Source organism: Phyllostomus hastatus, unplaced genomic scaffold, assembly GCF_019186645.2.
Source record: "Phyllostomus hastatus isolate PE091 unplaced genomic scaffold, TTU_PhHast_1.1 phas_contig_5, whole genome shotgun sequence".
NCBI lineage: Eukaryota > Metazoa > Chordata > Mammalia > Chiroptera > Phyllostomidae > Phyllostomus > Phyllostomus hastatus.
Genome location: NW_025333897.1, coordinates 5,430,147 through 5,502,235, shown reverse-complemented (window position 1 = coordinate 5,502,235; position 72,089 = coordinate 5,430,147). Strand labels below are relative to the sequence as shown.

Sequence of the window (72,089 nt, the reverse complement as noted above, 5' to 3'; positions counted from 1 at the left end):
TTTTAAATTTTTGCTCGAATACAGTTGTCTCCATTTTTCTGCCACCACTTTCAAAAGCTCCACCCACCCCCACTTCCCACTCTCCATCCTACCCCCCTTTGGCTTTGTCCATGGATCTGTTACATCTTCCTTGACAATCCTTTCCTTTCCTTCCCTATTACCTCCCTCCCTCCTCCCCTCTGGTTATGGTCAGTATATTCCTTATTTCAATGTCTCTGGTTATATTTTGCTTGCATATTTGTTTTGTTGATTAGGTTCCACTTATACGTGAGATCATACAGTATTTGTCTTCCACCACCTGACTTACTTCACTTAGCATAATGCTCTCCAGTTCCATCCATGCTGTCACAAAGGGTAGGAGCTCCTTCTTTCTTTCTGCTGCATAGTATTCCATTGTGTAATGAACGTTTTTTGATCCATTAATTTACTGATGGGAACCTAGGTTGCTTCCAGCCAGCACTTGGCTATTGTAAATTGTGCTGCTATGAACATTAGGGCACATAGGTTCTTTTGAATTAGTGCTTCAGGGCTCATAGGGTATAATCCCAGCAGTGGAATTGCTGGGTCAAAAGGCAGTTCCATTTTTAGTTTTGTGAGGAAATTCCATACTTTTTCCCACAGTGGCTGCACCAATCTGCGTTCCCACCAACAATGTACTAGGGTTCCCTTTTCCCACAACTTTGCCAGCAATTACTGTTTGTTGATTTGTTATGGCGATTCTGACTTGTGTGAAGTTGTGTATCACTGTGGTTTTAATTTGCCTCTCTCTGATGGCTAGTGGTGCTGAGCAACCTTTCATATGTCTCTGGGCCCTCTATATGTCCTCCTTGGTGAAGTGTCTGTTCAGGTCCTTTGCTCATTTTTTAATTGAGTTGTTTGTCTTCCTAGAGTGAACTCATGTGAGTTCTTTGTATACTTTGGAGACCAAACCCTAGTCCGAGGTATCATTGGAAAATATATTTTCCCATTTGGTTGGTTGCCTTTTCATTTTGCTGATATTTTCTTTAGCTGTGCAGAAGCTTTTTTACTTTGTTGAAGTCCCACTTGTTTATACTTTCCTTTATGTTCCTTGCTGTAGAGGACATATAGATGAAAATATTTCTGTGTGGAATATCTGAGATTTTCCTGCCTATCTTCTCTTCTAGTACTCTTATGGTGTTGTAACTTATATTTAAGTCTCTTATCCATCTTGAGCTTATTTTATGTAAGGAGTAAGTTGGTGGTCTAGTTTCATTTTTTTGCATGTAGCTATCCAGATCTCCCAACACCATTTGTTGAAGTGACTATTTTTACTCCATTTTATGTTTCTGTACCCTTTGTCATATATTAATTGACCATAGGGACTTGGGTTTATTTTTAGGCTCTCTATTCTGTTTCATTGATCTATGTGTCTATTCTTATGCCAGTACCAGGATGTTTTGATTAGTGTGACCTTGTAGTATAGTTTGATGTCAGGTATGGTGATCCCTTCTACTTTACTCTTCTTTCTCAAATTGCTGTGGCTATTCAGGGTCATTTATGGCTCCATATAAATTTTTGAAATGTTTGTTCCATATCTGTGAAATATGCCATTGATATTTTAATAGGGATTGCGTTGACTTTATAAATTGCATTGGGTAGTATGGACATTTTGATGATGTTAATTCTTCCAATCCATGGACACAGTATATGCTTCCATTTATTTGTGTCTTCCTTAATTTCTTTCTTCAGTGTTGTGTAGTTTTCTGAATATAGGTCTTTTACCTCCATGGTTTTGTTTATTCCTTGGTACATTCTTTGTCTTTTTGCTATATCAAATGGGATTTTCCCCCCTGATTTCTGTTTCTCATTTCATTTTTGGTATACACAAATACCATTGATTTCTGAATATTGACTTTGTATCCCACTGTTTTGCCAAATTCACTTGTTAGGTTGAGTAGTTTTTTGGTGGAGTCTGTAGAGTTTTCTATGTACACTATCCTGTCATCTTTAAACAATGACAGTTTTACTTCCTCCTTTCCAATTTGGATGCCTTTTATTTCTTTTTCTTGTCTGGTCACTGTGGCTAGAACTTCCAATACTGTGTGAATAGAAGTGGTGAAGAGAACTGTACTTGAACAACAATAAAATAATTTTTAAAAAAGAAATGGTGAAAGTGGAAATCCTGGAACTTAGTTCCTGAAAGTGAAACTAAGATCTTGTTCCTGATCTTAGTGGGAAAGTTTTTAGTTTTTGCCCATTGAGTATAATGTAGGCTGTAGGTCTCTCATATATGGCCTTTAATATGTTGAGGAATGCTCCCTCTACTCCTACTTTGGTGAATGTTTTTATCATGAATGGGTTTTGTACCTTATCAAATGCTTTTTCTGCATCTATTGATATAATTGTATGATTTTTGCATTTTCTTTTGTTTATGTGGTGTATTATGTTTATTGATTTACGAATATTGTACCATCCTTGCATCCCTGGAATGAATCCCACTTGGTCATGGTGTGTGATGTTTTTGAAGTATTGCTGGATGTGGTTTGCCAATATTTTGTTGAGGATATTAGCGTCTATGTTCATCAGCGACATTGACCTGTAGTTTTCTTTCTTTGTTATGTCTTTATCTGGTTTGGGGATTAGGATGATGCTGGCCTCATAAAAAGAGTTGGTAGTCTTCCCTTTTCTTACATTTTTTGTAATAGTCTGAGAAGGATAGGGGTTACCTCTTCCTTAAATGTTTTGTAAAATTCTCCTTGAAACCATCTGGTCCAGGGCTTTTGTGTGACAGAAGTTTTTTATTACTGCTTCAATTTCACTAGCTGTTATCAGTCTGTTTCAGCTTTCTGCTTCTTCTTGATTCAGTTTTGGAAGATATATTTTTCTAGAAATTTGTCCATTTTACCCAGGTCATCATACTTCTTGGCATACAGTTGTTTATTGTAATTTCTTATACCTCTTTGTAATTCTGTGGTATCAATGGTAATTTCTCCTCATTCATTTCTGATTTTATTTGTTTGAGTCCTCTCTCTCATTTTCTTAATCAATCTGGTTAAAGGCTTGTCAATTTTGTTTATCTTTTCAGAGAACAAGCTACCGGATTTATTGATCATTTGAGTTCTTTTTACTCTCTATGTCATTTCATTCTGCTCTGATCTTGATCATTTCCTTCCTTCTACTGGGTTGGGGATATGTTTGTTGTTGTTCCTCCAATTCTTGTAGATATAGGGTTAGGTTGTTTATTTGTAATGTTTCTCTCTTTTTTAGGTAGGCCTGTATTGCTATGAACTTCCCTCTCAAGACTGCTTTCACTGTGTCCTATAGGTTTTGGACTGTTGTGTGTTCATTTTCATTCATTTCCAGAAACTTCCCTATTTCTTCCTTGATGTCACTCAACTCATTCATTGTTTAATACCATCTATTCATCTCCATGACTTTGAATATTTTTTATTTTTTTCCTTGAGGTTGGGTTCTAGTTCAAGCCCTGTGGTCAGAGAAAATGCTTGATATGATTTCAACTTTCTTGACTTTGCTGAGGCTTGTTTTGTTTCCATCATGTGGTCTATCTTTGAAAATGTTTCATGTGCATTTGAAAAGAATGCATATTTTGCTTCTTTGGAATGAAAGGTTCTATATATATCCATTAAATCCATTTGATGTAATGTGTTATTCAGTTCCACAGTATCCTTGTTGATATTTTGTTTGGAAGATCTATCCATTTTTTGACAGTGGGGTGTTAAAATACCCTAGTATAAGTGTGTTGCTGTCTATATCTTTCTCCTCCATGAAGTCCTCCATGATTTCCCTTATAGACTTGGGTGCTCCTATGTTAGGTCTATATATGTTTATTTTATGTTTTCTTGATGGATTCTTCATGTGAGTATTATGAAGTGTCCTTCTGTGTCTCTTTTTATGGCCTTTGTTTTGAAATCTATTTTGTAAGATATAAGCATTGCTGCCCCAGCTTTTTTTCCTGTATGTTTGCTTGGAATATTCTTCTCCAGCCTTCACTTTCAGTCTGTGTAGGTGTTTTGTTTGAGGTGGTTCTCTTGTAGACAACATATGTGCAGGTCATGTTTTCCTATTCATTCAGCTACCCTATGTCTTTTGATTGAAGCATTTAATCCATTTACATTTAAGGTTATTATTGATAGGTACTTAATCATTGCCATTTTACTCCCTTTGTACCTGTGTTCCTCTCTCTCTCTCACTGCTCTTCTTCCTCTTCTTAAAGTAGTCCCTTTAGCAGTAGGTATATTCTTTTAACCTTCTTCTTTTTCTGGGAAGCTTCTTATTTCCCCTTCCATTTTAATTGAGTTTTGCTGGGTAGAGTAGTCTTGGTTGCAGGCCTCTGATTTTCATTGCTTGGAATATTTCTTGCCATTCCCTTCTGGCTTGTAATGTTTCTGTTGAGAAGTCATCTGCTAGCCTTAGCAGGGTTCCCTTGTAAGTTTCTCCATTGCTGCCTTTAATATTCTCTCTTTGTCATTGAATTTTGCCATTTTAATTTTGATATGTCTTGGAGTGGGCCTCTTTGGATTCCTTTTGATTGGATACCCTGTGTTTCCTGGACTTATGTGGCTTTCTCTCTCATCAAATTAAGGAAGTTTCCATCATTACTTTTTCAAACAGGTTTTCTATTTCTTTGTCTTCTTCTCCTCTTTATGGTATCCCTATTATGTAGTTGTTACTACGTTTCATGTTGTCCTATAAAGGACAACATGAGGGGTTCCCGTAACCCCTCTTTGTTCTTTTTGAGTCTTTTTTCCTTTTCTTGCTTTTTCTGGGAGTTCTCTTCTCCCTTGTTCTCCAGCTTGCTGATTCAGTCCTTCACTTCATGGCACCTGCTTTTGATTCCTTGTACTGTGTACTTCAATTCAGACCTTGTATTCTTCATTTCTTCTTGGCCATTGTTAATTGTTTCTCTGACTTTTTTCTTGCTTATATAGTTTGCAGTACATTTCTCATAGTTTCCCAGTAGTTTTTGGTAATTCGAACTGAGTTCATTGAGCTTCCTTATAACCATTGTTTTGAACTCAATATCTGATAGTTGACTTGCCTCTGTTTCAATTCGCACTCTGTCTGAGGACTCCTCCTCTTCTCTTGATTGGGGGTTCTGTGTCTTTCCATTATTTGTAAGGCTATCCTTGTTTGCTTTTGCTTCTTAAATTGATGTATTTTGATACCCTGAGTTTTTGGTGTGAACTTCTATGCTAGGAGGCCTGTGAGATTCAGTGGTGCAGTCTCCTTGATCACCTGAAGTTGTTCCCTCGGGATACCCTCTATGCTGTTTATGTTGGTTTTCTGGAAGTAGTTTGGTTTTGATTGTTGTTGGGTCTTTCTTTGGTGAGTCCTTGCCTCCAGCTTTTTGACTGAGGGTCACTCTGCCCACCACATCTTGTGTGCTGTTTTGCAGGTGCTGCCAAAACAAAACCATAAAGCCCAGGAAACAAACCTAAACCTACAAAAATACCTCCCCCCAACAATACCACCATCAACAGCAAATGAACCAGTATTAATAACTGTGTAACAAAATTAAGACTATTATAAGAAAGGAGAGTGAATGTGAGATGACGTACTTGAAAGAGAAAGGGTAGACACTTTTTTACCGACAGGGTAGAGGAAGGAGCACTAATAAGAAGTGGGAGTTGAAGCATTGTAAAGAAAGAAAATAAAATGTAAATCATGAATAAAAAAGGGAATGAAGAATGGAATGGAGTATGAGAAGAGAAGTGTATGGTATTAGGTTTAAACAGAAATTAAAATAATATAAAATAAAATAAAGTGAGAGAGAGAAATGAAAAAGAATAAATGATTAATTAATAAAAATATAGTTCCCATATTGGAGAGGAAGATCCACCACAGAACTTTCATTAGCAAGCAAGCTAAAATTAATATAGGTGGTATGGGAATAAGCGGGGAAAAAGAAAGAAAGAAAAGCTTCAGAGATATTTAGAGGAATAGGAAGTGATTTTAAAATGATAGAGAGAGAGAGTATACTAGGAGTGAGGAACAAAAACTAGGCTAAGACAGGGAAAATTTAAAATTTGAGATGTAGGGGAAAGAAATAGAAGGAGAATAAAGAAAAGTAAAATGGCAGGATGAAAGATAAATTGAAGGAAGATTAAAAAAAAATCAGGCTAAGACAGGGAAAAATTTAAAATTTGAGATGAAAAAAAAAAGAGTAAAAGAGGGGACCAGTCATTCTGATATTTGAAATACCAAATTAGTGACACTCTAGAGATAAAATTGAAAAAAACGCAACAGCAGGACTTCAGTCCAAGATGGAGGCATAGGTAGACACACTGAGCCTCCTTGCACAACCAAAAGGACAGCAACACATTTAAAAATGAAAAAAAAAACAGAACTGAAAGAAAATCAAACTGTATGGAAGTCCAACACCCAAGGAGTTAAAGAAGAAACACTCATCCAGACCAGTAGGAGGGGCAGAGATGGGGAGCCAGACAGACAGGACTTGACAAGGCAGCAGCTGGAGGACAAGTCCAGGTGAGGTGCTGACTGGTGGAATGGTAGGTCCACATTTGCATGCGGATACACTAGGAGGAACAACTGAGGAGTGAGACAGACTGTGTAACCCATGGTTCCAGCATGGGGAAATAAAGCCTCAAACCTCTGACTGAAAAAACCTGTGAGGTGGAACAAACTCCCAGCCTCACAGGAGAGTTTGTTGAAGAGACCCAAAGGGTCTTAGAATGTACACAAAACCACCCACCTGGGAATCAGCACCAGAAAGGCCCGATATGCTTGTTCAGCTCTCTGAAAGCCAGCAGAGAGCTGAAGAAGAAGGATTGTTCCCTCTTGGACCCTTCTCCCACATACAGTGCCAGAGTGCGATGAGGTGGGTTGTCCTGTCCTGGTGAATACCTAAGGCTCTGCCACTTACTACATAAGAGGAACTCCCAGACACACACACACACACACACACACACACACACACACAAAGGCAGAAATGGAAGAACAGGTCAAAGCTCCAGAAAAAATACAACTAAGCAATGAAGAGATAGTCAATATATCAGATGCACAGTTCAAAACACTGGTAATCAGGATATTCACAGAATTGGTTGAATATAGTCGCAAAATAGAAGAAAAGGTGAAGGCTATGAAAAGTGAAAGGAAAATATACAGGGAACCAACAGTGATGGGAAGGTGACTGGGATGACCCAAATCAATGGTTTGGACCAGAAGGAAGAAATAAACAGTCAACCAGAATAGGATGAAGAAACAAAAATTCAAAAATATGAGGAGAGGTTTAGGAACCTCTGGGACAACTTTAAATGTTCCAACATCCAAATCATAGGGGTGCCAGAAGAGAAAGAGCAAGAAATTAAAAAACTTATTTGAAAAAATAATAAAGGAGAACTTCCCCAATCTGGCAAAGGAAAGAGACTTCCAGGAAGTCCAGGAAGCTCAGAGAGTCCCAAAGATATTGGACCCAAGGAAGCACACGCCCAGGGACATCATAATTACATTACCCAAGATTAAAGATAAGGAGAGAATCTTAAAAGCAGCAAGAGAAAAGGAGGCAGTTACTACAAAGGAGTGCCCATAAGACTATCAACTGATTTATCAAAAGAAACCTTGCAGGCAAAAAGGAGTTGGAAAGAAGTAGTTGAAGCCATGAAAGGCAAGGACTTACATCCAAGATTGCTCTATCCAGCAAAGCTTTCATTTAGAATGGAAGGGCAGATAAAGTGCTTCCCAAATAAGGTCAAGTTAAAGGAGTTGATCATCACCAAGCCCTTGTTATATGAAATGTTAGAGGAACTAATCTAAGAAAAAGAAGGTGATCCAAAATATGAACAGTAAAATGACAACAACCTCACAACTATCAACAACTAAACCTAAAAACATCAAAAAGAGAAAGAAACTACTAGAACAGGAATAGAATCACAGAAATGGAGATCACATGGAGGGTTATCATTGGGGGAGGGGTGGGGGAGAAAGGTACGGGGAATAAGCAGCATAAATGGTAGGTAGAAAATAGAGGGAATTTTAGAATAGTATCAGAAATGTAGAAGCCAAAGAACTTATGTGTACAACCCATGGACATGAACTAAAGGGGGGTAATGAGAGTGGGAGGGTGTGTGCAGGGCAGAGAGGATAAAGTGGGGGAAATGGGACAACTATAATAATCAATAAAATATATTAAAAAACAAAACCAAAAAGAAACAGAAAAAAATGCAACAACAACTACCCTACCCACAAGCAAGTAATAAGGATTGCTGAAGGTGGGAGAGAACATGTGTATTTTAACAGCAGGGAAAAATGATGTGAGATTACCATTGTAAAGAAAATTAGCTTTGTGTTTCTGTATGGAGGAGAAATAGAAAGAGTACAGAATGGAAACAAGTTGTAGCAAGAGAAAAAATAGAAGTAAAAATAATGTGAGGAAAGAAGGTAAAATGGGGTAAGAGAAGGGAGGGGCAAAATATGCAAATTGAAATACTATAGTAGTATTTATATATTATATATGTTTGTGTGTGTGTATATATATATATATATATATAGAGAGAGAGAGAGAGAGAGAGAGTAATATTATATAGTCTTAATATGTACAAACTTGCCAGACAAGAAATGAATGTTAAAAAGCTATGCAGGAAAGAAAATATCACAAATCATGGAGAAAACCACAGTGGATTTCATCTCAGTAGCCTCTTGTATTGTATTTACCACTGTTTTTTTCTTTCTGGATCTGCCTCTGGTGATGTCAGATGGTGATCCTGTCTGATGTTAGACAGCCTGTTTGATACTCTCAGTTATCTACCGTCTGTGGCTGTCTTCTGCAGTTGTTAATCTAGTCACTCTGCACTGAGAGTGACTAGTCAGGATTAAGCACCACAGGGCCTGGGCAGAGACCCTCCTGGGATCAGAGCTATTGTTTCCCCTCAGGCTGCTGGCACTCATAAGGGGAGTGGTCTGCCCAAGCAGGATGGCTGCTGCCATATGAGAGATGACTCAGCACTGGTATCTCAGTATCATTTCTCTCACTTCTCTCCCCAAAGATTCCATCCTCAGTTTCTCCTCAGGCGTCACCAGCTCACTCTGCCACTGCCTTTGCCAGAGCCCAAAGTAAGTGGCTGAAAATGAAAATGCGTGTGTTGGCCCTTGAAACAGCTCTTGCATCTCCAGCCATCCATCTCTGATAGAGAGCAACCCTGCCACTTTTTGCTGCTGGTCATTATCTGTGCACATTATCTGGCGCTCTACACTGGGAATCCTAGCTTAGGGTTTAGACCCCATTCTTCTCAGAAGGATCCAACTGGCTGCTTAATTATCCCTCCAACACTGCTGCCTGTGGGCGTCCAGCCAGCCTCAAGTGTCTACCCCACTCCTTAGGAGACAGGTTCTGCTGAAGCTGATTGTTCTGTCTGTCCGAGGTTATAAGGCTTCTCTCTCGCTATTGCTCAGTTGTTTGTTCTGGGTGGTTTCTCCACAATTGATACGTAATTCCAGATTGGTACTGACTTCCATTTACTCCTCCACCATCTTCCTCTATCCCTCTTTGTGTAATGATACAGTCTAGATGTTGCTGTGAAGGTATTTTTAGATGAGATTAACAATTAACATTTACTAATCAGTAGACTTAGAATAAAGCAGATTACCTTCCGTAGTGTGGGCGGTCCTCATCCAATCAAACATTTTAAGAGAAGAAGATTGAGATCCCCTGAGAAAGAAGGAACTCTGCCTCCACACTGCCTTCAGACTCAAACTGCAATACCAACTATTCCTTGGGTCGTCAGCCTGCTAGCAAGAATGCATGTTGCCAGCCCCCATTATTGTGTGAGCCATTTTTTTAAATAAATAACACAGACCACACACCTTATTGATTTTGTGTTCTCTGGAAAATCCTGCCGAATACACCTGCCATCTCGGTTAGTGTATTCTATGGATTGTCATCATGCTCTGCTGATAATTCAAACTTACTGCTCTGTGGGTTCGGGGTCATCACTAATAGAAAATGCTAGCCTTTCCTTTCTCAACAATAGTGCTTTATTGATCCTTAAACAATAATATTCCCCTATGAATACATGTACTTCCTGCAAGTTCCCTTTCTCTCTCTTTAATCAACCTCTCCTCCATTTTTATCAGATCTTTTTCAGACAGGCTTAGGTGTCTGGAATACTTCGCCTTTTAAAAAACCTCTCTTCTCCAAAAACTCCTTCCAGCAAATGCTTCACTTCTAGTCTCAGTAGAAAAACATCTTGGAAATTTTTTCTAAATTAACTTTCTCTAATTTTTATTTCACAGCCTCTCTATAACTGTGTCATATCAGGAAACGTTCCTATTGCTATCCTGAGGCTGCTTTTCTCTAGGTCACCATAATCCCCACATTGCTAAATCTGAGAGTCACTTTTCTGTTATTATGTTTCCTGGCCTCTTAGCATTTGATATAACTGACCATTTTTCATCAGTCTCTTCTTTTGATTCTATGATACTACATTTTTCTAAAATTTAGTTTAATGGCTGCTGCTTCTCAGTTTCCTTTGCTTGTTCTTCATCTTTTCTTTGATCTCTAAATACTAAATGGACCCAGAACTTGATATTTGCATCCATTTTTTCACATTTCCTACATGTTTTTTCCTTCTGCATTTTCATGTATTTATGAATTAGTATTATAGATGATTCCCAAGTCTTTGTCTATAGTCCAGCCTTGCCTATCCGTGGAACTCTCAATTTACATGTCTAGCTCTTTATCTCCCAGCTCATTGTGATTGTTCACTAGCAACTCAGACTGCACATGTTTCATGTGGCCCTAGAAGAGTTCTTGACTTTCTCCTTATTCCCCTCCTCTTCCAAGCCCCCACAATTTAGCAAACAGAATCACTATCCCCTATTAGATAGATCAGGCATTTTCCTTTCTTTCTCTTTTGTCCTCACATATAACATTCCCACACATAACCCTCCCCACACATAACATTCTAGTAGACAGTATTGTTTTCAATGCTGCCTCAAAGTAGTAGGCCATCAGGCTGCATTCATTAATACCTAGTTCTCACATTAAAAACTGTAATTGCTGCTTAACTGGTCTCCATGCTTTCACTCCTGCATCCATACACTCCACTCTCTGTACAGGAATTAAATGATTCTTAAACTCCATGAACAGGGTTCCATTTCATAATATCTTTAATGTCTACTGATCTCTCAAAGAATATAACCCAAACTTTTCATATTGGCATACATGTGCCTATCTGACTTGGCTTTGCCTCATTTCATTCTTATCCTTGCTCACAAAGACACATATTAATTCAATGGCCTGTGTTTGCTACCTCTCATAAGTGACACTTATACCACCTTCAAGCCTTTAAGCAATTCTTTTGCCCAGAGACTCATCCTCATGACCTCACTGTTGTTCTTTCTTGTCATCTAGATCCTTGCTCTACTCTCCCCTTCTAAAATAGGTCTTTTCTTGTCACTTACTCTAAAAGTGCATCTAGTCCCACCCTATTTTAATTACTTGCCCAGTACTCTTCTTTCTTGGTTACTCATGTACTCATTCGCTATAGTTTGTTCATCATCTGTCAGCAAGCACTTGATTGGAACTTACTGAAAGAAGGAACAATGTCCTTTCACCACTGCATTTCCAACATGAAGATTGGTCCTGGGGTATTGACAGTACTTTATAAGTTAGAAAGAGAGAAAGATGCTGGTGTGATTGCTGAAAGCAGTAACTTTTTCTCTGTACTCCTTAAAATGTTGCTCCATTTCAAAGAAAGGAAATCAGCCTTAAAGAGAAAGGTAATTTCAATAGTGCAGACTTCAGAATAGTGGGAACATACAGGTTTACAGCAGATACACCGTTGTTATATTTGTTGTCATGGGCTTCCCTCATTCTCATGAATATTTTAGTCTCATTCTCCACTCTCATTATTTACCTCCTCTTTCAGGTTTCTTGCCCATAGCTTCCCATGTCCTTCCATAGCTCTTCTTTGTTGAAGAGTTGAATTATTGTTTATGAAAGGCCAGAACTGTATGGTCCATGCATGTTGAAGTAAATTAAAAGAGTGGGAGGGAATCTGAAGGCTAGGAAGCCCTACACTGTTATTTGCAAGAAGAACAAGAACCAGGAGAAAATGAAGGAAGTGGGAGTGGGGACTGGAAGGAACTTACTTATCACTCCAATATGTAGTGACAAAATAGGTCTCCAATACGCTTCACTGAAATCATGACTACAAAATTCCATATATGTGTGCCTAACACTTATCAAATTGTCACTGAGTAATCATAAACCCCTCTTTGGAATGAGTATGAGTTCACTGTGATGTAGAAATGTTGATGCTATTCCCCTCGATTAACTCATGATGTTTGCGTTTCTTTTAACATTTCCATTGTCATTGAATTTGTCTAGACCTCCACTCTGGGTTAGAATCATCACCTTTCATGATGCCTTTTGGGGGGTCTTGCCCAACTTAGAACCTGCTCACATTACTCTCTTTGACTAATATGATCACTGTACTTCACATTTGGTTAGAGTTAAAACACATACTCCTATTTGAGAGCTCTGTTCAGTTTCATCAGTATATGTGTTTTACCCTTACCTTTACACTTTGTGGAATATTTTGATAAAAGTGTGGCAAAATTCCTCTTATTCAAATTTATTTATTCTAATTATTCTTTATCCACTCTGACAATCTCTGACTTTTAATTGGTATATTTAGACCATTCACATGTGAATTGATTAATATCTACTATATCTATAACTGCTTTCTATTCAGTGCCTTTGTTCTTTGTTTCTTTTCTAAAAGATTTTATTTATTTATTTTTAGAGGGGAAGGGAGAGAGAAAGAGAGGGAGAGAAACATCACACCACCCACTGGGGATCTGGCCTGCAACCCAGCCATGTGCCCCGCCTGGGAATCGAACCAGCAACCCCTTGCTTTGCAGGCCAATACCCAATCCACTGAGCTACACCAGCCAGGGCAACTTTGTTTCTTTTTGTCTTCCATTTTTTTCTGCCTTCTCTGGTTTTAATTGAATATTTTTTTATTTTAATCATTGTTCAAGTACAGTTTTCTCCCTTTTACTCCCAATCCAGCCCACCCACCCTTAATTGAATATTTTATATGATTCCATTTTCTTTTCTCTTTTATACTTCTTAATTTTTTAGCACATCAATTATACTTCTTAATTTCTCTTTAACAGTTGCTCTATGTTTGCAGTACACATTCACAACCAGTTTCAGTCAACTTTAAACAATAGTATACTGCTTGCTAGTAATGTAAGTACCATATAAGAGACTATTCCTAATTCCTCCACCCCACCCCCTGTAACATTACTGTTATTTATGACACTTATCCATTAGCTAAACTCACCAAATGCAATGCTGCTCTCATTATTTTATCTGTTAGATCAGTTAAGAATGAGAAAATGAGAGATTTTATTCCTTCTCTAATGCTCTTTTTTTCTTTATGGAAATCCATATTTCTAATCTATATCATTTTCCTTCTCTCTAAAAATTTCTTTTAACATTTCTGATATTGTAGGTCTACTGGCAACAAAGTACCTCAATTTTTGTTTGTTGGAGAAATTTTTGTCCTTCACTTTTGGAGAATAATTTTTCTGGATACAGAATTCTAGTTCAGTGTTTTTCCTTTCAACACTTTAAATATTTTACTCTATTCTTTTCTTGTTTACATGTTTTCTGATGTAAAGTCTGATGTAATTTTTATCCTGGTTCCTCTAGAGGTAAGATTTCCTCTGGTTTCCATCAAGATTTTCTTTTTATCTTTGATCTTCTGAAGTTTGAATATGCTATGCCTAGGTGTACATGTTTTAGAATTTATCTTTATCGGTGTTCTCTGAGCCTCCTAGACCTCTGGGTTGGTGTTTTTCATTAATTTTTGAAAATTTTCCACCATCATTACTTCAGATATTCCTTTTGGTCCTTTCTCTTATTCTTCTTCTAGTATTCCTATTATGACTGTGTTACACTATTTGTAATTGTAGTTTTGGGATATTTTATCACTGTCTTTTTTTACTCTTTTTTGTCTTTGATTTCCAGTTTCCTTTTGTAAAGTTTCTATTGACAAATCTTCAAACTTATTCTTTCTTTGGCCTTATCTAACCTGTTGATGAACCCTCCAAAGGCAGTCTTCATTTTGTTTACAATGATTTTTATTTTTAGCATTTCTCTTTAAGTTTTTCTTAGCATTTCCATCTCTCTTCTTATACTACTATATGTTCTTGTATGTTGTCCACTTTTTCCATTAGAACCCTTATAATATTAATCAGTTGTCTCAAATTCCAGTCTGATAATTCTAAATTCTCTGCAATGTCCAAGTCTGACTTTGATGCTTGCTTTGTATATTGAGATTGTTTTTTCCTTTTAGCATAAGCAGTGCTCCCCACCCCCCACAATACCTCTTCTCCCCCTTCCATCACAGCAGATCCCCCTAGAGATTTCTGGGAAGCCTAAAAACACACAGCACTGTTTAAAGTCATTAATGGAAGAGGAGCAAGAGATGCATATGATGAACTTGCCTCTATTGCCCTACCCATCCCAGAAGAGCCTGATAAAGAAAGCTGAGAAACCCTGAGCAGTACTGAAGTGCCATGAGCAATTGCTTGAAGGGAGGCAGAGCTGCAAGGTCATGAACTTGCCACCTTGGCCCCACCCAAACCATCAGAGCCAGGAGAAGAAATTGGAGATACCTTAAACAGTACAGCAGTGCCACCAAGATATGCACTTGCCTCCACTTCCCCACCCATCCTAGCAGATCCTGGTAGAGGCAGTGCAGACACCTCCAAAACTACCAGTGACTCTACCACCCACCACACACCCCATCACAGTAGTAGCACCCTATAATAGAGGTAAGCTAGTCACAAAGTATACCTCCACCATCCAGTGGGTACACACACTTTTTCTTTTTCAAAAAAATTTTATTGTATTTTTTCCATTACCATTTATCCCCTTTACACTCTCCTCCACCTCCACCACCCCGCAATCTCCACACTGTTGTCCCTGTCCATGAGTCCTTTTTCTTTTATACATTTTATACATTTAGAATCAATGGAAAGGAAGGTTACATGAAATCTATTTAGGATTAAGGATGTGGAAGGAAGCAAAGCAAGGAAATCAGCATCCAGTCCAGTTTATAGGATTGAATAAAAAGTAAACTGGAGAGATATGCCATTCTTTCTTTTAAAAAATATTTTATTTATTTATTTTTAGAGAGAGGGTAAGGGAGGGAGAAAGAGAGAAAAACATCATTGTGTGGTTGCCTCTCATGTGCCCTCTACTGGGGTCCTGGCCCACCACCCAGGCATGTGCCCTGACTGGGAAGTGACCCAGCGACCCTTTTGCAGGCTGGTACTCAACCCACTGAGCCACACCAGCCAGGGTACATACACAATTCTTTTACGTTAGTTAAGTACAGGGTAGTTAACATTTAACATTTACAATAAATAGGGATAGTATGCAGACAATAAAATCATGTATTTCCTTAAGGGTAGTTACCCCTCCAAAAGGTCTGGAAAAAAAGAATTACTCTGGCATTTCAAGTATGTTAACTCAGATGCAATGGACAGGATTGTATCTTGAGGCAAAGATAAACCTTTTACTAAAAAAGCTACGGGTCTGGGGTGTAACTACCAATCTTGACCTGCCCAGTTCAGATTTACTACATAACCCCTTTTTGGTTCACAGTATGTATGTATTAAATTTGGTTATTTTCTCTTGTTAGTCTTTTATATATTTAATTATTGGATCAGCCAAAAGAACCTTGAGGATAGAGAAAAATTCCTCCCCCCACCCCATGGGGACATATGAAATCATGAGTTTTTAAAGTCTTAGGTGATAGGTAGCAGATAAATTTGGGTGTTTACCCTCTAAGAAGGTGTGAAGCCTTGTCCCCTTCTGAGAAGAGAAGGACTAATGCTCTGTTTAGAGCATGCACAGTCCCGCCTGGTCGCTCAGTTTTGGTTGTGGTAAGCAATATGATGCAGCAGAGCTAAGCGGTCAAAACATGTGCACTAGAAATAATAAAAAATACTGAACAAAATAACATGCTTATCGGAACTGAGGAAAACATGTTTATGAAGAACCATGCAAAACAACATGAGCTTGCAACCAGAAAGGGCATAAAAGCAGAAGCTTCCGACAGAAGGCTGAGACAAACAAGAGGGAGGGAGAGAGCAGTGCACTGCTGCTCTGATGGACCCTGCTCCAGCTGACTCACAAGCCACCGCAGACTCTGACTTGCACGACCCTGACCCGCGGCCTCCCTGGGTGCCCAGGACCTGATCTGGACTCAGGACTCAGCTTCCTTGTTGTGTTATCACTGTTTTTACTGGATTTATTCGGAATCAATCGTAACCTGAGTGAATAGCATAGTCACCTGCCTTGGCTCACTGTCATTCCTTGATGTCAGGGTAAAGGGCTCTTGGGTTCCCCAGGTCTGAGAGGCTGGTGGTAGGTAGCTCAGGCTACCCTTGGGTATGGGCTCCTAAGGCTCAAGGGGAGCTCCAGCAGGGGCGTGGTTTAGAGGAAAGACTCTAGCAGATACTTGTAGTTAAGAGTGTGGCCGGCAACACCTTCCTAACAAGCTGTTACAGAAACAACCCGCCTCACCCCCAATCCCGGGGTCTTTGGTTCTATGATTCATCTTTTCCCACCTTATCATGTTAGGAATCGTGGCTCTCAATGCCAGTTTGGTAAAAAGGAAAGGAACTATGCTCAAAAGTTATATAGGTTCAGAGTAACGGCGGAATGTCGCCATTAAATCACAAAGTCCTGTTAAAACACCCACAAACACACACACCTCCCCTTGCCAAACCAGGACAGTCACGGTACCGCATTTCAGGAAAAGAAATACAAGTCCGTATCAGACTTAGACAACCGTTCTTGATCCAGAACCTCATCCTCATGCTAGGCGGGTGGGAGCCCTGCATTCTTTCAAAACACAGAAAGAGAGAGCTCTGCATGACTGCTATGTCTTGCTTTCCCGCTTCGAACCCGAGTGATTAAGAGAGCCTCCTCTCTGCTCCCCAAACCGGGTGGATAAGCACCAGCACAGCTGCGGAGCCCGGGTTTAAATTCTGGCGCGGATCTTCCTCCCTACCCTCATTTCTGACTCCTCCCACAGTCGGCTACACCTGCCAGTAGTCTGGTTTCTTCTGCCTTTCTCCGCTGCCACTGTTAGTCTGGGCAGTTTAGTCCCGGAGGTGTGAAGTGAACCATCTCCAAGCTGTCTCACAGGCGCAGTAACCCCGGGAGCTGCTTCCCAGTTATATTAAGAGTCAAAGTCCTACCTATCCTCCCTAGCCTGCTGTTTTTAATATGCAAAACAACTCTCAGTCTCCGAGCTGTTGCATTTCCTAGCCCCCAAACTAGGCTTGTGGGGGGCCCTGGAACCTCTCAACCTACCCTGTTAAACCTACACGACGTTACAAAGCCACTCTTTTTTCCAGCGCCCCAGCCAGTCAGGAGGTGGTTTAGAAGACTGGAAAAAGTTCTCCCGACCCTTCCCGGCTGCACGCAGCAGACTAACTACGTAACCCAGAAGTCCGGGCGGGGTGTGAGTTGGGACCCTAAGGGACTGTGAAAGGGGCGTTCCTTGCTGCCCCTTTTGTTGGGCGGGACTTCCGGTGTCATCAGCGAGCTACTTCTTTAAACCTGGGGATTCTTTGCTCACTGGCTCTCCTGGCCCGGTGGCCCTTCAGCACCTTGCAGAGAAGCACCCTACGAGAGAGGACAGCCACCTCCGTGCCTTGTAAGACCTGGGAGAGGGTTCAGCGACCCCACGGACCGTCTCTGTTGCTGCCTCTTTCGGTCCAGCTCCGAGCATGGACTTCATTGTTGGTGCTAGTTCTAAATGGACCTGGCGCAGGTGAGTGCAGAGTGCCCACAACCCTGCCCACTCGCACCTCTATCTTCATTGTCTGGCTCCCTGACGTGAGAACTGGTGTTAATTAGGGAAGTCCTCACCTTCACCTCTCTGCTCTTGTGTCTGCATGTCCCAGCATGGGGTCAGTTACAGCCCATGTATGGAATCCAGCATGGGGGTTACATAGAAAGATTCTCATTTCTGGCAATCACCAGAATTTTTGTTTCCGGTGTGGAAGGAGGAAGTGTAGTTTCACAGAATCTCTCCAATATGCGCGACCCGCGTGGGTCTTCCTGCTGAGTGGACGTTAGGCTACTGAGTGCAGAGACCTCAGTGTGGATTCCAGGCCTGTGTCTACTTGACGGAGTCCACTCATTATCCTTGACCTACATTATCTCAGGCAAAAAATGGGAATGTTAACAATTGTTCACTCTTGGTTTAGGGAACTGGAGAGTGCACTTCTGTTGCCCCAGAACCACCCAGGGACCATCGTTCTGTACTCTTCCGCCAGAGAGGTGCATTCTGGACCTATGTTAATCTTAGGGCCTTACCCCAAGGAGAATCTAGCCCTTGAACCTTCCTGAGCTCTGGCCTCCACAGAGCTGATGAGTGGAGTGGGACGGATAGCCTGGGGAACAGGTGGATGGGAAAAACACACTTGGAACTGCTGCTCCTCTGCTGGGGCACAGATCACAGATCTGCTTGAGAGCCAGTACGGCCCCCAAATTCATCACTACAGGTGCCATCTTGCCAGGGGGATTGACGTGCCACTGACAGTAGTGAATCAATTTACCTGTTTAAGACACTCGCGTGTGAAATGCAGATGCATTACACATTCAATGTGGATGAAAAAGGGGTGCTGTAATAAATCTAACTAAAAGTAACATCACAGGGTGATCTCATCATAAATTCCTAATTGGGCAGTCTGCCCCAGGTCTAAACTTCTTTAGTAAAAGGTTTATCTTTGCCTTAACCAAGCCTTGTCTATTTTCTTCTGCATCTACATTAACACACCTTTGAAATGCCAGAAATAATTCTCTTTTATAGATCTCTTGGAGGAGTAACCACCCTCAAGGGATAATCTCGTTAACTATCCTGTACCTTGCTTTCTCCCACCTTCAGGTAATCTTTAAGTTCTCTCCTTAATTCCACTTGTGTAAGAGCACTGTAAAACTGTCATCTAGAAAGTGTTTGAGATCTTGCTTTCCAGCAATTGTCATCAGTTTTGGCTCAAAGAAATTCTTATAAAAATTGTCTACAGGTGTGGATGTTTCTTATGTCAACATCAGTAATGATGCTGTGCAGCAGTGTTGTGTCTTCCGATGTAAATACACAATAGGCCCTCTTTGGCTCCCTTAGATGGCACCCTGTTTACTTTTGTCACAACCCTATAATCAGCATCAGGACTTGTCTTATTTATTTGTCCTCTACATGGTTCCATTCCACACTCATTTCATGCTCCCTCCAGTGCCCCCCGCCTTGGAGAGGCATTCCCTACTCACTCCATTTAAAGTCCTCTCCAGTCTCTCTTACCCTCATTCTGTTTTGTTGTCTGTAGAATCCTTATAGCCATTCAAGACAGTATTTCACATTCCTAAACCCTGGAACATCAGCCGCTGTTCTGTGCTTTGTTCTCAGATAAGAACAGTACAGGGCATGTAACCGGTGCCGTATAAATGATTAAAGAGTGAATGACTCCTCTTCAGACACTTCTACTACATCCACCTCAGTCCCTCCCAACCTCTTCTCTCCTTCTGTTCCTCTTTGCTCACTGCACCCCAGCTAAGCTGCCTTGAACATTCCTAGCTCTTTCCCATTTCCTGGCCTTTGCCCATGCAATGCCCTCAGCCTTGGAAAACTGCCTCCAGACCTCTGCAGGGCTGCCTCTTTCCTAGCTCTCTCCAGTGTCATGTCCTACAAGGGTGTTTCCCTGGCTTTGTTAGTTCTAAATAAATATTTGCCATCCCTACCTGCCCATCCTCTAGAATCTTTGTGCATAGAATCTGGTACAGTTACAAAAGCAGAGATGGGGGTTTCATTGATTTGTTTTTTCCAGCGTATTCTGGAAGCAGAGAGGAAAAATAACTATAACAACCATAGCAGCTGGCCATATTTAGCACTTGATCTGTGCTGAGGTGGAGTTAACCCACCTCCTCAGAGTTAGGGTCTGTTATCATCTCTGCTTTATAGAGGATGAACTTCAGGCCTGCCAAAGGTCACAGCTCCAAAGTAGTCAAAAGTCAATACCCCATACACTGACAACCAAAGCCCACATTGTTGTTGTTGTTTTTAAGATTTTATTTATTTCTTTTTAGAAAGAGGGGAAGAGGGGGAGAGAGAGGGAAACAGCAATGTGTGGTTGCCTCTTGCATGTCCCCCACTGAGGGCCTGGCCCTCAACCCAGGCATGTGGCCTGACTGGGGATGAAACCTGCAACCCTTTGGTTGGCAGCCTGTGCTAAATCCACTGAGCTGCACCACCCAGGGCTGCATTCTTAATCACCCTTCTGCCCCTAGTGGACTAGGGAAACCTGGAGGTTACACCTAATGACAACTTTTGTTGGGAACCGCCCTGACTGGTATCAGAGGCTGAAACCCCCGCCTAGCTAAGGCTAAGGGAACGCCCTTGGAACCGTAAGCCGGCAAGGAGATAAAAGCTTATCTCCCTGGCAGGAATGCTGCTTCTGCTGCTGAACCCCAAAAAAGCTTGGTCGGTTAGCCAAAGACGGGTAAGATTCCCCACGGGGGAACAACCCAAGCCAGGCACGATCACTTTTGGGAGGCCCCCCAAAAGAAGGACTTGGGGGGCTGCAGCAAAAGGGGGTGATGGACCCTCACTCCTCGGCTTTGACAAAGTCCGAGTTCTCAGCGTCCGGAAGAAAATCTCCTTATCTCTCCGTGGCCTTAGTTCCCGTGCTCCACCTAAGCCTGAAACAATGACAGGGTAGTACAGCTCAGTACTGGGAAGTGCGGATTTCCCGGGGTGATCAGGCCTAAGAAAGAACATGTAAATTACTGTGAAACCTTCTTTGTTTAGAACGCTCTCAGTTGAATGAGAAGGGTCTTAGCAGGAGGTTATTTTGTTCCTCAGCCTTACAGCTCTTTGACCCCCAACTCAATAGACCGGCAGAGTTCTTTGTTTTCTATAGTTCCTTACTTCCCCTAATGAGTATTGTACTTTACCTGAGTTATTGTGTAGCATGAGCCCAATAAAAGCAGGTATGGACTGTAAATCGGCGCGCTCCCCCACTAGGGGGGGTGGCCATTCTGTCCCTACTTCCCCACAGAAACTAGTTTGTCTCTGTGCATGTGTGTTTTTTCTCGCGTATTGTCGAGCCATCCACAGCGTTCCGTGGTCACTGCTGGCCGGTGACCCACGCGCAACAAACTTTTTGCCAGGAAGGAGGTGTCCTTTGAGCACATGGACTTGGTAACAAGGGAGGATGGCGGAACTTCCAGCCACATGGAAGCGTATGTACACAGGCAGGGAATACCTCTGAGATGTGCCTCAGGAAGGTGAGGTTGTGTGGTCTATTACAGATGTTCAAATTCCACCTCTGTTCTTGGGACATATAACTCTGGGTAGCTTGCTAAAGCTGCCTAGCACCACTACTGTGCCATGGAGATGATGATGGTGTGTTGACATCATAGCTGTGAGTAGTAATGGAAGCAGGAAAAACACATTGAACACTGACATGTGCTAAGCATTCCAGGGTTTGCTTCATGAACACTTTTTTAATTCTCACAACTACCTAGTGCAATGGGAACTATTACTGTACTGATGTAGAAATCAAGGCTCAGAGAAATAAGTTGACTTTCCCCAGAATACAGAGCAGACAAGTATCATTCCCAGTAGGGTATATTCAAAGTCGGAATCTAGCTCCAGAGCTGGAATGTGTAATTGCTTGAGTGTGACGTGTGAAACCTTAGTACGGTAAGGCATGTGGTAAGGACCAGCAAGGCTCAACTGCTGCTGCTTTTGTCATGATTGGCGCTTTGATCATTGTCCTGTCCTCCCTATTCTTCTTCATTCCCGAAGTGCTTGCTCTCTGTGTCTCTCAGGCCATTTGGCCTTGCCATCATCTGTGTCTTTCGTGAATAGCTTCAGCATAGACAGTTTTTGTCTCTAGCATGGTCACATTCTGTCCAACAGCAGTGTCTGACTCCCTGGAACTGGAACAGAGCTAGGCTTCCAGGAAGTGCTCAGTGATACTGGCCCTGGGGCTCTGTGGTCCTTTACCAATGACTGGGCATCAGGCTTTAATCTTGTTTGACTGGCCATGGGCCAATGAAGCTACCTCTGTTTGACTTTTCAGGCATCAGTTACCTTCAAGGATGTGACAGTGACCTTTACCCAGAACGAGTGGGGGCATTTGAACCTTGCCCAGATGACCCTATACAGGGAAGTGATGCTGGAGACCTATAGGCTCCTGGTCTCTCTGGGTAAGGCCTCACTGCTCCTTTGAGTGTGTACCCACAGCTTCCTTCATTCCACCTTTCGTACAGGATGCCCTCTCTCCTGCCCATAGCCCCAATGTGTATTGGTTTCACCTTCTTCTGCCTGTTTCTCTGTATCTCCTACAGGGAATAGTGGGCAAGAAATGTAGTTCCCCTTGCCCTGGTTTGTGTGGCTCAGTGGATTGAGTGCTGGCCTGTGAACCTAAGGGTCACCGGTTCAATTCCCAATCTGGGAATTGTCTGGGTTGTGGGCCAGGTCCCCATAAGAGGTGCATAAGAGGAAACCACACATGTTTCCCTCCCTTTTTCCCTCCCTTCCTCTCTCTGAAAAATAAATAAATAAAATATATTTTTAAAGATTTTATTTATTTTTAGAGAGAGGGGAAGGGAGAGAGGGAGAGAGAGAAACATCAATGTGCAGTTGCTGGGGGCTGTGGCCTGCAACCCAAGCATGTGCCCTGACTGGGAATCGAACCTGCAATGCTTTGGTTCACAGCCCATGCTCATTCCACTGAGCTATGCCAGCCAGATAAATAAAATCTTTTTTTTTTAAAGAAAGAAATGTAGTTCCTTTCAAAATGGCTCAGGTACCGAAGAAAAGGATTTGTAGGAGAAAATAATGGGTTTCTTTTAATACCCGAGGGCAAGATGTCCAGGCAGGAATCATGAGAGGCTAAAGACAAAAAAGTGGAAGAAATCATGATTAGATTTTGGCCTCAGAGACTTCTGATCCTTTTGTGGGTCTCCTTGTGCCATTCTCAGCAGATAGGCTTTTTCTGCCACAGGGAGTGGATAGCTGGAAGAGGCCACTCCTGTCCTTGCTCTAAGAAACCCCCAATTTCTTGTCTCTACTTTTCTGTGCGCGCGCGCGTGTGTGTGTGTGTGTGTGTGTGTGTGTGTGTACATATTTTTTTTTCATTTCTATCTCTTCCTCTCTACCTGGCTATTTCTGCATGGATGTCCCAAACCTACACTTCCCTTTACCTTTCACCCTGGTGCTCAGCACAGGCTGGCTTTAGCCTGTCCGTTCTCCAGATTCCCAGGAGATGGAAGCTGAGTGGCCAAGCTTGGCTGGCTCACAGCCCAGTCAGCAGGACCCGTGGGTAATGTGATACTGCTCAGAAAATGAGTGAACCAGACAGGACACCAGGAGGTATAAGTCCTACTGGTTAATGTTCTAAACAACACAATTTATTTAAAAGGCTTCTTTGACCCTGATGCCTACCTGCTCATCCCTTGTGTCCTAAAGTCTAGGCCATGGTTCTCTCTTGGTATGGCAGATCATTTTAGGGAGTACAAACATAACAAATGCTATTGGTGGACAATTAGAGAAAGCCATTCTCTTTTTTTCTTTTATTTCTTTTTTAAGATTTTTATTTATTTATTTATTTTCAGAGAGAGGAGAAGGGAGGGAGAGAGGGAGAGAAACATCAATTGGTTGCCTCTTGCTCGCTCCCAAATAAGGAACCTGACCCACAACCCAGGCATGTGCTCCAACAGGGAATCAAACCAGTGACCTTTTGGTTTCACAGACCAGCATTTAATTCACTGAGCCACACCAGCCAGGGCCCTTTTTTCTTTCCTACTTGCTGATTGTTTAGGGAGAAAATATCTGTGCTGAGTCTTAAAGACCCTTTGACGTCCTGTAATTTTCCTAAACAGAGGAGACAGCCCCCAACTCACAGCCCTAGGCAGATGGTGTGAATTCACTGAGACTTAACAGTGCTCTCTTGATTTTCTCATAGTAACTTTCCATTTGTGGCAGATGAAACTGGTTTTTCAACTTCTCAAATTGACACAAGATTCCCTTTTTGAAGATAGGTATTGAAATGAAAAGTGGGTCAATATAAAGAAAAGCAGTTAATAGCAGTGGTCATAATGTCCTATGAGCATTGGTGCATGTAGATCCTGTGACAACATCTGAACAGTTTGGGGGGTTTTCTAGGATGGAGGTCAAAGGAAATGGAATCAGCACAAACAGCCAACACTATCTTACTCAGCGTTTAGGACCCAGTGACAATATTCTTGGCCTTGGTTTTAGGTCACAAATCAACGTGGACAAGAGCAGCCTCATTCCGAGGTTTCCTCTCCATCCTGAAGTCCCAGGCAGCATTGAGACATTTCTTTTTGTCTTTGCTAAAATATACATATATTATTTCTTTCTCTACAAACAGGATATTGAGTTCCCAAATCAGAGCTGATCCACCTCTTGGAGCACCTTTCCCGAGAAAGTGCCTGTCCAGGTAGATGGCCAAGATTTATGCAGTGGGTGTCATGGAAACCTAATGGTGAGGGGCCCACTCTCTGGAATTCTGTGGGAAGCTTCTTGTGGCCTCTTTGGGTGCCTGGGGTCTTGATGTCCCTCTGTCCTCCTGTGACCTCCACACATTGTTTACTGCCACTGGGTGAAGAACCTGTATTGTTAGATAAGAGTGAGGCTCTGGGCTCCAACTCTTGGTCTTAAAACCTGACTTTGCCCCCACCAACCTTGTAACAATAGGGAAGTGTCATGGTTTTTTGTGTCTCAGTTAGCTAAGTTAGGCTAAGTCAATGCTCACTGCAGAAACGTCAGTGGCTCAATATATGAAAAATATCTTTCTCACTTATGACAGGGTCCATGTGGGTCAGCATGGGAGTTTGTATCACGCAGTTATTCAGAGACCTGTGTGCCTTTTATCATCCACATGCAGCTTTATGGTTACCCTGGCATCTTTCTGCTGCTAAGGACAAACGAAAGGAAGCTAGGACTCTAGGTCACACCCAGTTGTACACACACATCACTTCCCCTCACATTCTGTTCAAAACTCAGCAGTTGGCCATCCCTCTTTGAATGAAGCAGGGAGGTGAGATTTAGTTGTGTGCCCAAGGAGAAGAGCAGATGGGTTTGGTTTACTCTACCTACTCTTGTAAAATGAAAGTGGTAATAATTTGTAACTCATTGGGCTGTTTGACAGTGTAATCATTTAATGCATGAAACTACTTAGCACCATGAGTAGGCTATAGTTAGGAGCTCAACAAAATTCCGCTGTTAGGATCTTTCATATGATAATATCATTCACAATGCGTAATATCTCACATGCTCTTCTGGATTCGTTAGAAAAAGAGCCTATCTTACCATATCTGCCTATAATTTGTTCCCACCCTTCTCCATCCATTTATCCATCCTCCCGTTCGTTAGGCAGAAGCGGTGCCTGGCCCCACTTGCTGTCTGTCCCTCATTTACTATAAAACTTCAAGATGACATTTGGATTTGTCTGCCCCACATCTGGGCTGGTGAGCACAGTTGGAGTCATTGCATGTTTTGATTGGCGCCACTGCAGAGCCAGGTCTTCCTGTCCCCTGCTTCCCTGTGCTGCTCAGCCAGCTGGTGAGTGTCTCTAGCAAGCCCCTCCTCCCTGAGTCTCTTCCAAACACTTATTTTTCAGTTACATTCCATGTTCCATCAAATTCTTCATGCCTAGAAGAATATCATAATCTTGTCTACTGCTCTGTCCTCCACAGTTTCACTAAATGGCCCCAAAAGGGAAACAACTTTGTACAAACCCGTAACACTCTGCCTTCATCTAACCCAGCATCCAACCATCCTCATCTTGCTTATTTTGTGTTTTTCACATCAAGTGAATCCATCACCTCCACTACCTCCATGAGCTTCACCACTAACATCCCAGTCTAAGCCCTCATCACTCTTGATGGTATGATGCCAGCACACTGCTAACTGGTCAAGCCACATCTTGCTCCTTGTTTCTGGTCAGCTCTGTCTCCTGCACCAGCTCCCCACCCACTCAACCATTGATCCAAGCATCGACCACTCCCTGAACCACTGGTGTCTCAGCATATAACATACATCATGTCTTTCTGCTTTTGCTTCTCAACCTTATGGATTCATCTTTGTCTGATTCATGCCTGTAGCTCCCTTTATGACCTCTGTGGAAGAGATCTTGCCCACTGCCATGGTCACATTCTGTACCAGAGGCTAACTCATATCTCCTGCCTCTCAGAGACCTTGCTTCTTCATGTATTTTCTTTCTTTTGTATCTTTATCTCCCTGTAGTCAATTAAGAAAAAAACATGCTCAGGTTGCTGACTTGGGGAATATAAAACACACAAAACAGTCCTGGCTCCATAGTAGTTTCTAAATGTTGACTAATATATTTGTACAACCAAACTCTTGGAGTTGTCTTATTCTTGGAAAAGTTGCCTACATTTGACTTCCTCATCTCCACTCTGCTCTTTTTTTTTTCTCTCCAAATTATAAGAGAAAGTTTATTTGGAAAGTTACAGAGGTTGCACAAGTCAGCTGGGCTGCGTAGGCTCAGTAAACAAGTTACAAAAGCAAAAAGAAAAAGAAGGACACTTGGAGCTTAGGACAAAGAAAGGCAAAGGCAACACGCCTGGCAGAAGGAGTGGAAGGGAAAGATGTGGGCATGCTCCAGAGAGGGAAGCACCCACTCTACTCTTTATATTGCTTTAATTTTTAAACTTGCATACAGCAATATGCATATACCTTGAGAAGTTCATTCTGATGAATTTTTACATAGATATAAGCCTGAGTAACCACCACCCAGGTCAAACATGTACAATAGTTCCAGCAATTCAGGAGGCTTTGATGCTTCCTCCCAGAAAAGTATACGGTGTTTAGATTGTCCCCACAGATTCATAATGACTGTTCTCGAATTAATATAAATGGAAACCAACTGTGTATTCTGTCATGTCTGTCAGCCTTTTGATCATCAGTATGTCTGTGAGCTTCATTCTTGTGGTTGCTTATAGTTGAACTCTGTTCTTACTCAGTAATTGACAGTATCATTGTAAGTATGCCCTTTCTCCTGTGATTGTCATCTTAATTTTTTCCTATATCTGATATTACGCATATTTTTCTCAGTGCTTTTATAGATGCAAGGACTTATTTCTGTTGGGGAATGATTGGGTCTTACGGTAGGTCTATGTTCAACTTGCCAACAATTGCACAGTGGCTGCACCCTTCGTACTCCCGCCAGCCACGTGTGAGGGAGCCAGTGCCCCGCATCTTCTGCAGCACTCGGCATCTCCCCCGCACTCTTATTTTTGGGGCCTGGTGGTGAGGTGGCTCAGAACCACGGCACTGAAACCATTCTTGAGGAGGTTGCTGCTCTTATCATAACTGCAAGATGTAACAGCAATAATAATGACAATAGATAGTGGCCCACAATTTATTGAACATCACACTGTGCCTGACACTGTGTTGCATACTTTATAGATATTGTGAATTCTCATGGCAGCCAGTGAATTAGTCTCTCAGTCTTTCAGATCAGGCAAGTGATATTTGGAGTCAGTTAACAACTGTCAAGATGACTATGCTTGGTAGAGGCAGGAGTTGACTGCAGTGATGGTCTTCACTACCGCATTACACCAGTTTTCAATGTATCAGAAACTTGTATCAGGTGCACTTTTTTGCACCTGAGCTTTAGTAGCATTTAGTCCCAATGATTCCTCTTTTCCAATTCTGATTGCTAGGTTCTCTGCCTTTCATGCTGATCATTCTCTTAGTGTTAGCTTCACCTAGCATCTCGTGGTCCTTCTTCTTTTTACTGTAGTTAGTCTCCCAGAATGATCCACCTGTACTTAGTTCTTCCACTTCAACCCATACATGTTGTGTCCCATATTCAAACCATAATATAGACAGGCTAGTTAACAAATATTGATGGCTTTTTCAGTGCTTGCACTGCATTGAGCAATGTATGTGTCCTGTTTCACCTCGTTCTCACAGGGATCTATGAGGCAGGCTCTATTTGTAGCTCTGATTTTTAGATGAGGGAGCAGAATTTGTGGAAATTGAATGGCTTACTGAAGGGCACAAAACTAGCATGGTTGTTGCTGGGATTTGAGCTTCAGCTGGGTCTCCCTAGGTACCATAACATTAACCACAATACTCTGTTGGCTTCTAACATTTATAATTGACTAAAGATGTACAGAGTTATATTAATCATATATGTTGGTTTATAACACACTTTCATCATTTGTCAATGAGCTGTCATGTTTATTTTGAAACTTTTCCAGTCATTTATTTCCTCCAAATAACCCTATCATGAACACCATCAGCCTTGCAAGAACAGGAGCATTGCCAATATCCTACATCTGTCTCTACCTTTCTTCCCTTTCCCATCTTCTCCCTTCCCCACAAAGATAATCACTTTCTTAAACTTTGCTTTTATAATTTAATTATTTTATATGTAGCAGTGTTTTATATAATGAGTTGAATTTCTTTTATAGATAATGGTGATTAAACATTTTCTGTTTCTTGTATTGGTTTTGTTATTTTGTATCTTTCAAGCAATTTGTTTATTTCATGTAGTTGTCAATTCATTTCTAGGTTTAATTGTAGTATTAAACCTTTTTGTAAGCATGCTTAAACAGTATATTGTATAGTCTTTTTTTTAACTTTTGATAAATGGTATCATAATTGATTGCTATGGTTTGAACATGTTCCCCAAAATTCGTAGGTTGAAATCCTAACCTGTGAAGATGATGGTATTGAAGATTTGGGGAGGTGCTCAGTCATGAGGGTTCTACTGATTCCCCTCATGAAGGGGATCAGTATTTTATAAAACAGGCTCCAAAGAGATCCTTGGCCCTTTTTACCATGTGAGAACAGTGAAAAGGTGCCAGCAATGAACCACAAAGAAGGCCCTCTCCAGAACCTGACCATGTTGGTACCTTGATCTTAGACTTCCCAGCTTCCAGAATTGTGAGAAATAAATTTCTTTTGTTTATAAGTCACCTAGTCCATGGTTGTGTTGTTATAGCAGCCCAAACAGATGAAAATGTTAATGTAGTCTTCTGACACATACTTTTTTAAAATTCAGCATCCTGTTACTAAGAATCATGTGTGTCTTCTCAAAATATTATTCTATATTGCATAAATATATCACAATGTATATGTCCATTTTGGTGGACATTTACCTATTTCTATAATTATATCCAGAATATCTGACTTCACTAAACTGATCAATAATGATACTTTTTTCTATTTGTGTGGTCACCATCCTACCACTTTGGAGAATCATATATATATATAGTGTGTGTGTGTGTGTGTATGTGTAGTCATCACATGTAGTTCTTTTTATGACTGGAGTGACTGGATGATGGAAAACAGCTTTACAAGATGTTGCCCAGTGTTTTCTGAAGTGGTTTTACCAAATTGTTAAATTCACCAGCAATGAATGAGAGATTCCATAAACCAAATCCTGTTCCACACTTGATATTGTTGGGCTCTGCAATTTAATCCAATTGAATGGGTACAAAGTGGTTTCTCACTCTGGTGTTTATTTGCATTTACTTCATTACCATAAGGTTGAACACCTCATATGTTTTTGTTTTGGCCAATGTATACCTTCTGTAAAATATAAGTTCATGATTGATCTTTTGCCTATTTTTTTGTTAAGGATTTTGCACTTCCGTTTTAGATTTTTAAGAATATTTGTTCATTCCTTATATTAATGTTCTATTAACTCTATATACTTGCAAATGTATTCTCAGTCTTACTGTATCTTTTGTCCTTAATGTCTTTTAATGATTGGACCTTCTTAATAATGCTTTGTGACAATACATGAATTAATTTTTTAAAATATTTTTTGTTTTATCTTTGTTTTATCTTCACCCAAGGACATTTTTCATTGCTTCTAGATAGAGAGGAAGGGAGAGAGAGAAATAACAATGTGACAGAGGAACATTGATTGATTGTCTCCCTTATGTGCCTAGATCGAGATTGTATGCTCCTATACTGGGGATTGAACCCGCAACCTAGGTATGGTGCCTTGCCTGGGAATCAAACCCACAACCTTCAGGTTATAGGATGATGCTTCAACCAACTGGGCCACATCAGCCAGGGCTTTTTGTTTAATCTTTTAAAGTAACTTTTTATTTTTCAATTACAGTTGACATACAGTGTTATATTGGTTTCAGCTGTACAACCCTGTGATTAGATATTTATATAACTTATAAAGTGATTACCCCTATAAATCTAGTACCCATCTGACACCATATATAATTATTACACTGTATTATTACAATATTATTGACCATATTCCCTATGCTGTACTTTACATCCCAATGACTCTTCTATAAGTACCAATCTGTAATTTTTTTTAAGTTTTTATTTATTCATTTTTTTAGAGAGGGGAAGGGAGGGAGAAAGAGGGAGAGAAACATCAATATGTGGTTGCCTTTCACATGCCCTCCACTGGGGACCTGGCCCACAGCCTAGGCATTTGCCGTCACTAGGAACCGAACTGGTGACCCTTTGCTTCACAGTCCAGCACTCAATCCACTGAGCCACACCAGCCAGGCCAATTTGTAATTCTTATTCCCTTCACCTTTTTCACCCATCCCCCAACACCCATCCCATCTGGGAAGAGTCAAAATGTTCTCTGTATTTCTGAGTCTATTTCTGTTCTGCTATTCATTTATTTTGTTTTTTATATTCCACATATAAGTGAAATCACATGGCATTTGTCTTTCTCTGTCCAACTTATTTCTCTCAGCACAGTACCCTCTAGGTGCCCCCATTTAGTTGCAGATGGCAAGATTTCATTCTTTTTATGGTTGAGTCATATTCTATTGTATATATGTACTACACATTCTTTATCCATTCATCTATTGATGGACACTTAGGTTGCTTTTATATCTTGGCTATTGTAAATAATGCTGCAATGAACATATGGATGTATATGGGGGGCTCTGTCCAGAAAATAACCAGCCATGTACTATGAAAAACAGAAACATTTATTGAAAAAGATACAAGATACAAAAAACATCATACATGAGACAATGACACCCAGAGCAGGTTTCTTGGGACCTCACACAGTTCTTCCAGCATCTCTTCCACTGTTCAAAACACTCTGCAAAATCCTTTGTTGGAATTGCCATCAGCTGCCCTGTGGTATTTTTCAGATCGCTTCAATAGTCTAAAATCTCTTCCCTTTCAAAGATGATTTTAGTTTGGGAAAAGCCAGAAATTACAGGGCATCATATCTGGGCTTGTAGGGGTGCTGAGCCACATAGGTGATTCAATGTTTTGCCAAAAAACTGCATGAGATGTGATGCATGAGAGGAAGTGTTGTGATGAAGCTGCCAATCACCAGTTGCCCATAGCTGTGGACACAGTAGTTTTCAGGATCCGCAGATCAGCTTCTAATTCTCACACTGTCAGTCACCAATCTTTGTTGATTGCAGCCCATACACGTTCAACATCCTCAGGTGTTCTGCTTGTTGCAGACCTTCCAGAATGTGAATCATTTTCAACAGATTCTCAACCATCTTTGAAGTCTTTGTGCCACACTTTTATTTGCATTGCACTCATTGCATCATCCCTGAAAGTCTTCTGAATAGTTTCCATGGAGGAATGTACAAGTTTAATGCAAAATTTGATGCAGATTCATCACTGGACTCACTCAGTTATTTTGAATGTGACACAGTACACATGCTTATTCAACAGCATCTACCGCCCTCACTGACTAGAACAGCAAAGTCGTAATTGTTCATGCATGCACATTCCAGCCCACTCTACTTGGCTGCCAGGTTACACTGATGTCTTGCAAACCATTCTCATTATAGTAACAATGGCTGGACTTTTTCCTGACAGACCTGAAAGACCATATGTCTTTCTGACTCAGTTTTCATTGGGGGGGCGGGGGGGGGGGATTAATGCCCAGAAGTGGAATTTCTGGGTCCTTCTTTGTCTCTTGTTACAGCTTTTATTTTAAAGTCTATTTTGTCTGCTGTTAAGTATTGCTACTCTATCCTCTTTTTGTTTGTTTATATTTCCATGAAATATCTTTCAATCTGAAGTGAGTCTCTTGTGAGACAGCATATGTAAGGGTCTTGTTTTATTATCCATTCAGCCACTGTTATGTCTTTCGACTGGAGTATTTAATGTATTTGCATTTAAAGTAATTGGTGATACCAATTCAAAAGAACCTATACACCCCAATGTTCATGGCAATGTTCAAGTGCAATTTACAGTAGCTAAGTGCTGAAAATAGCCTAAGTGCCCATCAGTAAATGAGTGGATCAAAAAATTGGTACATTTACACGGTGGAATACTACACAGCAGAAAGAAAGGAACTCCTACCCTTTGGGACAGTGTGGATGGAACTAGAGAACATTATGCTAAGTGAAATAAGCCAGGCAGTGAAAGAAAAATTCCATATGATCTCACCTATAAGTGGAACCTAATCAGCAAAACATACGAGACAGCAAAATGAACCAGAGACATTGAAATGAACAAGCTGACAGTAGCCAGAGGGGGAGGGAGAGGGGTATGGCAGCAGAAGGACAGGGAGGGGTTATCAGGGAGCATGTGTGGGGGACCCATGGAAGATATGCAGGGGGAAGATTGGATGTGGGGAAGGAGGTTTGGGGGGGTGTAGTGCAGGAAGTATGGGGACAGCTATAATTGAACACTAAAAAAATTGGGGCAAAAAGTACACATTATACATGGCAAAGTACAGTACATTCCTCAGCCTCTCCTATAGATGGGGGGGCTGGTGGGGTGGCAAGCAATTGAATGTAAATGGCATTTGGGCTTCTGGAGGAGTTTTTTTTTTTTTACCTTCCCCTCCTTCCTGCTTCTTGCCTGGAATATAGATATGATGACTGGAGCTCCCGCAGCCACCTTATGACCTTGAAATGAAAAGTCACACACTAAATTTGACAAGGCAGGAAGATAGAGCAAGCTCACTTCCTAATGAGTGCATGGAATTCTGGCCATGTCCTGACTCCAGTCTTCCTTGAGGTGAGAGACTAAATCCTTACATATTTAAATCACTATAATCAAGTCTCTATTATCTGGCAGTCAGAAGATTTCTAATCATAATTTCTAGAACATAAAGTAAATGTTACAGACCTTGATGATGTGCTATATTATTATGTAAAACAAAAATTAGAAGAGGAAAAGTCCTAAGTGTAATTCAGTCCTTCCTGGCAGTCAGTCAATATTATTAAAACTAATGACAAGGGAAAAGGTATAACACCACCTCTTGATGTTTTTTTCTCTTATTCTCTTTTTTAAATTGTTGTTTTATTGCAGGTGTCCCAATTTTTCCCCCTTTGCCCTCCACCACCCAGCCCACCCTCTGCTCCCACAGTCACTTCCCACACTGTTGTCCATGTCTGTGGGTCATTCGTACATGTTCTTTGACTAGTCCCTTCCCCTCCTTCGGCCACTGTCCCCCTCCCGCCTTCCCTCTGGCCACTGTTTTTGTCAAATGTTTTTCCTCAACCTTAGAAAGGTCTCTTAGGAACTGATATTCCCTGTGGTAAATACATATTTTTTCAAAGCGTATAATTTCTTCAGTTTGACTTCATTTTCTCTTTATAATGTTAAATGCTAGTAAATGTAAAGTGAATAACTTTGATTAACAATATATATATTGTCCAAATTTCATTAAAAATTGTCTATATGTGTGCAGCGAGCTATCTAGAATGCCATTAACTTCATGTTATTGGTAGTTGTATTAGGATGGTGGAAACTGAGGTGGTTTTAGCTCTCAATTTTTCACTTTGAACCTGGGTTGCCTCAGGACATGGCCCTTCCATGACCTCAGAGAACAAGTATTTGCCTCGCCAACAGCCATAAGGAGCAAGGAAAACAGTCATATCTGGAGTTCCAGCCTTCTCAAGGCCCCTGTGTTTATCACAACCCTATAGCATTTTCACAAGCTATTGTGGCTTCCTCTCTGCTGCTGCTGGCCCCTCATCTTTTTTCTTCTTAAAGAAGGCTTTTTAGTTTGGTGGTGATGAACTTCTTTTACTTGTCTGGGAAGTTTTATCTGTCCTTTGATTCTAAATGATAGCTTTGCTGGGTAGAATACCCTTGGTTGTAGGTCCTTACTTTTTATGACTTTGGATGGATATTTCATGCCAATTCCTTCTGGCCTGCAATGTTTCTGTTGAGAAATCAGCTGACAGTCTTATGGGAGCTCCCTTATAGGTTAATAACTGCTTGTCTTTTGCTGCTTTTAATATTCTCTCTTTGTCTTTAACATTTAGCATTTTAATTATGATGTGTCTTGGTGTGGGCTTCTTTGGGTCCATCTTATTTGGGAGTTTCTGTGCATCCCAAATGTCTATTTCCTTCACCAGGGTATGGATGGTTTCTGTCATTATATTTTTCAAATAGTTTCAATACCTTCCTCTCTCACTTCTACTTGCAGCACCCCCATGATTCAAATGTGGTATGCTTGAAGTTCTCCCAGAGGCTCCTTAAACCAACCTTTTTTTTAAATCTTTTATCTTTTTGGTGTTCTGATTGGGTGTTTTATGCTTCCTTATCTTCCAGGTTGCTGATTTGATCCTCTGCTTTATCTACTCTACTGTTGAATTACTGGAATTTATTATTCATTTTAGTCATTGTATTCTTTATTTCTGCATTTTAAAATCTTTGTATTCTATCTCCTTGTTGAAGTTCTTCCTAAGGTTCTCTAACCCTTCTCTAAGTTCGTTGAGCATCCTTATAATGAGTGTTTTGAACTCTGCATCTGATAGATTGCTTGTCTCCATTTTCTTTAGTTATTTTTCTAGAGTCTTGTTCTATTTCATTTGGGACATGTTCTTACTGTCCTCATTTTAGCAGCCTCCCTGTGTTTGTTTCTATGTATTAGGTAGAGCTGCTACATCTCCCAGCCTTATGTAGTAAGTGTTCTATAGGACCCAGAGCCCAGCCTCCCCCGTTCCCTGAGCTGGGTACCTCCATGTGGGTGTGTGCATCCACCTGTTGTAGTTGAGCCTTGATTGTTGTTGGCACCCTAGTGGAGGTATTTACCCCCAGGCCAGTCAGCTGTGAGGACTGATCTGGACTTCAGGGGAGGATCTGCTGTGCAGGCCTTGACCTTATGGAGCAGGATCACTTCCACAGATCTCTGGTGCCCACTGATTCTGCCCCTTGAGTTTATTGTTCATGGGGGTGGTTGGGTGGTGTTTTGGTGTGGCTGAAGCTATCCACTGGGTGGACCAGCTTTGGGCCTCCTGAGAGGTACAAGCCAAGGTAAGCCACTGCATGTGTTCTGCCCAGGGCCACTTGGCATGAGCTACAGTGTGATCTGCAGATGGCTGCTACTCGTGCTAGGCTCGCAGGTGCCTAGGAGAGGCCCCACTTCAGACCAAGGTCAGCTACTTCTTGTGTCTGTCCTGGGATCCCTCAGAAAGGTGTAGGGGGCACACTGAGGCTAGATGCTTCTTGTTCAACAGATTTTAGGAAAGTCCAAAATATGAGCTAAGACAAGCCATTTTTATGGAAAAGCCATTGGAAACAGCTTGGGTGGGCCTATAAATTGGGTGAGGTGGAGGTCTTAGAGCATCCTCAGGGCGGGGCAGTATAAGCCAGGTTGATAGAGACTCAGATATGGGGCCTGCCTGTGGGCTCTTTGGGGGTGAGGGGATCAGCAAAGGAGCAATGGCCACTGTCAGCATTTCTGTCTGAGAGAAAGCTGCCCTTTCAGCTCCTACCTTAATGCGAGACAATTCACTTCCTCCCAGTATGTCCTTGTCACCTCTGAGCTGCTTCCCCAGCACTGGAACTCAAGAAGTATATCAGCATAAGTCCATGTCCAGGCCCTTTAAGAGGAACACCTGGGACTCCAGAAGCCCTCCATCTCACTCAGCCACACTCCCTGCATGTTTTCACAGCTAGAAGCTATGGGGACTTATCTTCCCAGCACTGGAACTCTGGGCTGGGTAGCCTGGTATGGGGTGGACACCTCACTCTTCAGGGCAAACCTCCAAAGCTGTGATGTGTCTCCCAGTTTTTAAGTACTACACATGGGTGTGGAACTAGCCCGTTCCCCATCTCTGTCCCTCCTACCAGTCTCTGTGGCTTCCTTTTATATCCTTAGTTATAGGACATCTGTTCAGCTAGATTTCAGGTGGTTCTGAATGATGGTGGTTGTGTAGTTTAGTTGTAATTCTGATGCGGTTGTGGGAGGAGGTGAGTACTGTGTTTACTTATGTATTTTTCAGACTATAAGATGCACTGCTTCCCCCTGTCCACCCATTAAAATTTGGGAAGAATAATGGTGGTTAATGCTGCTGTTGAGTTCTGTTTATATTTACACTGGTGAAATATTATGTTATTTGTGTTATTAAATATTTTACCCCATTTTTTGCTTCAAAATTTTTTTTCCTGTTTTCCTCCTCTAAAACCTAGGTACATCTCATGGTCTGAGAAATTTGGTATCTGCAATCTTGACCAGAAGCTCCATAAACTAATCTTATTTAGTTGTTCAGCTTTGTCATTGTCATTATGCAATACAGTAGCCACTTCATATTTTCTCCTGCTTATATTGTTTCAGATGGATCGTGATTGATATAAGAGATTTTATCCCAAATCACAAGTTTCCTTAATACTGGCATTGGGAGAATTGTTTTCTTGATTAAACTATTTTTACAGGTGTGCTTGTGATACCACATATAACTTATTGTGTAGCTTTCAAAGGAACTTTTCAAAGTTTGTTTTTAAGTAAATGTTTTATTTTAGAATCATTTGAGGTTTACAGAAAAGTTTTATAAGTAGTACGGAGAGTTCTCATATACTCTTTCTTCACCGATTACTCCTTATGTTAACATTGTTTATAACCATTCTAAACATGTCAGGTTCAGCTTATTAACTGACCTCCAGACTGTATTTGGATTTCACCAGTTTTTCTAACAATGTCCTTTATCTTTTCCTATGTTCAATCTGGGGTAACATACTACATTTGGGTATGTTCCCTTAGTTTCTTTTGACCTGCTATGGTTTCTCAGTCTTGCCTTAGTTCTCCTGCCATTGGCAATTTTGAAGAAAGCTAGTTAGGCATCTTGTAGAATGCCCTTCATTATGGTTTCTGTCTGCTTCAGTCATGTTCAGACCAGGGTGGTATGTTTGAGAAGACTACCCCAGAGGCGAGGCATCCTCTCATCGTCTCATATGAGGGATACATACATCCACACGACATCATTGGGAATGGTGACCTTAATCACTTCATTAAGGTCGTGTCTACCAGGGTGTTTTTTCCCCTTTAAAGTTATTATTTTCTCCTGTGTACTCTTGTCTTTGGAAGTGAATCCCTAAGTCCAATCCATATTCAAGGGGAGGAAAAACACCTACATATATTATTTGGGATCCTTTATTAAGATAAGTTGTCCCGTCTCCTACATTAATTTATTTATATCAGTGTAGACTCATTTATATTTGTTTTATAGTTTGAGTTTTAATCCAGTATTGCATTTATTTGTGTTTTTTTGCACAAACTGTTACAGGTTTGGACCTTGGAAGTGCTTTGAGGGTGTCTCCTGTGTCCCTTTGATATGTCCCTATTTTTTCTGGCCCTGTGAGTGGCTCCTGATTTCTCTGTGTTCTCTGTCTCTGCCATGCAATCAGCTGTCTCCAAAGATCCCTGCTTCCCTTTCCCGAACACTATCAAATAATAGCACTTAGAAACCAAGGTCTAGGCACTAGGTGGGTTTGTGGCTACAGTGTTGCTTCTGTACCCTCTCAGAACAGAACTAAGAAATACTGGTGTGAATAGTATAATTATTTCTCAACTGTAATCTCATTGTTGGACATGTTTCATTCTAGCCTTCCCTCTTTGCTTATGTGTAACTTTTTTCTGTGACCATGAAAACCTGGCTTCCATTGTCTACTGTCTATTGACTTCTTTATTCAGTTCCATTACACATGTAAAGTAGGTTTTCTGGGAAGCAAATTTACCAACTAGAGTACCGTGTTTATGTACACATATTTTGGATCTGTGCTTGGGAATCTGAGCAAGCAGAGAGGCGACATAAGTTAACATGCATTTTTCTACTATGTGGGTGGTGGTGGGCACCCCTAATTCCCCCTTGTTCAAAGGTCAGCTGTAGTTATTTTTGTCTTCAGCCTTATAGTGAACAGTCAAAACACCATTTTTCAAACCTACTTTGGTCAGCTTGTTTTCCCACCTCCTTCAGTGAGGTCATGCTGCACATGTTTGTGATTCACTTCAGCTCATTCGTCACAATTTGCATTCCACTCTGGAAGCCCCTGACTACCAGTGTCTGCTGTTGTTTTTAATGTGCGCACATTAATATTCACCCAGTGTGATGCACAAGTCTTTGGGTTTTGACAAATACTTAGAGGTGTGTACCCTCTACCCTAGTATAATAAATACAATACAGTTCCTTTACCTACAAATGCCCCTTGGCATCTCCTGTATAGTCAGCCACTCTCCCCTTCCCCATTCACAGGCATCTGCTCTGTTTTCTGTCTCTATGCATAGTTTTACTCTTTTCAGAATGCTACATGAATGGAATTTGTACCACTTTTTGAGTCTGGCTTTCTTCACTTGCAAAATGCATTTAATATTCATCCACATTTATTACCTAATAGTGTCACAATGTGAGGATGTAACCAAAAATACTGGTTGAGCAGCATGCTGCAAGGAAAGCCAAACTTGTGAGACAGGTGCTGGTACAAAAGAAAGAGGTTTGTTCAGGTGCTGTACCTGGGAGAATGGTGGACCCCCATCTCAAAGATCAACTCCCCTTCCTGCTCCAGCCTCTGGTTCTTATAGGGATAGGAAAGGGTGAGCTTTTTTCCATCCAAATATCTTGCCAGCTTTTGGTACACTAGGTTTCTGTCCTTTCAGCTTTCTAGCTTTCAGAGTGCTCAGATCCTATCCATTTATCTTTGGAGCTTTTGGTGCTCTTGGTGTAAGAACCTCCCCCTGTGCCATCTTGGCCAGTGGAGGAGACTCCCCAGTGCTGCTGGACTCCATGGTAGTGCAGGTGGGCTTCAGGACCTGCCATTAGGAAGCCTGGAGATGCCACAGCCCTCAGCCCCTCTGCCAGCACTGGACAGGGCACCAGCACATCGGGGGAAGCCAATTGGAGTCCACCAGGGCACCCTTGGATCCTGGCATTCTGGGTCCACTGTGCAGCCTCTGCTCACCTGCCCCTCTGAAGTCACCAGCTAGGCCCGCACTCCAACTGACGCTGGGTGCAGCAACACAGGTGTACCAATTTGTTTATTCATTCACCATCCTGGCTGCTTCCAGTGCTTGGCTATTTGAATAAACCTGTTGTAATAATTCACATACAGGTTTTGGGGTGAACATAAGGTTTCAGTTCATTTGGGAACACATTTAGGAGTTGGCTTGCTTGGCTGTATGGTATTTCTTGAACTTTTTAGGAATTTGACAAATTGCCATCTATAGTGGCTACAGCATTTGGCATTCCCACCAGTGATGAGTGAGAATTCCTCATGATCTTTGCCTTCACCAGCATTTGTTGTTATGAAGTTTGGTTTTGTTTTGGATTTTAGCCATTTCTAACCTATGTAGAGATAACTCATTGTGGTTCCAATGTTTTTCTCTAATGACAAGTGACTGTCATTAGATCATCTAATGTCTAATGACATATGCTCATTTTCCATTTGTATATTCACTTTTGTGAATTGTCTGTTCACATCTTCTGTTCATTTTATTGTTGTTGTTTATTGTTTTCTTATATTTGAGTTTTAAGGATTCTTTAGATATGAGTCCTTTTTTAATATGCAATTTGCAAATATTTTCTCTCCACTTGCAGCTTGCATTTTCATTCTTTTAATAGTATCTTTCACAGAGCAAACATTTCTAATTTTGGTAAGTCCAATTTAACAATATTTTGTTCAACAATTATGTGTTTCTTTTCTTATCAAAAAATTCATTGCCAAACACTAGATCTTGCAGATTTTTCTACTTTGTATTTTTCTAGAAGTTTTATATTTTTATGTTTACATTTAAATATATGATCAATTTTCCATTTTTTTCTGTAAGATATGAGGTGTGCATCAAGGTATATTTTTTGACCCTTTATAAACATACAGAGACATTTATTGAAGAAAAGACTGTTCTTTCTCTGTTGAATTAACTATGCATCTTTCAAAAAAGAGTTTATTATATTTGAAGGTAGCTATTTCTAGGCTCTCTTCTGTTCCAGTGATCTGCATGTCTATATACTTTTGCCATCACCATAGTTTTGATTACTATAACTTCATAGCATGTTTCAAATTGGGTAAGGTGTATCCTCTGACTGTTCTTTTTTTTGAATTACCTTGTTAATTTGATATCCTTTGCCTTTTCACATAAATTTTACAATTTCCTTTTCAATATCTTCCAAAAGAACTTGATGGATTTTTTTAATTGGGATTGTGTTTAATCTAAAAATTAAATTAGAGTTAACATCTTAACAGTATTGAGTATTCCAATTCATGATCATAGAATATCTTTTCATTTACTTAGCTTTGCTGATTTTTTCACCAATGTTTTGTAATTTTTAGCATAAAAATTCTGTACATATTAATGTTTAATCCATTCTATCCTGTAGTTTTTTTAGAGTGTTTTTCTTTGTATTTAAGGTTTTTATTTTGAGAGAGAGAGAGAGGAAGGGAGGAAAATATTGATATCCAGAGAAACATCCATCGGTTGCCTCTCACAAGCCCCCGATCGAGGACCTGCCCTGCAACCCAGGCCTGTGCCCTGCCCGGGAATCGCACCTTTCAGTTCGCAGCGTGACTCCCAACCTACTAGCTACACCAGTTAGGGCGAGAGTCCATTTTTAAATCATGAATGGCTGTTAAATTTTATTTATTGATTTTTCTCTCTGGTGATGTAATCATACAGTTTTCTTTTTTAATCTTTTAACCGACTCAGTTACACTGGCTTATTTTTAAATGTTGAACCAGCCTTTTATTCCTGCACTGACTTTCTGGTTTTTTGTGATGTATTATATTGAATATTTTGGATTCAGTTTGTTAATATGTCATCCTATATTTTGTGTGTGTGTGATCTTGAGATATTAGCCTGTAGTTTTAATAATAATCTGTTTTTAGTTTTAGTGTTAAGTCATGATGACCTCATCAAATGAGACAGAGAGTATTCCATCCTCTTCTGTTTTCTGGAAGACATTATATGGAGTTGGTATTTGATATTTTGTATTATTTCTTCCATAAGTGTTTTGTAGAATTTAGCAGTAAATCATCTGGTCATACATTTTTGTCCCTTTTCTCTTCCACATAATATCTAGAGTAATCTTTTTGAGTTTTATGAGAAACCTTATTGTGAATTTATCTAGAGTTTATTTAATTAATATATCCATTGAGGAAGAATGAACACCTTTATATTGTTAACATTTCTGTTTTCATAATGTCTCCAAGTATGTATTTATAATTTTCACTATCCAGATTGTATCTGTTTTGTGTCTTTTTACTTGGCTGTTCTTCTGGTGCAGCAGACTTCATGTGTCCACTCAGACTGTGCTCACGCCTGGCCTATAAACCTTCCCGGGAATAGCAGTGACTGTGCCCACTGGCACCCAGGTCGGAATCCTGGGAATCTGCTGCGCTCTGCCTCAGTCTGCCTCTGCCTCCATGTCTCCAACATCCTCTCATGTCCTGAGGTTCTATAGGCGTCCAGGCTTCACTCAGATCTGACTGTGCATTCTGTCTCCTTTGCCTACAGCACCCCCTTCCACTTCCTCTGTCAGGTTGTTTTTACCTCTCTATTGGGAAACAACTCATGGCAACACCTGGGAAACCTCTTGTGATCTGTTTCACTCTCCCATCTGGACTGGAATTGGTGCATCCTACTCGTGCTTCCCAAACACCATGATGAGACGTTTTCTCTTAGAGCCAACATACTGCATGTGATGTCAGCATGACACTGTCTGCTCTCCTTGATTCTGGAATGGAAGGAGGGTTCTCCCACCAGATCCTCTGTTCTCTGCCCAAGCACCCACTCTTGAGTTTCTCTTTTTAAATGTGCAGAGCCCAAGGAACAGAAAGGAACAAATTGTAAAGCTGGGTTTCAGAGATGTGAAAACATAACAGACTCAGAGGCATTGTTGTCATCATTTTTCATTTAATAAAAATGGTAATTTTGTTTTTTCTATGTTGACATCACTAATAGGATGCTCTTGTGTAATTGATTCTTTTCAGGAGCCAGAGCCAAGTCAGAGACAACAGAACCGACATTTTCTCAGCTGCTCTCGTCTGAGGGACACTCACTTCGGGTCTGGCTGAGGCAGGGATCTTCGAGGGACTCCAGGACTGCAAAACTGAGTGCTCAGGAAGGGCTATCAGAAATGCAGGAAGGAATCTTAAGGCCAGTGACAGAGACCAACAAGGAGACAGGCCCTGGGAAGATGAACCCTAAATGCGATGAGTTGCGGACAGGTAACAGTCCACACTCAAGAGTTTTACAGGAGTGAGTCTCTCCAGTAGGTGTTCTCCATGAAAGTGACACACACAGACTAGTTAAAGACCCCAGTAATCAAGTGGGGAAGAGCCATGATGCATATAGTGAATGCAGGAATATCAGGAATTGGGATCTTGTACATGACTGTGTTCATGCTAAAGCAAAGCCCTATGAGTGCATAAAGTGTAGGAAGACCTTTAGCTTAACATCAGACCTCATGCAGCACCAGCAGGTCCACACTGGAGTACAACCTTTTGAATGCAAAGAATGTGGGACAACCTTTTGCAACAGTTCTGCTCTCAGGCGACACGTGAAGAATCACACTGAAGAGAAACCTTATGAGTGCAATAAATGTGGAAAGGCCTTCACCACACAGTCGAACTTAATTAAGCATCGGAAGACCCACACTGGAGAAAAGCCCTTTGTGTGCAAAGACTGTGGGAAAGCCTTTTGCTACAGGTTTAATTTGAGTCAACACATGCAGATTCACACTGGAGTGAGGCCCTATGAGTACAGTGAATGTGGGAAAGCTTTTTGTCGCAAGTCACACCTCACAGAGCACCGGCGAATTCACACAGGAGAGAAGCCCTATGAATGCAGTAAATGTGGAAAGTCTTTCTCCTACCACTCTGGTTTTTTCCAACATAGGTGGATCCATACTGGTGAGAAACCTTTTAAGTGCAAAGAATGTGGGAAAACCTTTTGCTCCAAGTTTAATTTGCATCAACACATGAAGGTTCACCTTGGAGGGAAGCCCCATTCATGAAACAAATGTGGAAGGGCCTTCAATCAGCACTCATTTTGTACGCATCACTTGACCTGCACTGGATTAAAACCCTTTAAATGCAAAGCCTGTGGGAAAGCCTTTAGCTGCTACTCTAATTTCAGTCGGCATGTAAAGATTCACTGGAGAGAAGACCTGTGAGTTCATCAAATGTGGGGAAACTTTCAGGCACAACTCATACCTCCAACACCAGCAGATTCACAAGATAAGCCAGTAAATGTGGACTTGTTTTCGCTTAATACTTATCTTTATCCATTATAATAGGATCCTTACCTATTGGAAACAAATTTTTACTACTTCATGAAACAAATGAAATGTTCCTCCTTTCTTCTCCTCATGGTTAAATCCTCTCATTCACCTCTCCCCTGCACCCCCAAGGCCTATTTTCTCCAAGGCTGCTGGCTCCTTACAGGGCTGAGAGGTGCCTCCTGCTTAGTGTGGAGCTCTGGCACCCAGTCTCTGGAAGTTTAACGCTTGGTGTCAAATCCCAGCACTGGAGGCTAGGAGCTGTGTGGCCCTGTGCACGTTACTAAACCTTTCTCCACTTCAGTTTGCTCATGGGTAAAATGGATGATTTAGTAATATATTACCACTTCACAGGCTGCTATGAGAACAAACGGTTTTGTGTACTCCCTGAGTGTGTATGGGTTGACAGTTATCCCTGCTGATGTTGCTATTTATTGGGACTGTTACTGTCATCATCACTGTCATGCCTGGATTCAAGACCCTTAGGAGCAATTTTGTGAAGCTTTGTGGTTAAACAGCACAGATACCAGAGGCAGTCACACCTGGATCCCAGCTCAGATTAGGTGTTACCATTTTTGTCCATTTCAGCAAATTTGGTTATTTCCTTGACCTTCTTTATTGTCATCTATTAATGATGACAATAGTCATTAGGATGCCATTAGGAACACCTAGAATGAGTTATTTCCTTCCGTTTTACTTACAACATAAAAAGACTGTGAGGCTTACACACAGTGACATCAGGAAGGTGGTAGAATAGGAGGTTCCAGCCATTGTTCTCACAGAAGCTTCAGTTTTACAGTGATCCACACTCAGTAAATGCCTTCTTGCAAAGTTCTGGTGTCTGGCTGAGAGATTTTACCACTCAGGTGGCGCATAGAAATGAGAAAAGATTCATTCAAAAGGAGAGGATCAACAGTTTCAGTTTACCTGCACCACCTTTACCTCAAACCCATTTAGCTGAGCACTGAGAGAGATTCTCTCCACTCAGGAGCTCTCTGATGGGGAAGAGTAGAATAAGTGTTTGACTTTTTTGTGGATCCAGGGTCCAGTCATATTTCAGCCGGCCTGGGTTCCAGCAGTTTCCAGGACTACTCCAGCCCTCATTCACTTACCATCCTGGTGGCCTGCACCCACAGACACAGGCTTATTCCTTTCCCAGTGGATCCCAGTGGACCCCGGGGCCAAGGTACACCCCTCAGACTCAGGTTCCAGGCCTACCTACCCAGACTGGGCCACAGCCCCGGCCTTTGAGCCCCATCCCACAGACCAGGTTCCAGGCCAGCTCCTGTAGACTGGGGCTTCAGGCTACCACATAAGCTATAGGTCTGCCCTGGTGGTTCCTGGTGCCAGACCACCCCCAGAATCCCAGGTTTCAGGCTCACATCTGTGGGCCCATGTTCCAGGCCCACCTCATATGATCCAGGTGCCAGGTCAGCCCCTGTGGACCCAGGCTCCAGACCTATCCCAATAAATAGGTTATATGGCTGGGTCCTTGACTGGTGCCAGGACCTATGGGTGAGTAGGCAGGTGTCAAGCCATCTCCTACAAACCTTAGTATCAGGCCAGTTCACCCATTGACCCTCATACTAGGCTTCCCCAAGGAACCTTCCAGTCGCCTGTCCTAGAATATCTGCCCAGGCTGATTGGTGAAGAGAGGCTTGAGTGGGAAGACACCAATGCAAGGCCACAGGGATTACAAAGAATCAAGAGGACAGTGCCACCAAAGAAAGCAAGCATCAGTAACTGGTCCTAATGGTATGGAGATCTACAAATAGACTGAAAATAGTTCAAAATAATTATCTTAAGGAAGCTCAGTGAGTTACAAGATAGCACAGAAAGTCAACTAAGCAAAATCAGGATAACAATATGTGAACAAATCAAGACATTCAGCAACAGAACAGGAATTATTTAAAAGGAACCAAATAATTAGGGCTAAAGAATACAATGACTGGCCTGGAAAAGTCCATACAGGGCTTCAAAACCAAACTTGATCATGCAGAGGGAAGAATTAGCAAGTTCAAAAACAGTTCTAAAAATACACAAAAACCAAAGGAGGGAAGAGAGTGAAAAATGTCTACTGGACTAATGGGGCACTGTAGCATATGCCCTGGTTTGGGAGGGAACTCGGGGGAGGAATGGCAGTTTGTGTTACTGTAATGCAAGTGCCAGACATGGCTTTGATTGCTGAGGCATCTGTTCGGAAGGGGATCGATCCACTTCAAAGAGCTATCTCAAATATACACATTGCCAGCCACACAACTAGGTAAAGAGCCACACCACCTTCCTGCACTGAGGATTTTCTGCTTTAGAGGTCTTGGTTGATTTTAATAACTGACCATTGGAGCTACCTGTTTGTTGTGTCTTCTGGCACTTTAAATTTCTGCTGTTATATTTTAAATTCAATAAAAAATGAGCCTGTAAGGAGATGAGGGTTGGTGGGCTGGGTGAAAAAGGTAAAGGGGTTAAGAAGTACAAATGGTTAGTTACAAAATAGTCATCAGTGTAAATTTTAGCATAGGGAATATAGTCAGTAATATCACAATAATTACATATGGGGCCATGTGGGTACTTGAAATATTGGGGAGACCATTTGTAAAGTATAGGATTGTCTAACCACTGTCCTGTACATCTGAAACTAACAAAAAAGTGGATATAAACTGTAATTGAAAAAAATTTAAAAATATTTCAACTAATCTGTGGGCTGAGAGCCAAACATAAAACTTAACTTCAAAAAGAATATGGAAAACTAAAAATGCACTTAAGGATCTTGATGGTTAGGATATCATTGACATTTTATTTATATGTTAAGTTACATTTCCACTAATAACAAAAATAATGTGTGCAGTGCTTTGTAAGTATGACTTTGTAGGGATGACTCTTTTTCCAGCATTTGCTACAATTTGTGTCTTAAAGGTGGTTTTAAAAAAAAGAATGAGGCTGTGAAACCCTAGGCCCTCATTCTCAATTCCAAAAAAAGCAGAACCCCGAGGCCTGTGAGCTCCGTCTCCACCTGTGAACTTGCTGTGTGGCCCCAGGTGTACTGTGTAATTTCTAGGTCTTGTAAGTGATAACCATGTATTTCAGAGTTTCCTGATGGTTATTGCTAAAGGGTTTCTTGAGATCGTAATAAGAAACACAGGGACTGGTCCAGCCACAACACTACTTACCGATAGGCTGAGGCCAGTACAAAACAGACACCATCAAGCAAGCCAATATACAGTCAGTCCTCTATATTCATGGAGTTTGCCACATTGGATTCAACCAGCCATGGATCAGAAATACTAGGGAAAGTGACATTGTTGCTGACATGTACTATGTAGTTCAGTACAATGGTTGCATCTGTACTGAACATGCACAATTTCATCTTGTCATTCCTTAACACAGTGCAACAACTATTTACACAGCATTTGCACTGTTCTAGGTATTATAAGTAATTGAGAGATGGTTTAAAGTATCAGGAGAATGTGCTTAGGTGATATGCAAATACTAGCCATTTTGTGTAAAGGACTTGAGCATCCACGGATTTTGGTATCTGCAAAGGGTCCTGGAACCATCCCTGCAGATACCAAGCGATTACCATACACATTATGAAAGTTAAAGAAGGGCGGAAAGGCTATTAAAAAATGGCTGAAAACTTTCCAAATCTGATGAGAGAAAAGAACATCCAAATTCATGAAACCCAAAATATACAGATGAATTGAACCTGAAAGGCATATACCTAGACACATTTTAATAAGTTGTCAAGATTCAAAGAGGATTTTGAAAGCAGTAAGAGAAAATCAACAGGTAAAGACATATATAGACAAATAGAGAATAAAATAAAACTAAGGGTGATTTCATGTACCATTTTAACCCTAGTATAAAAATTAAAAGGTAAAAGTTAGGAATAATTGTTACCACAAAATATGTTGATAGGTACAAAATAGAAACAAATGAATTTTGACATCAGTAATGCAAAGTGTGTTGTAGGAGTAAAAACATTTTTGTATGTGATTGAAATTAAGTCATAATTTGCTCACATAGATTTATAACAAATAAGCATCTTGTGGAAGCCTCATGGTATCCACAGAGGGGGAAAAACCTATAGCAGATCAAGAAATATAAAGAGGGAAGTGAATCATTACCCAAAAAAAACAACTCACAAAGGAAAACAGAGGAGCAAAAGAACTACAAAACACAGGAACACATTAACACAATGGTGGTGGTAAGCCCTTAACTATCAATGACTTTTAAAGCATTAAATGTAAGGAGTGATGTCAGCATTATGGAGTGAGAAGACCCATTTGTATCTTCCCCTCAATCTACCACTAGTTAGATATCTATAACCCAACAAAGATCCTTCTGCTCAACACTGGCATGAACAGGAAATTAGCACATTGGTACATCTGAAGGTGTGCATTTTGGAATGCATAGAGGAGGCAGAATGGAGGGGAAGACAAGTATTGCCTGCAGACATGGCTCCTTGGCCCCTGCAGCAGAGCCTGAGGCCCAACCCAATGCAGTAGTGATGGAGGAGTTGGGGTGCAGCTCCAGGTGAGGAGGCAGAAGCAGCATCAGTGCCTGGGAATACAGCTCCCCTCTGCTTCAGGACCTGGTACAGCAGCGGAGATACATGTACAGACTCCCAGCTATACAACAGTGATGCCAGCAGCCATGGGGAACCAGGTAACAACTGGGCTCAGGAGCCTGGCCCCCAGCCACATCCCTCCACCACGATAGTGGTGCCCTGAGACCCAGGGACCCAGATATAGCCAGGACACCCACCACCCTGGTCGTCCACATGGGAACTTCCACAATTACATAATGTTCCCCTACTGTGACCCTGGAGGCAAGGAAGCAGGTGAGGAAACAAACTTCTGCTCTTGCACCACTTACTGGAAAACAAAGACAGACCTCTAGTTATTAAGCTGCTGACTTATTAAAATGGTGCCCAAATAAGAAAGGTGTTCATTACTCCTAGACCACTAACAGAGGAACAACCCATCGAGCACTATGAACAACCAAGGCAACATGGCAACAGAAGGGAAATCACAGTTCTGCAGGAACCAAAGTCAGTGTCATGGAAGGCAGTGATCCAAATGGTAGAGGATAGACAAGAGCTGTTATGAAAAGGCTGAATGTGATACAAGAAATTTCAGAAAAGTTGAATTAGTTCAATGACAAAGTTAATGAACAAAGGAGTACTTTGCCAAAGAGATTAAAGCTATAAAAAGAATTAACTTTTGGAGTAAAAGAATTCAATAAATGAGATGAAGAATACACGTGCTCACTTTGGCAAGGAATGCAGTAGAAGCACTGGGATTAAAGAAGAGCATATGGAAGCGAGGACCAGTGAACTAGAAGCTGGAAATCTAGAAATGCCTCAGGTGGAAGAGAAGAGGGAACTAAGTTTTTTTGGTTTTTTTTTAAAGATTTTATTTATTTTTAGGGAGGGAAGGGAGGGAGAGGGGGAGAGAGAGAGAGAGAGGGAGAGAGAGAGAAACATCAATGTGCGGCTGCTGGGGGTTATGGCCTGCAACCCAGGAATGTACCCTGGCTGGGAATCGAACCTGGAACACTTTGGTTCCCAGCCCGCGCTCAATCAACTGAGCTATGCCAGCCAGGGGGAACTAAGTTTTTAAAAATATTTTATATATTCTTAGAAGGAGAGAAACATCAATGTTAGGTAAACATCAATCTGCTACCTCTCACACAGGCTGCAGCCAGAGACCAAACCCACAACCCAGGGATGTGCCCTTGGCCGGGAGTCAAACTGGCAACCTTCCACTTTGTGCGTTGACACCAACCCGACTGAACCACACTGGTCAGGGCAACTACCTTTTAAAAAAAAAATCAAAGAACTCTACCAGAACTATCTAACTTCATTAGAAAAGGCAGCATAAGGATACTGGGTAACCCAGGAGAAGACAGGGAAAAGGGAACAGAGAGCCTATTCAAAGAAATAATTGATGGGAATTTTCCAAACCTAGGGAAGGAACTACACTTCCACATAAAAAAGCTAATGGAACACTTAATTAACTCAACACAAAAGGCCTTCTCCATGAAACATTAAAACTGTCAAGTGTTAATGACAAAGAATTCTCAAGGCAGCTGGGGGAAAACAAAATTAACAAAGGAAATTTAGCAGGTAATCATCAGACTACCCAGCAGAAACACGATAAGCCAGGAGAGAGGGGCATGACATGTTCAAGTACTGAAAGATAGAAACCACCAGCCAAGAATAATATATCCAGCAAAGGTATCCTTTAAATATGAAGGAGAAATAAAGGCTTTTCCAGGCAAACAAAAACAAGATTTACTACCACAAGACCTGCATTTCAAGGAATTTTGAAAGGAGCTCTTTTACCTGAAACAAAAAGACAAAAGTACCCAAAGCTCCCAGTAAGATGACAGACAGAAAGAAAAATAAAATTGCAACTTTATTTCAAAATGGGGTGTTAAAAAGTTAATTGTAACATAAAGGTTACAAAGAGGAAAACATTAAAAATAACTGTAGCCTCCAAAATTTGGTAATGAATGTACAACATAAAAAGGGATAATTTGCAACAAACCAAAACATTAAAGGGGAGGAGGAAGGATGGAATTTGCAGTCGAATGAATTGAGATGCTATGAGAATCAAAAACAAACTACCAAACCATTTTATCTATGAAACATTTTATACAAACCTCATGGTAACCAAAAAAGAAAAATCCAGAGCTTTCACACAAAATATAAAAAGGAAAAAATGGAGAGCCTTGCGGTTAGAGTAGTCTCGGTTGCAGGCCTTTGCTTTCATTACTTGGAATGTTTCTTCCAGTCCCTTCTGGCTTGGAGTGTTTCTGTTGAGAAGTCAGCAGCTAGCCTTATCGGGGCTCCCTTGTGTGTTATTGCCCGATCCCAAACCTCAACACTGTAGGAGAATTGAGAATTTTGAGGAGAACTCAAAATGGATTAAAAACCTAAAACTTTGAAACCTCCATTTGGAAACAGGAGAGAATTTTCTTTCTCTGGATTAAACAAAGATTTCTAATATACATCACCAAAAACATGCTCAACAAAAGGAAAAACATAATACGTCGGGTCTTACCAACATTAAAATTTTCTTCCACAAGAAAAATTCTGTTAAGATAGTAAAAAAACAACAACATAGACTAGAAGACAACATTGGCAAATCTCATATCTAATTAAGGACCTGAGTCTAGACTGTATTAAGAATGCTCAAAACTTGATAATATAACAAAAAAAGAGTAATGGGCAAAAAATCTGAACAGTTGCTTAACCAAATAAAGGGATATCAGTAAGCATGTGTAAAAGCTCTAAACAACATTAGTCATCAGGAATATACAAAATAAAGCCACAGAGAAATACCACTACATCCCTGACACAAATGGTTAAAATGAGACAGACTGCTCATACCAAGTACTAGAGAGAATACAGAGCAATCAGAATTCTCATGCTCTGCTGGTGGGGATGTAAAATGGTATAACCAGTTCTTTTTTATTTAATCCTTATTGTATTTTTTTCCATTACCATTTAGTATTCTTATACCCCTCTCTCCCCAGCAATCACCACACTGTTGTCCATGTCCATGAGTCCTTTTTCCTTTGGGCCCAATCCCTCCACCCCTTGCCCTCCCCACCCACCATTAGCTGTTCTCCTTCTATGTGTCTGTTTCTGTTTTGCTTGTTACTTCAGTTTGTTCATCAGATTCCACGTATAAGTGAGATCATATGGTATTGGTCTCTTTCTCTGACTGGCTCATTTCATGTTGCATAATGTCCTCCAGGTCCATCCATACTATTGCAAAGGTAAAATTTTCTTCTTTTTTACAGCCAAGTATAGTATTCCATTGTGTGTATGTCCTACTGTGGTTTTGTCCACTCATCTATGAGTGGACATGGTATAACTGCTTTGGAACACAGTTCGTGAATTCATAAAAAGGATACACATCCACTTACCTTTCAACTCAGTGTATTTCATGGTTTGTTTTTTTATTTTTCTATAGTTTTTGTATGTTTCAACATCTTAAAAAGTTTGCTGGCCAGGGAGAGACTACTCCCAGGCTATCCTGTTCTTGAGAATGCAAAGGGTTTAGCCAGGGGTATGTGTCTCCTATACAAACCAACCAATCCAAGTCTGTAGCGCCAACCACCTCCTTATTTAACCCTCACATATTTGCCCTGCCCTAGATCACTCCAGAGCCAGGTATCAGAAAACTAGAGGCCATGCCTATAATCCAAAACTCACTGGAATTATCCAAACTAGCAAGCCCTAAACTGTTTACTGTGTCCTGTCTCACCTCTCCCACGAAAACCCCAATAAAAGCTGTGGCCTATGCTTACTCCAGCCTCTCGACTAACACCGTGCTCTCCATGTGGCCCTGTGTGGCAAGGTGTGGCCCCTTTCCCCTGGGAAATATAATAAATTCTTTAAATGGTACTGACCTCTCCATGTTGGCACTCAGTTACTTCCATAAATTAAAATGTCATGGGTAAAAATGAGACACTCAAGCCTTATTCCTAAATATTAATCCAAAAGAAAGTGGTATGTGAATGTCTAGAGCAGCTTTGATGTAATAATAGCTCCAAACTAGAATCAACCCCAATGTCCATTAAAGATGAACAGAAAAACAAATTGTGCCATATCCATACAGGTGAATACTATTCTGTAATAAAAAATTAAGTACTCATACATGTAGCATGTAGAAATATGAAAATAATTATGCTGTATGGGGGGAGGCAAAAAAGAGTAAACTTTTTGTTATTCCATTTATATAAAATTCTAGAAAAGAAAGCTTATAGTGAAAGAGAGTAAATCCACAATCATGGGAACAAGGAGCCAGAGGGAGAGAGAAGGAGGGGTATGCAAAGGGGAATGAGGTAACTGAGGGTGGATATATTCAATCTCCTGATTACAGAAATTGTTTCATGGGCATACACATACGGTAAAACACCAGACTGAGGTCATGGAGAGACAAGTGCAAAGGGATATGTAAGCCAGAGTGGTTCCCACGTAATTTCTCTGAGATCCAGGTAAAGGCTCCAGGGCGGAAAAGCACAAACAGCTTAACCCTGTCTAACTGGCACTCCTCTCCTGTCTCTCCTCCTCTGACCCCCTCCCAGCTGTCCCCTCTTTCCTCTCTCCCCTCTCCTCTCTCTTCTTTCTCTCCCTCTGTAAGAGGAGATTTATTTTAATTTTTGCTGTACAGATATTATTTGAACAACTGGCAAAGTGGAAATTTGGGTCTTTAGATTAGATTGTAATATTGTTTCAATGCTGATTTCCTGTTTGTGATGGATTTTTAAAAGTCTTTTGGGAGAATGTCCCAGTTATTACGAAGTGCACACCACAGAATATGAAATATAAGGGCCATATTGTAACAGGGAGCATCTGAAGAACCTGGCCGGTGTTTCAATAATATTAAAACCTGTGCCGGGTTGGAGCCAGGGACATGGGTGTGACTTGGACCCCTGATGTAACTGGGAGGCAGCTCCCCCTGGTTACAGTGCCTGTGCGAGAGCTTGGAGGTGGGTCAATCCACCAAAGGGCCATGCCTGCCCCGACTAACTATGGCAGCCAAGAAAGGCAGAAAGTACTGGAGTGCTTGCAGGTGTAGCCGATTGTGGGAGGAGTTGGAAATGAGGTTATGGAGGAGGTTCCAGGATGGTATTTAAACAAAAAGGGGGGCTGCCATGTGGGATAGAGACAATGTGAGACAATGTGAGACAATGTGGGACCTGGTGGGACAAGACAGGAGAAAGGGGGTGAAAGGACTCTCGCTGGTGGGCCACGAGGAGGTGCCAGTGGTTTTGGAAATTGGAGGTGGGGTAGGAGTGAGGGCCCACCCTGGGAGGAGAGAGTTACTGGAGCTGGTGAGTGGGGTGGGGAAGAAGGGGGAGCCATTCTCCCAAATGTGGGTGTGGTCTTGAGAGGCAAGATGACTTTCTGGATGAAAGGCTACAATTCCTGAAGGCTTCAATGAGTGCCCTACGTATCAGAGCAGTTGGTTCTTTTACAGAGCTCACTCTTTGAAATCGGGGAGACGAGATAAACAAGTAAACTAATGAATCTTATATCAGTTGAGGGTATGGGCTATGAAGGAAAATATTTTTTTGTTTCTTCTGAGGAGCTGACATAGCATTTTTTATGGGAAATTCCTTGTTATGTGAGACAGTTCTAAGCTTTGACCACATGTATTATTTCTCACTCCATGCTAAGTTCTGGAAGGCCTATCAAGTCACTGATGGAGCCAAAATGCCACCCCGAGTTGAGAAAAACATCCAATTCTTTAACATTTATTTCCAGGCTTTGTGTCCTTTTGAGGAAGCTGGAGGCTTCCAGGGAACATGAACAGGTCTGTTATCCACCCATGACCACCAGACAAGGTTCTGAATAAAGAGGATTCTTCCCTCATTTGGTCTTTTCCTGCTCATGGGAATTTTCTCTTAGCAGAATTTTACCTAGCCCTGGCCAGATAGCTCAGTTGGTTGGAGAATCATCTCAACACGCCAAGGTTGTGGGTTTGATTCCAGGTCAGGGCACCTACAAACTATCACCCAATGAACGCATAAATGGGTGGAACAGCAAGCTGATAGGTCTCTCTCACTCTCTTCCTTTCTCTCTATAACCTATAAATAAAAATTTGTTTATAATCTCTAACCTATTTCTTCTAAAATCTGTAAATAAAGATTTTTAAAAAGAGAGAAAGAAAAACTCACCTCAAACTCCAGGTCCATTCTTTCCTAGGGTACATAGGGAAAATATGTCTAAATTATCCCAACCCCCATCCCTATTTCTTTTTCTTAACTTCAACCTTAATTTTTTTAATTATATTTTTATTTATTTTATAGTATATTTTATTGATTTTGCTATTAGCTTTCCCAATTTTTTCCCTTTATTCCCCCTCCACCTGTACCCCCAACCCTGCAGCATTCTCCCCCTTAGTTCATGTCCATGGGTTGTACATATAAGTTCTTTGAGTTCTGTTTCCTACACCACTCTTAACCTCTCCCCATCTATTTAATGCCTACTGATTATGCTTCTTCTTCCCTGTACCTTTCCTTCCCTATTCTTCCCCTCCCCTTCCCCACTGAAAACCCTCCATGTGATGTCCATTTCTCTGATTCTGTTCCCATTCTAGTTGTTTGCTTACTGTTTGCTTTCATTTTTTTTTAGGTTCAGTTGTTGATAGTGTGAGTTTGTTGTCATTTCACTGTTCATGGGTTTCAATCTTCTATTTCTTAAATGAGTCCCTTTAACATTTCATGTAATAAGGGCTTGGTGATAATGAACTCCTTTAACTTGACCTTATCTGGGAAGCACTGCCCTTCCATTCTAAATGATAGCTTTGCTGGATAGAGCAATCTTGAATGTAGGTCCTTGCCTTTCATGACTCCAGATACTTCTTTCCAGTCCCTTCTTGCCTGCAAGGTTTCTTTTGAGAAGTCAGCTGATAGGCTTATGGGCACTCCTTTGTAGGTTACTCTCTCCTTTCCTCTTGCTGTTTTTAAGATTCTCTCTTTATCTTTAATCTTGGGTCACTTAACGATGTGCCTTGGGGTGTTCCTTTTTGGGTCCAATTTCTTTGGCACTCTCTGGGCTTCCTGGACTTCCTAGAAGTCTATTTCCTTCACCAGATTGGGGAATTTTTCCTTCATTATTTGTTCAAATACATTTTTAACTTTTTGCTCTTGTTCTTCTCCTTCTGGCACCCCTATGATTCAGATATTGAAATGTTTAAAATTGTCTCATAGGTTCCCAAGCCTCTCTTCATTTTTTTGGATTCTTATTTCTTCATTCTGTTCTGGATGGATGTTTATTTCTTCCTTTGTTCCAAATCATTGACTTGAGTCCCAGTTTCCTTCCCATCACTGTTGATTCCCAGAATATTTTGCTTTATTTCACTTTGGGTAGCCTTCATTTTGCAACTGAGCTCCACTGGTTCCGTGAGCATCCTGATTACCATTGTTTTGAACTCTGCATCAGATAAATTGGCTATCTCCTCATGACTTAACTCTTTTTCTGGAGTTTTGATCCGCCATATTTCCTTTTCTTGGCACACCTGTTATGTTGTAAGGGAGCAGGGCCTTAGGTATTCTCCAGGGCAAGGCAACCCACTTTGCTGCATTGTGGCATTGTCTGTAGGGGAGGCATCAGAGAGGGAACAATGAAGCTTGCTTGTTCATTTCTAGATCTACCTTCCATCAAACTCTTGTGTGAGACTAGGAGTTTCTCCCTCTGTGGCAACCCCTGTCATAGTTTACAGTTAGCTTTCAGTCTTAGTTTCCTGTTCACCCAGCCCCACCTTGCTGGTGCCATCTACTGCCTTGCTGTGGGGCCTTTCAGCCAGCCCGCCCACGTGGTCCGCCTCCTTACTGCAGGTCTCCTTCACCTGCCTGGATGCTTGTCTCCTTCCTACTGGTCTGGTTGAATGTTTCTATACTTCCTTCATTATCAGAGTTCCATGCAGTTTGATTTTCTGGCACTTCTTGTTGCTTATTGTTTGTAGATTCATTGTTATCCTCCTTTCTGCTGTGTGAGGCAGTGAAGGGTCTCTACCTATGCCTCCATCTTGGCCGGAACTCCCTTCCCCATCCCTATTTCTTGAGAGAGAGGAGTTGCTGTGGGGACAATATTAGCAGGAAAGGCTGAGACTCACAAGAGCCCCTATCAAGCCAGGACAGTGCTGAGCTGTCTCCACACTGCCCCTGGAACCAAGGGACCATGGACAGCTTTCAGCCTTTCTCTCTTTGCCAATGCAGGTAAAGGCCCAGGGAAAGAGAAAGTGGGGCCAGCTGCAGTCGACACAGATATGAGCAAGGACAGAGCAACCTGAGCAGTGGACACAAGGTGGGGGTAATTTCTCAGCTCCTCCCTCAGTGTTTTGAGCCCTCCTGCCCTCTCCAGCCCAGTCTCTGGAGGAAAGACACCCACAAGACACACTGGCTCTTCAGAAAAGCTACCACCTGTTTCATCTCACCTTCCCTATGGCCTCCCTCTCCCCTGCTCTTTGCCATCCCAAGTCCACATGTACTGCAGCCACATGACTCTTGGTCCATTAAGACTTGCTCTTGCCTCCCTGTAGCTGCCCACATGGTCCCCACCTGGGATGCCCTCTTCCCTTTCTCCATGAACCTGCTCCTTCCCTTTCTCTGCAGTCAACCTCATTGGCCATCCTGACACAAGGTCATTCTAACCTCCACAGGTGGACACAATGGGTCCTTTCTGAACTCCCACCTCAGACTGTTTTTTGTGCTGTGACGTGTCCAGGAGCAGTTACCTGTGCTCGTGTCATGTGTCCTGTGGATCCCTGAGTTCCTGAAAGGCAGGCAGGATGAAACTGGCTGTGCTTCTCAATGGCCCCACTGTGGCTTCGCAACAGCCTGCCACAGGAAAATGGTTGAAAGTGTTCAAGAATGAATAAAGGAGGGAAGTTGGACACATGGGTGGACACTGCTTCTGCTTGCACATAATTCCTATGCCCCCTGAGGGGCATGAAGAAGTGGGTAGTCATGTACACTCCTGCTGCCATGTTGGTGCAAGTTTTATACAAGGCAATGTGTTCATTTCCTACATGTTTTGCTTGTTTTCTCCTAACGTTCACCATGTTAGCCATTTTAAAGTGTGTGGCTGGGGGAATGAGGCCCTGGATAGAATCAGGCATGGAATAGAATGAGGTATGGGAGCAATAGGAGTTCTTGGAGCAACAGGGACTGTGACTCCTGAAGTGGAACGTGATGGAGTATTAACATGCTATGTGACCCATGTGAAATGTGTAGGGGGCATGGTGACTGCTGCACTCCCCTCCTTATCCACCAGAGGTCGGCAGAGATACTCCACCGCCCAGAGCCTGCCCAGGGTGCCGCTGACCCGCCCTCCTCCCCACGACAGTCCAGCAGGGTCTGACCCTCACCAGTATCCCTGAGTTCAGAGTTTGCCTCACCAAGCTGCCCTCACTGGACTCAGCTCCTCCACCCAGCCAGGCATCTACCCACCAAAGGCCAGTTCTCCACAGGCAGCTCCTCCCCAGCCCCCATCTGCCTGAAACGGAACAAACATTTAAGTGCACTCAGGCCCACTCACACTTAAGGTCCAGCCGGAGGTACCCCTCCTTGGGGTGGGAGGGGGCACTCTATACAGGCTCCCACTACACGAGGTACTTCCCATCACACTCCTTCCAGGTTGTCATTAACCAGTCTCTTCTGTAAGGGCCAACTGGATGCCTGGCTCCCTGCTCTAAGCCCAGGGATCACATGAGGCCTGTCTGTGTGTGTCCCCAGGCCAAGCCTGGGGCTGACCCAGAAGAAACGCTCTAGGAGTACTCACAAGGATAGAAGGAAGTCGGTCAAGCAGAAACAAAAGACCAGACTTACGGGACACTGGAGAACGTGTGGGCACCAGCAGCACTAAGGGCTTTCCTGTGGACCTGGGTTCTTGACCCACATGAAGTCAGAACAACAGGTGCGCACAGGTGAGAGGGATAAGCTTCTTCGGGTCCAGACCCTGACCACACCCACCCTCACCTCTCAGCTTGAGCAGCTCTACTCCCTGCTGTGGGCTCTCCTGGCACCACCTGCTCTTCTCACACAGGGTCCTGACCAGGCCTGGGACCCTTGACCCAGATCCAAATCCAAAGTGATGTCAGCTCCAGGCAGGACTGAGCCCCCTGACTGCAGCGTGAGTCAGGACGAGTGTCCCACAGCCCAGCTGACCCACCCCTACGGCCTCTCCTCCCAGGACACACAGAGAGTTGAACTTCATACCTCTAGGGACTAGTCCTGCTGGGACCCTGAGTTCCTGGCACTTTGTCCCTGGAAGCTGTGGCCAGGCTAGAGCCCCAGGGAGATAGGAGGGGGTCCCTCTCCCCAGTCATCACACATTTGACCCCTTCTCACCCTGAGAGTCAAGTCTGTGACCTTCCTGCAGGGAGGAAAACCAGCCTTCCCAGAGCATTTGAGAACATGGGAAAGACCCTGTGCCCAGCTGGGTTTTGTGTCATAAAAATAGTCCCCAGGTTTGGGGGCCTCTGGGGCTCTCTGTGTTGTGCTGAGAGGCCCAGGACCAGGGCACAGTAGAGGGTGGGCAGGTGTCACCTTCTCAGGGGCAAGGGTCCCCACCCATCGTGCCAATGAAAGTGCACCACAGGCCAGTGTGATCAGTGTGCCCTGAGAGCTGGCAGATGCAGAATCTGCATTTTAACAGAATCTGCAGATGCTCCCAGGGCCCAAGAGAGGAAGGGGGCCACCTAACCCCCACTTCACAGGATCCAAGCCTGCCAAGGCATCCACCTTAGCTGGGCAGCTGCTAATGCAGCACTTCTAAGGTGTCACCTGGGCATCACAACCTTGTAAAGTTTCACAGGTGATTGCATTGCACAGTGGGTTTGGCAACCCTCTGACAAGAATTCCTGATGTATCCCTGGGCTCCTGCCCTAAGGGGAAAAGCCAGATGGGATGAGAGGGTGTGGCAGGGGTGAGCTACTGTGCACCTGATGGGGATCTGTGGAGAGTGCCCAGAACCCAGATACCCCAGGCTTGCTTTTGTCCCAACAGGGCGTGTGTGTGTGTGTGTGTGAGAGAGAGAGAGAGAGAGAGAGTGTGTGTGTGTGTGTGCACACACGCACAGAGGTCTCAGCAGTTCCCAGGGAACAGAATTGTAGACCCAAGGTAAACAGAGAGCAGAGGACAGGAAAGGCAAGAATGAGATGGGGGAGAGGGTAGGTCCTGGGCTCAGACCCCACCCTTTGCCTATGGTACATGGAGGCCCTCCTGCCCAAGAGGACAAAAAACACAGGGGGGACACTACTGTAGAAGAGGGACACAAACCATGGAGGACACACACAGGGAGGAAGGTCACCATGGAGTAAACACACAGGGAGAAAGGACATCAGACAAACCTGGTAAACAGAGGTGCCACTGAGTGTTTCTGGAGCTGAAGCTCTTTTCACAGAGGGAGAACAGAACAGGCAGCAGACACTACAGAGTCCCCCTCAGCCCCTGCCCTCAAAGCGTGTCCCCGGGCAGGGGCTCCTGCTGGCCCCTGAGGAAGAGGCAATCCCTGGGGATGGATGGGAGGATGGGAGACAGAGTGACTGGCTGGGTCTCCTGGGGAGCACTCTGAGAGGGGACAGACAGCTGCTACTTGGACCTGAGGGAGAGGACATAGGAACAGAGTAAAATGGGGGCAAATCTCAGCAACAAGAAAATCTCATGATCTGCAGGTGGTGAGGGGCAGGAAAACCTCAATCACTGAGCAGTAATTTCTGAAAACTGATATAATAGCAATTCATGTCAAGTGACACCAGAAAAACTTAACCAGGGGCACTAAACATTGTCCTTACAACCAACCTCAGAAATAGGCAAATACACCCCAGGAGGTGCAGAACCCTGGGGACACCCACTCACTCATCCATGGGTATTTGCAACTAGCTGCAGGCACTTGGGGTGCAACAAGGTCAGAAAGTCCCTGCCCACATGGAACTCATGTTCTATGAGGAGGAGAGGGACAAGGAAAGATTTAGATGTGATGTCAGGCATGCACATGTGTCATGAGGGAACAGAACAGGGACAGGTCAGAGGGTGAAAACAGAGGGTCTTTAAAGGAGGTGGCCAGCAAGGTCTCTCCCAAGGATGCCTCTGAGTGTCAGCAGGGGTCTGAGAGCAGTGAGGGGGTGAGCCAGACAGACACCTGGGGAAGAGTATTCAAAACAGGAAATAACAAGTTCAGAGGTGCTGAAGTAATGGTGGCCATGTTGCTCACCTTGACCTTGGGAGGCACACGTGTGTGCGCACACCCACACATGCTCACAAAAACCAGGGCTGAAAGATAAAGAGACCTGCTCAGGACCCAGGGCCTTATCTTTCCATCCCAATTCATAGATCCAAAATATCAATCAATTTCTCTCTTCCTTCCTAGTCTCATGCTTAGCCTTCTGGAACTTGCCCTCCACTGCCCAACTCACTGTTGAATCTGTGCCATCCCGTGCTGCCAAAGGGAAGGATGTGCTTCTCCTTGTCCAGTTTGTCTGAGAATCTTGGAGGCCTTGCCTGGTACAGAAGAGAAAGTGTGCACAACAATGGTCCAGTTGCATCGTATGTAATAGACCCTTAAGGAATTATCACTGGTCCTGCCTACAGCAGTCAAGAGACGATATACTGCACTGGGCTCTTGCTCTTGTAGAAGGTCACCATGGAGGCTACCACACCATGTAAGCCATAAAGGACAATTTTCAGAAAGACGAAGTAACTGGACAGTTTTTGTATATTGTGAGTGATCCCTCACTGACCTCTGGGTGTCAGGTGGGGTGAGTTCTACTTTCACACAGGACTGACACCACTGGTCTCTGGCCTCCATCCCCCTCTGTATCACGCACACCCCAGGTTGGGGTTTGAGCACTAAGTGCAGGACATGCACAGTGGAGACAAACTTCCTAAGATGAGAGTTTCCATGCTAGATTCCTGCCCTGAAGACATTCACTGCCGAGAAGAACCAGTCTGATGGGAGTACCTCGCAGAGGAACTCCAGTCTCCATGCAGCCCCATCCCACCAGGAGAAGCTGATCGGCTACTCCAGGTCTGTCTGCAGCCATAGCCCACCCTTTCCTCCACCCTGGGAGTCTGAGCAGGTGTCTGTGCCTCCCTAGACCAACTGTTGGCTCAGACCCTGTTTTCTTAGGCATCCTCAGCTCAGAGGGAGAAATTCTGGTCTGGGGAGTGACGGCAAATGGAGAATTCATTAATTTTTACTCCCTCCATCAGCCAGGGGCCCCTAAATAGCATGTGTGCCCGGGGGTATTGATGTCCCAGATGGCTGCCCCATGGCCTGGGATCTGGGGAGGTGGTGGGGCCCAGCCACATGAAACACCACCACCCGCGCAAGGCAGCTGCTTACTGAAATATTTTAGGAGACCCCTCAGAAAAAGACCCTCCACATTAGACAGATGCCCAATACCCTGGGCCCTTTTCTTTTGGTCTTTTGTGTATTTTCTTTATTTTCAAATCAACTAAAACAAAATGATGCATAATGTTAAGTCAGAGTCACTAAAAAAACCAGACGGACGCAGCAAGCTAAGGAGCAGGGTTTATTAGCGGGGAATAAGAGGAAAAGTGGAGCCAACCAAGGGAGGTTGGGGAGCAAACGAAGGAAGGTTAGGACTCGCTTGGTTGTTCTTAGGGCAGGGTTTTTAAGCGCAAAAACCCCCCAAGAAGGGTAACTGGTTGGGGTGTCAGAGTGTGATTGGCTACAGCTGGTTGCTGGGTGCCATTTCTGCTGATCTTTGTTCTTGATACATCTTGTCAGCCTCATGTTAAAGCTGTATCCTGTTACACAGGTTAGGCCAACCCCAGACCCTAATCGTAGCGGGGCATCTATCTGTCCTGGGCAGGGTCGGCAGGCATTTTCCCAGGCAGGCATTTTCCCAGGCTAGTTTCCCATAATACAGTTTTCCTGCCTGGTGATTTTGTATTCCTCCTAGGCCTACTTAGGTCTGTCATTCCTGCTTTTTCTTTTATATAAAAGGGCAGGAGAGGCCCTATAGGGATGAGGGGCATCGTGTCATCTTAGGGCTACTTCCTGCTGAGCAGGGGGTATAGATTTTAAAAGCTCAGGGCAAGGATTATGCCTCTTCTTGCACTGGATTATGGTGTAGAGCATGGTGCTCTCTTAATTGTAGAATGGCTTTCATGGTTTCTGCCACAGTCACTTCAACTGTTTTTCTTATAAAACTGATTGACAGCTTAATTAAAGAGGGTCCTACTAAGAGAAATAAAGTGAAGAAAGGGGTAATTAGGGGCAATAGAGTGCCTTGAGAAAGAGAAAGCAGAGTTGAGAGCCAGCTTCCACTAGTGGAGGAGTGAGTGGAGAAGTCGACCTGACAATTCTGGCCGGGGACCTGTCTCCTGGCTTGGTGAGTTGGGAAGGTGGGAGGTCTCAATTTCCACTGTGGTGTTGTTTGTTGGCAGATGGCACATTGCTGTTCGGCACATTGCTGTTCTTTTTCTAGGGTAGAGAGTAGGGAATGGTGTAAGAGGGTCTGAGAGAGAAAAGAGGCGAGGGGTCTCGCACTGATGTGAAAGTGGTTGTGCGGGTCAGTAAGGATTTGGGTGACACGTGTTCTGGTAAAATTATTTTGTTAAGAGTATACTGCCCATTGGAAAAGGTTGATCCCAGTTTGGGGAGATTTAGATGTTCCTCATGGGTATATGGTGGTGCTTTAGAGGGCATTACTAACAGCTGAGTAAATGACTGAGTGTTCTGGGCTAGCCTTTTGGCCTCAGTGTCTGCTTTATCGTTTCCTATGGAGATGTGATCTCTCCTGTATTGATGCCCCTTGCAGTGAGTTACAGCAGCACGTCTGGGTAATGAGGCTGCCTGGAAGAGCCTGAGGATGAGGTTTCTGTTAATGATGGGGGAGTGTTTAGAGGTGAGGTGTCCTCTCTCCCTCCACTTGGGGATGTGTGAATGTGTGATATGGAAAGCATACTTGGAGTCCATGTGTATGTTTACCGTCTGTCCCCTGGCAAGAGTTAGCACCCTGGTTAGAGCTATACACTCCTGTTGGCAGGTTGTTCCTGGAGGGAGAGACTTAGTCTCTAGAACATTGTCAAGGGTGATGATAGCATAGCCCACTCCCTGTTTGAGAGCCTTAAATGAACTCCCATCTAAGAGCCAATTGGGTATAGGGGACAGGAGAGAGCTGCCCTGGAGATTAGGGAAGGGATGTAAAAAGTGGTGAATGACCTCTTACAATGGTGAGAGTCTATAGAGAGATAAAGGAAGGCAGCAAGGAAGCTGGGTTGAGACTTCGAGGGAGGGATGGATTTGGACTTGAGGGTTTTGTAGGATTTAAGCATGGAGAAATTGTAGCTGGGAGGGAGAAGCATTAGATATAGCTGGGCGTGCGTTACAAATGCTAGAGAGAGGGTTTATGGAGTGGAAGGAATATACCATCAGGTTGGCATATGGAACCAGCTTAAGAGCCTCCTGAATGCGGATGGCTACTGCTGCCAGAGCCCACACACAGGCAGGCCAGCCGGCCTAGGAATGGAGCATGAATGGGGCATCTAGTGGCTAAGAGAAATAAGCTACGGACCTTAGATTGAGCCTATAGTGTTGAACTAAGAGGTTCAAGGCATAGCCATCCCAGGTGTCCAAGTACAGCATAAATGGTTGTTGGGGGTCTGGGAGAGAAAGCTTTAGAAATAGTCTTTGGGTTTTCTTTGGACTCCTGTAAGTCACCAGTTGTTACCTGGTATAAAGGTTTAGTTATTAGGCCGAAGTCGGGAATCTAGGTCCTAAAGAAGCTGGCTAGCCCCAGGTAGGTGACCTGAGTCTGTGAAAACTGCCCCTTTGTCTTGGAGACCTAATGACCCTTTTTTAATAGGAAGTTAAGAAGGATGATGGTGTGCTCCTGCAAGATTTCTTCAGATGGGCTGCAGGGTAAAAGGTCATCTTCATGTTGGAGCAGAGTGCTGGGGGCTAGGTCTATCTCTCGTAGGTCAGAGGCCAGGGCCTGACTGAAAAGATGGGGGCTATCCCTAAAGCCCTGAGGGAGGACAGTCTATTTCAGTTGTTTGGTTACATTGTAGTTGGGTCTGTCCAAGTGAAAGCAAAGAGGTTCTGTGATTGGGAGAAAAGGGAAATGGTAAAATGCTACAGAAGGGTATTTTGTGTCCCAAATTCAAGGGTCAACAGAGGAAAGGAAGGTGGGGTCTGATGAGTTGGGCACTGGGGAATTAGGGGAGCAGGACTGTTTGTGGGTTTACAGCATGTGTTACGCTCTGTAATGAGGGTATTAGAAAGGAGGCTTGCAGCTTGGCTGAAATGTCCCTCTCTATCAATAAGACAGGGCAGGTAGGTGTAACTAAGAAAGAGTGAGCAAAGGTGTGTTTCCCTATATGGTGGAAGAGCTGAGGAGTGGCCCACGGTTTTGTTAGTTTTCCGTCTATTCCTACAACAGAGGCTGAAGAGGGGGTTAAAAGCCCCGATCATTCTGGCCCAACTGAGAACGTGGCTCCCATATCAAGGATAAAGGAGATGGGCTTACCTGCCACTCATAGGGTTCCCATGGGCTCAGTGGTGGTGATGGCAATGGCTGGGGCTCTTGAACCCGGGCCCCGTCAGTCTTCTGCAGCTAGACTGAGTAGGTCAGGGACTGTGAACTCAGGGGCCGCTTCTCCCACAGAGGAAGGAAGTCTAGTCCCTCAGCTGGAGGCCGATGGACAGTCAACTTTCCAATGCCGTTTTCTTGCACAGCAAACAGAGTTCGGGAGGTGGCCATGGGTTCGGGCAGAGCCTCACCCAATGTCCCTTCTTTTCGCACCTGAAAAAAGGACCCTGGGGAGCCTCCACCTGAGTAGGTTTCTTTCCTTTCTCACACCTCGTAGGGATTTGTCCCTGGAGGGCAGTGGCAAGCATTAGGTATATCTTCTCTCTTTCCTGCCTTTCCTTTTCCCTGGCATTTTCTCTTTCTTCTCTCTCCATCTCTCCTTTTTTGTTCAAGTTTTTCTCCTACTCTCTGTTGTTGAATACTCAGAAAGCCATCTCAGTGAGTCCCTCTAGTTGTTGGAGCTTTTCCGAATATCGAGTAAGCGCCCTTCTGCAGAGCCTGGATCCAGACTGGTGTGTTTGAGAACTGCCTCACTGAGGCGGCTCATGAAGGCCCCAGGATTTTCATCTGGGCCCTGGGTGATCCCTAGAATTTTGTCATACTCCCTAACACAGTTTGTGGGGTCCCAGAAAAAGAGCTGAGCTCACGCTCTATTTGTGCTGAATCTGACAGTGAACAAGGAACAGGAGCCTGCTCTGCTCCCCTTTTTCCTGCTGCTCCCATGAGAGGAGACATCCCCAAGGAGGCCTCAGTGGGGGCGGCAGACACTGAGGGATTTGAGACAGGCCTGTGAGAAGGGGTGTGAGGCTTCCAGATAACAGGCGGGTATAATGGCTTTGTTCCACGGGGGTAGGAGAGTCAGGGCTGGGAGGCTGGGAGGGTTCTGAGTCCCCTGGAGATGAGTCATCTAAGAGCAGGGCAGGGATCCACACAGGGCAGAGGGTGTTCGGCTAGAACAAAGGAGGTGGCTAAGGAGGAACTGGGAGGGGAGGGGGAGTGGAAGGTGTAGGGAGCTCAGGCAGCTGGCCAGTGAGCTACACAAGATCTGTGAGGAGTTTGAAACAGAAAAAGTGCCGTTCTCTGGCTATCATTCTTAAGGCTTCAAGCCAGGCAGCTAAGAGGCGAGTCCCAGGAGGGAAGAGACTGAGATGTCCCTATAATTATGCTGAGAAATGAGATCGGTAATGAGGGAGATTACTAGGCGGGTGAGTCCAAGTCCCAGGACTTGAGTGCTGACTCCCGGAGTCAGAAGTGGGGCCGGGTGGCCCTGAGTGAGTGCGAGTACCGAGGCCAGTGTCTCTGCATCGGTGACACGGACCTGAGAGGAGTGGGTAGGCCTCACCAGGGGCATCCCTGAGGAGAGACGGGACCACGAATCAGTGCAGGAGGGCTCCAAAGGAACACTCAGACTTGAAAAGCTCACTCCTGAATTTAGAAGTGAGGCTAGTGAGGCCGGGATGGAACCCTTAGAGTGCTTGGAGTCAAAGGTCAAGGACTCACCCGAAAGAATGGTGACCAGTGTCTACTGGAAAGGTCTGGTGCAGCAGCAAGGGTCCCTGAAGGGAGTGTCCTCTAGAGTGAGGACCAAAATGGGATGGAAGAGTCAGAAACTGGAGCCGCTGTCCCCTAGGGTTTTGTTCAGATTATATATTTCTTATCATACTATTATTATTTTATATCCCACCCAGCACCCTTCCCCAATCTTAATCCATTTTGCCATCTTTCTGAGCTTTATTACTGTTGTGGTGAACTTTATTTTCTTTCACACTACGCCAAGTTTCTATCCCTCACTCTCACCATTTCCCCTCCACCTAACCTCACATAAGCTGTCTTCTTTCTTAAGTCAGCTCACATTCTTTTTTCCTTCTAACAATAGTCTTATTTCTTTTCACCTTTCATAAACAGTGGCTAGTTGTGTGAAATGTCATGGTTATTGCTGTGCTCCTCCAAAGGATCTCCTCTTTGTTCATGACTTGTTTGTACTTTGAATCTCATAGAATAGTCTCCCTCTGTCTTACTCCACTTTGCCTTTGCCATGCCCCTGATCCCTTAGTGAGGAATTTTATTTTGTTTTCTCTCTCCCTTTATTTTTTTTCTTTGTTCCCCCTCTCTCAACATGGGCATTACTCCTTACTCTTATTAGTGTGCTTCCACCATCCTCTCAAAATCATTTTTCTTCACTGTAGACACTCATAGTCACTTTTTGCTTTTCTACAATATTGGGGTTTTTTAAAAGATTTTATTTAAAGGGGAAGGGAGGGAGAAAGAGGGAGAGAAACATCATTGTATGGTTGCCTCTCACATGCTCCCTGCTTGGGGATCTGGCCTGCAACCCAGGCACGTGCCCTGACTGGGAATTGAACTAGTGACCCTTTGGTTCACAGGCCTGCGCTCAGTCCACTGAGCTTTTCTACAACATTCTTATTCCTAGTCCACCTTAATTAAACTTCATTCAGTTGTCATTGCTACCAACCTTGCTGTGGTGTTTCTGCAACTTTGCTCCCATGAGTCCCATACCTTTTCAATTTTACTTCAAACCTCATGATATAGTCTTCCCTCTTCTTATCCCATTGTTCCCATTGCCCTTTCATGCTTTACTTACGTTGCAAATTTTGCTCTCTTTCTCTTTCTTCACCTTGGTTCTATCCCAACTCTTATCATTTCTCCTCCCTCTTACCACTCAACAACTTTTTCCTTCTTTTAGTCATCTCATCTTCCCTTTGTCATATGTTATAATATCTGCAATCTCTGTTCACCTTTATTAATCTTAGCTCACTTGCAATTGAGGCTGCTGATGTGGTAGGAAGGTTCTTTTTGCTGGCATAGGTTTGGTTGTCTGGTAATACTGCTTTGTTAACCAACACCTGTACAACAGCATACAAGACAAGGTGGGAGTTGTGAATACCAGTAAAACCGCTGGAGGGGAGAACCCAACAATAAAGGAGCCACCAACAGGTAAAGCCCAAGTACAAGAGAGCCCACACAAAAGGAAGCAAGGGCAACCCTACAACATCCAGACAAATAGATTAAGGTGACTGCACCACTGAGTCCCACAGAACCCCTACCAAAGAAGTTCACCCTATGAAGACAGCTGGCAAAGCAGAGCACCTGGAACCACAGAAACAAACAAAAAAGAGTGGACTAAAATAGGGATACAAAGAAAGAAACTACAATCAAAAGGAATGGAAGATTCCCCAGTAAAAGAGCTATATGAAATGGAGGCAAGCAAATTATCAGATATAGAATTCAAAAGAATGCTTACAAGGATGCACAAGTTACTCTGAAAACTACAAGGAACTGAGTGGGAACCACAACAGCATGAAAAAGGAAAGAGGAGCTATAAAGAAGAACCAGGAAGAAATGAAGAATACAATATCTGAAATAAAAAATACACTAGAAAGAATTACAACCAGACTGGACAAAGCAGAGGACCAAATTAGTGAGCTAGAATATAAGCTAGAAAGAAATACACAGGTAAAGCAGCTGCATGAAAAAAAGACTAAAAAATGGGAGGCGTAGGTAGCCACACTGTACCTCCTCACACAACCAAGATAAGGACAACAACAATTTAGAAACAGAATAACAACCAGAACTGACAGAAAATTGAACTGTATGGAAGTCCGACAACCAAGGAGTTAAAATAGACTCATTCATCCAGATGGCATCACAACCCAGCGACTGGGTTGCCCCTCCCTGGTGAACACCTAAGGCTCCTCCCCTCATACATAACAGATGGGACAAGACAAAATAAAAATGGCCCAAACAGAAGAACAGATCAAAGCTCCAGAGCAAATACAATTGAGCGACTAAGAGATAGACAACCTATCAGATGCATAGTTCAAAGCACTGGTGATCAGGATGCTCACAAAATTGGTTGAATTTGATCACAAATTAGATGAAAAAATGAAGGCTACACTAAGTGAAATGAAGGAAAATGCACAAGGAACCAATAGTGATGGGAAGAAAATTAGGACTCCAATCAATAGGGTGGACCAGAAGGAAGAAAAAACCACCAAACAGAAAAGAATGAAGCAACAAGAATTCAAAAAAATGAGAAGAGGCTTAGGAACCTCCAGGACATCTTTAAACATTCCAACATCCGAATTATAGGGGTACCAGAAGGAGAAGAGGAAGAGCAACACGTGGAAAAGTTATTTGAGCAAATAATAAGAGAGAATTTCCCCAATCTGGCAAAGGAAATGGACTTCCAGGAAGTCAGGAAGCTCAGAGAGTCCCAAAAAAGTTTGACCCAAGGAGGAACACACCAAGGCACATCATAATTACATTAGCCAAGGTAAAAATGAAGGAGAGAATCCTAGAAGCAGCAAGAGATAAGGGGTCAGTAACCTACAAAGGAGTTCCCATCAGACTGTCAGCTGATTTCTCAAAAGAGATCTTGCAGGCAAGAAGGGGCTGGAAAGAAATATTCCAAGTCATGAAAGGCAAGGACCTACATCCAAGATTGCTCTATCCAGCAAAGCTTTCATTTAGAATGGAAGGACAGATAAAGTGCTTCTCAGATAAGGTCAAGTTAAAAGAGTTCATCATCACCAAGCCCTTATTTTATGAAATGGTAAAGGGACTTCTGTAAGAAAAGGAAGATAAAAAACATGGATAGTAAAATGACAGCAAACACAATTATTAACAACCACACCTAAAACAAAAACAAAAACAAACTAAGCAAACAACTAGAACAGGAACAGAACCACGGAAATGGAGATCACATGGAGGGTTAGCACAGGGGAGGGGGAGGAGGAGAGAGGGGGGAAAAGGTACAGAGAATAAGTATCATAGATGATATGTAGAAAATAGAGAGGGGGAGGGCAAGAATAGTATGGGAAATGTAGAAGCTAAAGAACTTATGAGGAGACTTCCAGCAAGATGGAGGAATAGGTGGATGCACCGTACCTCCTTGCACAACCAAGATTAGAACAACAATAATTTACAGACAGAATAACACCCAGAACTGACAGAGGATTTATCTGAATGGAAGTCGGACAGCCAAGAAGTTGAAGTAGACCCGTACATCCAGACTGGTAAGAGAAGACGAGCCAGGCAGGCACGGGGCTGGCACGGGTCGGCAGCGCGCGGAGGTCGGGGAAAATTTGGTGCAAAATCGGCGCGACAGCCATCCGGGGAGCAAGAACAGAGCAGTGATCCCTGAGTATGCAAGCTGTGGCTGGTGGACCCAGTGAAGCGGCAATTGTGGACCAGAGCAGAGCTCGCAGCCCAGGATCCCAGAGAAGGGTCTGAGCCCAGGAGAATGGAACTACCGCCATTGTTCCCTCCTGTCCCCGCTCCCGCTCCCACACCCACATATAACATCACAATCTAGCGACTGGGGTGCCCAGCCCTGGTGAACACCTAAGGCTCCGCCCCCCACCGTAACAAAAGTGACCAGACTGGAAAAAAAAAGAAAAAAAAAGGAGAGACAGGGAGAGACATGTTTCCAACAGAACAGATCAGTCCCCCAGGACTCATCCTTTTGAGCGACTAAGAAATAGCCAATCTATCAGATGCACAGTTCAAAACACTGGTGATCAGAAAGCTCACGGAATTGGTTGATTTTGGGCGCAAATTAGATGAAAAGATGCAGGTTACCATAAAAGAGATGCAGGAAGATACGCGGAGGAGAGCCAATAGTGAAAGGAAGGAAACTGAGTCTCAAAACAATACAGTGGACCAGAAGGAAGATAGAATCAACCAAGCAGGAAAGCATGATGAAATAAGAATTCAAAAAAATGAGGAGAAGCTTAGGAACCTCCAGGACACCTTTAAAGGTTCCAACATCCGAATTATAGGGGTACCAGAAGGGGAAGGGGAAAAGCAACAAATTGAGCACATATTTGAACAAATAATAAAGGAGAACTTCCCCAATCTGGCAAAGGGAACAGTCTTCCAAGAAATCCAAGAAGCTCAAAGAGCCCCAAAGAAGTTGGACCCAAGAAGAAACACACCAAGGCACATCATAATTACATTAGCCAAGGTAAAAACGAAGGAGAGAATCCTAGAAGCAGCAAGAGATAAGGGGACAGTAACCTACAAAGGAGTTCCCATCAGACTGGCAGCTGATTTCTCAAAAGAGATCTTGCAGGCAAGGAGGGGCTGGAAAGAAATATTCCAAGTCATTAAAAACAAGGACCTACATCCCAGATTGCTCTATCCAGCAAAGCTCTCATTTAGAATGGAAGGGCAGATAAAGTGCTTCTCAGATAAGGTCAAGTTAAAGGAGTTCATCATCACCAAGCCCTTATTTTATGAAATGCTAAAGGAACTTATCTAAGAAAAGAAGATAAAGAAAAAACATGTATAGTAAAAGGACAGCAAACTCACAATTATTAACAACCACACCTAAAGCAAAACCAAAAGAAACTAAGTAAACAACTAGAACAGGAACAGAACCACAGAAATGGAGGTCACATGGAGGGTTAGCAACAGGGGGGTGGGAGGAGGAGAGGGGGAAAAGGTATAGCGAATAAGTAGCATAGAATGTAGATTGAAAATAGATAGGGGGAGGGCAAGAATAGTACAGGAAATGTAGAAGCTAAAGAACTCATAAGTATGACACATGGACATGAACTAAAAGGGGGGAATGTGGGTGGGAGAGGAGGTACAGGTTGGAGGGGAGAGAAGGGGGAAATGGGACAACTGTAATAGCATAATCAATAAAATATATTTAAAAAAAGAACTTATGACACATGGACATGAACTAAAGGGGGGGAATGTGGGTGGGAGAGGGTGTGCAGGGTGGTGGGGAATGGAGAGGAGGTAATGGGACAACTGTAATAGCATAATCAATAAAATATATTTTTTAAAAAAGATTTTAAAAGATGAAGATAGCTTAAGGGAACTGCAGGACAATATAAAATGCAACAATATTTGAACCATAGGAATACCAGAAGGAGAAGAAAAAGAGCAAGGGATAAAAAAATTTGATTGAAAAAAAATGACAGAAAATTTACCTAACCTGGACAAGGGAAAAGCCATGCAAGTTCAGGAAGCACAGAGGGTCCCAATCAAGATGAACCCAAAGAGGCCCACTGCAAGACAACACATCATAATTAAAATGACAAATTTTAAAGACAAAGAGAGAATCTTAGAGGCATCAAGGGAGAAACAGGAAGTAATGTTTAAGGGAGCTCCAATAAGGCTAGCAGCTCATTTCTCAACAGAAACACTACAAAGCAAAAGAGAATGGCAAGAAATATTCCAAGTAATGAAAAGCAATGGCATGCAACTAAGACTACTCTATCCAGCAAGGCTCTCAATTAAAATGGAAAACTAAATAAGAAGTCTTCCAGGAAAAAGAAAGCTAAAAGAATACACCTCTACCAAACCAGCACTGCAAGACATGTTAAAGGGACTGCTTTAAGAAGAGAAAGAAAAAGTGAAACAGTGAGAGAGAGAGAGAGAGGAATACAGGTACAAAAAGGTAAAAATCAAGAAGTACCTGTGAAAAATACCCTTAAATGTAAGTGGATTAAATGCTC

General features: G+C 42.7%; 1 protein-coding gene across 1 annotated transcript; it reads left to right on the top strand.

Annotated features, from left to right (window-relative positions):
- Positions 1–17,609: 17,609 nt before the first annotated feature.
- On the top strand, positions 17,610–46,118 carry LOC123823721 (zinc finger protein 70-like). The gene is made up of 2 exons (XM_045846675.1): positions 17,610–17,807; positions 42,225–46,118. Exon 2 carries the CDS (start codon positions 42,701–42,703, stop codon positions 43,247–43,249), a length of 549 nt encoding a protein of 182 aa, XP_045702631.1. The 5' UTR covers positions 17,610–17,807; positions 42,225–42,700; the 3' UTR covers positions 43,250–46,118.
- Positions 46,119–72,089: the final 25,971 nt, after the last annotated feature.

What these genes read in the sequence shown, in the direction of transcription:
- LOC123823721 (XM_045846675.1), top strand. Translation starts at nt 42,701, where the DNA reads ATGCAGCACCAGCAGGTCCACACTGGAGTACAACCTTTTGAATGCAAA.